The 72,089-nt window shown below is 40.6% G+C and overlaps 2 protein-coding genes across 3 annotated transcripts in view; one reads left to right on the top strand and one right to left on the bottom strand.

Moving 5' to 3' along the window:
• Positions 1-14,796, bottom strand: part of stil (STIL centriolar assembly protein) — a 20,999-nt gene extending 6,203 nt beyond the window's left edge. Inside the window, exons 1-11 of the mRNA XM_075486053.1 lie at positions 14,383-14,796; positions 9,550-9,657; positions 8,006-8,121; positions 7,743-7,930; positions 6,071-6,315; positions 5,909-5,992; positions 5,045-5,131; positions 4,793-4,946; positions 3,486-3,586; positions 3,297-3,405; positions 2,022-3,218 (exon numbers count right to left, since the gene is read on the bottom strand). Of these exons, the coding sequence (XP_075342168.1) occupies positions 2,022-3,218; positions 3,297-3,405; positions 3,486-3,586; positions 4,793-4,946; positions 5,045-5,131; positions 5,909-5,992; positions 6,071-6,315; positions 7,743-7,930; positions 8,006-8,121; positions 9,550-9,657; positions 14,383-14,462 (2,469 nt within the window). The 5' untranslated portion in view covers positions 14,463-14,796. The remainder of the gene's footprint in view (positions 1-2,021; positions 3,219-3,296; positions 3,406-3,485; positions 3,587-4,792; positions 4,947-5,044; positions 5,132-5,908; positions 5,993-6,070; positions 6,316-7,742; positions 7,931-8,005; positions 8,122-9,549; positions 9,658-14,382) is intronic.
• A 2,095-nt stretch (positions 14,797-16,891) lies between these two features.
• ptbp1b (polypyrimidine tract binding protein 1b) lies at positions 16,892-57,177 on the top strand. Of its 2 annotated transcripts, XM_075486051.1 has the most exons (15): positions 16,911-16,962; positions 20,999-21,032; positions 30,976-31,036; positions 31,475-31,647; positions 35,654-35,800; positions 35,907-36,035; positions 37,654-37,764; positions 37,838-38,015; positions 39,402-39,479; positions 40,361-40,503; positions 45,129-45,162; positions 48,756-48,848; positions 52,584-52,800; positions 52,900-52,977; positions 54,280-57,177. In XM_075486051.1, the coding sequence occupies exons 1-15, from the start codon at positions 16,955-16,957 to the stop codon at positions 54,410-54,412; spliced, it is 1,617 nt and encodes a 538-aa protein (XP_075342166.1). In that variant the 5' UTR covers positions 16,911-16,954; the 3' UTR covers positions 54,413-57,177. The 2 variants fall into 2 exon arrangements, with proteins under 2 accessions (XP_075342167.1, XP_075342166.1); XM_075486052.1 differs by lacking the exon at positions 20,999-21,032 and having other exon boundaries at positions 16,892-16,962.
• Positions 57,178-72,089: the final 14,912 nt, after the last annotated feature.

The following is a 72,089-nucleotide window of genomic DNA, read 5'->3' as shown; positions in this document are numbered from 1 at the left end:
CCAGCCCCCCCCCGACTGACGGATTCAGCGGGTATAGATAATGGATGGATGGATGATATAGATGAGAAGACATAGTTTATGTGTGTGAAAACAGCATTATGTTGGGAATAAAATAACTGCACAGTCAAATAGCCACTTAATATTTATTTTACAGTGTAAAACATGATCAAAATGAGGTACCTCCATGCCGAGGTCTCACCTGTTTGAACAATGTTTTTATATTTCATCTTAAACTGATGCAGAGTGCGCTTCTCCCCTGCAGGATTGCACCTAAATGAAATAAATGAATGGGCTACCATTCAAGCAGTTTCCCTGTAATATTATTGTGATTGTAAAGGACTACAGTTAAACTTACACTTTTGCTGCTGCAGCGGTGTTGCACTTATTTCTAAAAATGTATTGAAACTCGCTGTATGAGCGCATTAAGATTTTCAATTCGAGGTTGGTGAAAAACGTAGCCCCGCCTCTTCCCCGTTGCCATGGTGACTCGTCGAATCGGGGCTCCATTGATGCTGGCTTTTTAAAGTTGTGGTGCACGCGCTAAACTCAAGGTGAACCTACTCAGAGTTGATTAACCTCACTCAAATCAGCGTTTCTGGAACCGAAAACTCAGAGTTTTCTATCTCAGAGTAGATCAACTCAGAGATCAGGAATAGACTCAGAGTTGGTTGAACCTGCTACGTGAAACGGACCCCTGGTCTTGGAAATATCATTATTGGTCCCCTTTACCGACTGTTATTGGTCCCCTTTACCGACTGTTATTGGTCCCCTTTACCGACTGTTATTGGTCCCCTTTACCGGCTGTTATTGGTCCTTTTTACCAGCTGTTATTGGTAGTTTTTAGCGGCTGTTATTGGTCGTTTTTACCAGCTGTTATTGGTAGTTTTTAGCGGCTGTTATTGGTCGTTTTTAGCGGCTGTTATTGGTAGTTTTTAGCGGCTGTTATTGGTCGTTTTTACCAGCTGTTATTGGTAGTTTTTAGCGGCTGTTATTGGTCGTTTTTAGCAGCTGTTATTGGTAGTTTTTAGCGGCTGTTATTGGTCCTTTTTACCAGCTGTTATTGGTAGTTTTTAGCGGCTGTTATTGGTCGTTTTTAGCAGCTATTATTGGTAGTTTTTACCGACTGTTATTGGTCCTTTTTAGCAGCTATTATTGGTAGTTTTTACCGACTGTTATTGGTCCTTTTTACTGTCTGTTATTGGTAGTTTTTAGCGGCTGTTATTGGTCGTTTTTAGCAGCTATTATTGGTAGTTTTTACCGACTGTTATTGGTAGTTTTTACCGACTGTTATTGGTCCTTTTTAGCAGCTATTATTGGTAGTTTTTACCGACTGTTATTGGTAGTTTTTACCGTCTGTTATTGGTAGTTTTTAGCGGCTGTTATTGGTCGTTTTTAGCAGCTATTATTGGTAGTTTTTACCGACTGTTATTGGTCCTTTTTACCAGCTGTTATTGGTAGTTTTTAGCGGCTGTTATTGGTCGTTTTTAGCAGCTATTATTGGTAGTTTTTACCGACTGTTATTGGTTGTTTTTAGCAGCTATTATTGGTAGTTTTTACCGACTGTTATTGGTCCTTTTTACCAGCTGTTATTGGTAGTTTTTACCAGCTGTTATTGGTCGTTTTTAGCAGCTATTATTGGTAGTTTTTACCGACTGTTATTGGTCCTTTTTACCGTCTGTTATTGGTCGTTTTTAGCAGCTATTATTGGTAGTTTTTACCGACTGTTATTGGTCCTTTTTACCGTCTGTTATTGGTAGTTTTTAGCGGCTGTTATTGGTAGTTTTTACCGTCTGTTATTGGTAGTTTTTAGCGGCTGTTATTGGTCGTTTTTAGCAGCTATTATTGGTAGTTTTTACCGACTGTTATTGGTCCTTTTTACCGTGGAAGTTACAACAACCCAGAACTCTTATAAGATGAGTTTGGCTTCACTTTGGTCGACAGTCGTCGCTTTATCAGATTCAAACGTGCCGTCTCTGAACCGAGCCGTCGACCAGAACCAGGATCCGTTAGTCTGAACTCACCTGAGCCTGCAGGAGGCGCAGCTGGCGGTCCTGATGGAGCAGCAGCTGGTAGGTGTCGGGTGGCACCGCGTGATCACAGCAGCGACTGACAAGGGGAGGAGGGTGGATGCAAGGCGAGGAAGGATCAGGAGGGAGGACGAGGGTGGAGGGAGACGGAGAAGAGGGGAGAGGAGTGTAGTGGTGTATGGACGGGTTCAAGGAGGGTGGAGATGAATTATGGTGAAGGGATGGTGGAGGAGGGGGACCAAAGGATGGAGCAGGTTGGCTGGAAGGAGGTAGAAAGTACTGATCTGAGGATGGGTGTGGAAGAGCGAGGTGGGGGCTGGAGGGAGGTGGGGTAGAGTGGAGGCATGAGGGTGGAGGAGTTTCCTGAGGTAATGAAGGAGGAAGAGGAGAAGAGTGGAGGTTGGAAGGTGGAGGAGTTTGCCGATGTGTGGAGGAAGGAGGAAGAGGAGAAGAGTTTAGGTTGGAAGGTGGAGGAGTTTGCCGATGTGTGGAGGAAGGAGTAAGAGGAGAAGAGTTTAGGTTGGAAGGTGGAGGAGTTTGCCTATGTGTGGAGGAAGGAGGAAGATGAGAAGAGTTTAGATTGGAAGGTGGAGGAGTTTGCCTATGTGTGGAGGAAGGAGGAAGAGGAGAAGAGTTTAGGTTGGAAGGTGGAGGAGTTTGCCTATGTGTGGAGGAAGGAGGAAGAGGAGAAGAGTTTAGGTTGGAAGGTGGAGGAGTTTGCCGATGCGAGAAGGAAGGAGGAAGAGGAGAAGAGTGGAGGTTGGAAGGTGGAGGAGTTTGCCGATGCGAGGAGGAAGGAGGAAGAGGAGAAGAGTGGAGTTTGGAAGGTGGAGGAGTTTGCATACGCGTGGAGAAAGGAGTTGGCGCAGGGTGGAGGTTGGAAGGACAGGGAGTGTGATGAGTGGATGCAGGTGGGGCAGCAGGTGGTATCGCTGGGGAGGAGAAGATGGAGGTGCAGTTGTGGGTAGAGCAGCAGGTGCAGGGCTGCTGCAGGTTGGAGTTGGGGGTGCTGTGGAGGTGAGGAGGTGGAGGAGGAGCCGGTTTGGAGGCTGATGAGGAGGTGGGGCCGGTTGGAGGAGCAGACTTCCTGTCGGGTGGAGGTCTGTGGGCGGAGCCCGCGGTGTGATTGGAGGAGAAGCTGCTGTCGATCAGCAGAGAGAGTTCAGGAACCGACGGCTGAATCCTGCGAGCCTGAAAACACAAACATCCGATTTACAGAAGCTCAGAAACACCAACGGAACCAGAGAGGCCGACGGGCTGGAGGCCGACCTGCGGCGCCGGGGGGTGGGGGCTCGGGGATGGGCGGGGAGAAAAGTCCTCGTCCTCAACTCCGGAGTCCTGATCACTGATGGAGAGACCGGCTGCAGGTGGAGGCGAGCTGAGGGTGGATGAGAACATGAGCGTCACATACGGCGGTTTTGTTGCTCCGACCGTTTGTGGAAAACAGAATTTTCTCACCTGCTGAAGGAGATCTGAGCGGCTCTGAACACCTCAGCCTGTCTGCTGCGATCCTCTGAGCCCAGCTCGCACCGCAGAGCCCGACCGTCCGCCGGCGCCACCTGCAGACGGGTCCACATTCAGGAGGAAGTTACAGACAGCATCTAAACCAGTGTGTCGTTTGGACGCCGGCCGATTATTAGCCTTAGACCACACTCACTGTATTGGTCCCCTTTACCGGCTATTATTGGTCCCCTTTACCAACTGTTATTGGTACTTTTTACCGGCTGTTATTGGTGCTTTTTACCAACTGTTATTGGTCCCCTTTACCGGCTGTTATTGGTACTTTTTACCGGCTGTTATTGGTACTTTTTACCGGCTGTTATTGGTACTTTTTACCGGCTGTTATTGGTACTGTTTAACAACTGTTATTGGTCCCCTTTACCGGCTGTTATTGGTACTGTTTACCAACTGTTATTGGTCCCCTTTACCAACTGTTATTGGTCCCCTTTACCAACTGTTATTGGTCCTTTTTACCAACTGTTATTGGTCCCCTTTACCGGCTGTTATTGGTACTTTTTACCGGCTGTTATTGGTCCTTTTTATCAACTGTTATTGGTGCTGTTTAACAACTGTTATTGGTCCCCTTTACCGGCTGTTATTGGTCCCCTTTACCGGCTGTTATTGGTACTTTTTAACAACTGTTATTGGTCCCCTTTACCAACTGTTATTGGTCCCCTTTACCAACTGTTATTGGTCCCCTTTACCAACTGTTATTGGTCCCCTTTACCAACTGTTATTGGTCCCCTTTACCGGCTGTTATTGGTACTTTTTACCGGCTGTTATTGGTACTTTTTACCGGCTGTTATTGGTACTTTTTACCGGCTGTTATTGGTGCTGTTTAACAACCGTTATTGGTCCCCTTTACCAACTGTTATTGGTCCCCTTTACCGGCTGTTATTGGTACTTTTTTACCAGCTGTTATTGGTACTTTTTACCGGCTGTTATTGGTGCTGTTTAACAACTGTTATTGGTCCCCTTTACCGGCCGTTATTGGTACTGTTTACCGGCTGTTATTGGTACTTTTTACCGGCTGTTATTGGTACTGTTTACCGGCTGTTATTGGTACTTTTTACCGGCCGTTATTGGTACTTTTTACCGGCCGTTATTGGTCCCCTTTACCGGCCGTTATTGGTACTGTTTACCGGCTGTTATTGGTACTTTTTTACCAGCTGTTATTGGTCCTTTTACCGGATGATTTTCTTTATTATTTGTTATTGTTAAACTGTTATATTCTATCAGATGGAGGGAATCACAGTTAATGTTACCTGGTAAAGTGTAACCGACTGGGAGGCAGTCAGCAGCTGGAAGCCCAGCTGTGGTTCCGGTCCGGGTCCGGAGCCTCGGCACTGGAAGAACTGAGGAGCTCTGTGGGTGGAGGCGAACACAACGAGGAGGAAACAGCTGCTTTCTGACAGAACTCTGAAACACAGCAGAGACACAAAGTGATGCTACGAACAGAAAACAACAACAGGTGAGTTATTATGAAATAATCTGCCCATTCCTACACCTTCACCCACCTGTCCTGGACGGCGGAGCTGAACATGAACCTCAGACACCAGGCCCACACCTGAGGGTTGGACACATGCGTGACGCCGCTCAGCCAGCTGTCACATGACAGGAAGTACAGAGACAAACTTTTCAGGAACAAAGTTTTGATTCTTTCTGTCAGATTTCATTTACAGGAAATAATTTATTCCTGTTAAAAGGGAGTTTTTTCTGCCCACAGTTGCCTCGTGCACGCTCAGGTCGGGGGGATTGGCTCAGAGAGAAGTTTCAGTGCCTTTTCAGTTCCTTGGATAGTTTTTAATTGGCTTTTTGTGAATTTTATGAACTGGATTGTTTTCCAATGAATCAGACTGTAGCTCCAAAGTGTCTTGAGATGACATTTGTGTAGGAGCTATTTGTAAAGTTGTTTTTTGGTTCTAGTTGTAAATTTAATTTGCTAATTCTGAGTAACTTTATTTGATTCATTTCAGTGCTTTATTTCGATTAGATTTTTTTGCTAATATTCTTTGTCAGTTATTTGTTTAGAATATTTTGGTAATTGGGTCACACTGGGGACCCGGAGTACCAGCATGCACCTGGGTGGGCCGATGTTTTTTTTCCCAGGGAAGAGGAGAGAGCAGCAGGTTTTCTTTGTTCTTTTGTTTGTTTTATTGTTCTGAAATAAATCATCTGAAAACGCAAGAATTAATTTTGGACATTCATCCTCTTATGCCTGAATTAAACCACATCCCCCATGGTGCATCAGTGGCCTTTTGATTTTGTTTGGTTTAAGTTTAATTTGTTTTTTATGGACAAATGGCCACTACAGTTTGTTTGGTGCTTTATAAATTAAACATTTATATTCAACACGTTCTGCAGATTCAAAGCAAACTCACAGTCCGACCAGCGGCAGTTTGGAGGCTTTAGGATCAGACTCCAACAGCAGGACGAGTTTCCTGGTCTGGTCCATCGTCAGAAACCTGTAAACGACACGAATCGTGGTTGAGATTCATCAGGAAACATGGCGCCGGCTCGTGTTGAAGGCGGCGGCGCCTCACCCTCTCTGCCGGCCGGTGTGCTGCAGAGGTCGGCCCACGCTGGTCAGACTCCGCAGCAGAGCGGTGGGGATGATGGGGACGGCTCTGACCGGCTGGACGTCCACGCCGACGGCGGGACAGACGGCCGACCAGCTGAGGCTGAACGCCGCGGCGTCGGGCCGCTGCGAGCAGAACACGTGAGCTCTGATCTTCAACAGCTGAGACAGATCCAGAGTCTGCCTGCTGCTCAGGAACTTCTGCAGCAGCTGAAACACACAGAACAGCACATTTATTCTGTAGTCTTTGAGTAGAAACACAAGTTTTATTATATTTAAAAGTACAAACCAAACATACAAGTCAGAAGATAGAAGTCGGTTCCACAAGTACTGAACTTCTGTCACTTTTACTCACCTTGCTGAGTAACCAATGGCGATGCTCGCATTAACTCAACTCCGACCAAGCCAAAATTAACTATTAAAAGCCAAAGTTGGGTTTTCATTGATATATTTTATTTAAAGAGTAAAACAAGGTTAGTTTTTGTTGTTTTTCTGCAGTTAAATTCCTTTATTTTCCAGAGATAAATAAAAAACAAGATTAGTAGGCCTGGGCGAGTTAACTCGTTATTATTGAACACCGATAAATATTTTATCGCGCATTTAGTTTTTATTTTATTTATGTTATTATTGTAAAAGTCTGTTGCTCACAGGCTTTTATTTTGTAAAAGTCTGCTGCTGTCTGCTGTGGAACAGGAAAAGAAAGTAATCGGCGGATCCACCAAACATGGAGAAGGGTACGGAACTTTTACTCGGCCATTTTCATTTTAAAGTTCTTCCAGACGGCGGAGTCGACAGAACCAAAGTCATCTGTAAACTCTGCCAAGTTGAATTGTCTTCTCAGCGTAGTAGTTCCAGTCTAAAATATCACTTAAAGGCAAAACACACAACTGATAGCAGCAAGTCATTCAAGGAAACAGACAGTGGAGCGAGGCTTCTACATAAAAACTACAGAAAGATGCTGATGTTAAAAGTGTGTTTGCACAACAAATGTTATGGCACTTTCATTCATATGGCAGCACATTTAAAATAAAGCTAAATGCTAAAAGCTATACACTACTTTTGGATTCATTTTTGGATTCTGCGTACAAATGCGATTAATCGTGATTAATCAGGGAAATCATGTGATTAATTAGATTAAACATTTTAATCGTTGCCCAGCCCTAGTGATTAGACATTAATATGTGAACAAGACGATTATCTCGCTGATCAAAGTCACGTCTCGCAGCTCTGATAACGGAGAGGCTCTCCAGTTAAGTTCAGCAACAGAAATCACATCAAACCGGTGAGAATACCTTCGTTTACGCAGCTAAAAGGACTCGAATGGGCCCGTTTGCTTCTGTGTTTACATTAAAATCTGAAGAGTTTTCTGTATTTTATCATCACGCATCATAAACAGAAGTTTTTGTACCTTTTTTTTGGGTCCAGTTTAGAGATCAATGAGCAAACACACTTCGACTCTAAGACTCTTTATATCACTGAGATGATGTCATCCAAAAGCCATTCTCTGTGTTTTATATAATCAATAGAAGAAGAATCCAGAACCAGGAAGCTTTGTAAAGATGAATTAATGCTGATAAAATGCATTTAAAGAGAGTCTGAACACACGTTTTTATCTTAAAATAAAGAGAAAAGATCACCTGAAAGCTCTGATGAAGCTCAGCCTCTGATTGGACGACAGCGTCAGGTGTCGCCTCGGACTGAACGGAGAACAAACAGGAAACCAGGACGTCGCCGGGCAGCAGAGCGGAGGGAACCCGGCCCGAGGCGCCGGCCTGATCCCGGCCCGGATCGAAGCGGTCCAGCGTCAGCGTCACGCCCGCTTCATCTGGAACACACAGCTGGATTTAATACGAGCACGCGGTCACCATCCGGCAGGTGTGACGCGGAGGTGACCTCTGACCTGCGTCCACGGTCACCGAACCCAAGAAGAAGCAGAGGAGGCGGGGCTTCTTGCTGTGACGAACGTGGCGCTGGGCCAAACGGAGAGCTTTCTCCAGCAGCACCACCCGCGGCTTCCTGCGAAGACACAACGTCCGCCGTCAGAGTCGAGACGGCAACACCCGGCGGCTGCAGGGGGGCGGAGCCTAAAGCTTTCGGGGTCAGGAAGGTGGCGAATTCTGCTCTTTTTAACGATTTTCTGAGGTCATTAGGGCATGGGCCGGTATGAGATTCTGACGGTATGATAACCTGAGGCAAATATATCACGGTTTTATGATTAAAGCTCTAAAATGTGTATTTTAAATGTCTGTATTTAAAAACAAGAAAATAATTAAAAAAATTCCATTGAACAGTTTTTTATTTTTAAACAATAGAACATGGACATTCGTAAATATGTATTTAAACTAAATAATAATAAAAAAATGACTGAATTTTTTTCTAAATAAAAAATAATATATATATATATATATATATATATATAAAAAAGCTAAACCTTTAACTAAAATCACATTTTAACTACTGATTTTATCGATTGTTCTTATTTCTGTCTTTTTTGTTTAAAATTTAAATCATGCTTTTTATTTCTACTGTTTTAATGTATCTGTAAAGCACTTTGAATCGCCCTGTAGTTGAATTGTGCTGTACAAATAAACTTGCCTTGCCTTAACTAAAGCTAAACCTTTAGAAGTCGCCACGGCCACGCCCTTTAAGTTTTGAAAAAGTTGCCCAATGGATTTTTTCCCCCATGTCTTAAGAGTAACCTGGCCAAGTTTGAAGTCTGTAGCATTAAATCTGTAGGATGAGTTCGATCATATGCAAGGCGTGGAATCGGGCAAAAATGGCACCAAAACTCACCTTCCATCTAAAATGGCCGCCTTCCTGTGGACGTGGGACCATGGCAGCGTGAGACTTTTTTGTGCGTCTGGGCATGATGAATGAGTGTACCGAATTTCGTCGTCCCACGTGAAACTAACCCCAATGCGGGGACCTTTTTTAAGCACCGTAGGGGGCGCTACAGAGTCAATGAGCGACTCCCAAAAATATAAAATTTAGATTCTTTCATGTCGTCGACTGGCAGGTGGCGCTCGCAAAATTTCATGAGTTTTCGAGCACCTTTTGCAAAGAATAAGAAGAAAGAAGAAGAATCCTTACAGTTTCACTGTAAGGATAAAAAAAACGCTCATACCGCAGGGACGGTATGACAGAACATTTTAGTAGTTTTGAAACCTCGACTTTTTCATACCTTGAAACCGCTAACCGGCCCAATGCCCAGGTCTTATTAAGCCGTTTGAGACAGAGTTTGGTCAGAATAAATGTTGGTTTAAGCACAGAGGCTCTCTGACTCGGCCCTGTTTCGACACCTCTTTGTTAACAGTCTGTTTTCAGGCGTGGAGACTTAGAAAGTGCTCAACTCCGCCCTTTAGGTGAGGTCAGCAGCTCCTCGCTCAATATAAGTTGGAATCTCAGTGAGAAACGAGCCAGAAAAACACAAAGATGTGCATTTACCTGCGAGAGCAGAGCTGGAGGCGGAGCTTCTCTCCTGCAGGGCTGCTGTCCCACAGAGCCGATCTGGATTTGGGGAAACTCAGCTGAGTGAGGGAGCTCGCCGAGGCTCTGTGCGAAACAACAGAAAAGATCACGTGGTTATGATGTCAGCGGCGGCGGCTTGGAGGCCAGATTAAATCGTTCCGCTCTGAATTTCTGAAACACTGAACCCGACATCTTGTTTAAGCTCCCGACTCTTTAAGGCCACGCCCCCTGAAAAGTAAAGTCCACTGTGATTGGTGAGGAAGTAAGAGTGTGAGGCGGCTGCTTCCTCATTATGGTCAAGAAGCAATGCATGCTGGTTAGAAACCTCGTCAGATTTTGTTACCAGGGCTGTGTTCGAAACCGCATACTTCTCCTACTACTCCTACTAACTTTCTGAGTTAGTATGCGAGTTTGAGTAAGCAGAAGTTCCCGGATGCATACTAGATTCTCTGAAATGTTGGGTATGCATCATGAGGTTACTACTCATACTCAAACTACCCAAGATGCAACGTAACGTGACGTCGCCGATCGTCATTTCCTGTCAAAACGACAGTTTCAAGCTAGCTACAACGAGGGTAGGTTCACTTCCTGTTTTCAAAACAAAAGCACCAATTGTATGGTAATGGCTTTCCCTATGATAAAAGGCAACGGGTGTTTTATTTTGTGAAAATAACCGGAAGTGCGTTGCTCACTGCGGCTAGCTTTAGTAGCGCCGAATTCGTGGGAACAAAATTGTAAATAGCCGGTATTTTGTCAGGTTTTCAACACGTTGGGGATCTAAACGACTACTTTCTCACCTGAAAATGTTTCAAATGTTGCTAAAGTTTACAGAGTTTAGAGCTTAAGCGAAATCAGCTTCAGGCCGGCTGATTTCGGCTCGGGCAGGAGCCAAATGCATTGTGGGTAAACGCTCTGCATACTGTCTGATCGATGAGTATGTAGTATGTAGTATGCGGTTTCGAACCCAGCCTGTGTCATCACCACCTCAGGACAGCTGATCTTCTCAGATCTTCTTCTTCTGTGGTTAACTCAAAGAGGATGTAGCGTATGCAACGCTTCCGTTTTCATTTCTAACAGGAATGCTGTGCGAACAGTTTACTTCAACAATTACTGGACTGGCAGGCAGGAAGTATTGTAAACAATTCAGCCTCTTATCATTTTTGTCATTTAGATAGCTAGATAGATACTTTATTGATCCCGAAGGAAATTCAAGCATCCAGTAGCAGACATAATAAAGCAATAAAAATGTTTATACAATTATAAAACACATTAAAAACAATCTAAGAATTTAAAAACATTTAAAATTAAAAAAAAAAAAAGTTTAAAAATACAAAGTGATAAAATATTTGATAAAAGTATAAAAATATTTGTTCAGTTCAGAGCTTTATTGATTTGCAGCAGCGGTGCAACTAACAACAACAACAATAATTGGATTATTTTATAAATAATTATGATTACAATTAATTGAATTCCAATTGGCTTGAATTGGACTTTATTATTGAAGTGTCTTGAGATGACATTTGTTGTATTTGGCGCGATATAAATAAAATTGAATTGAATAAATAAAACAGTGACAAAACAATGCAGAGTACAGCACAACCAAACTTGATTTGAACAATCCCAAACGAAGTAAGAGTATAAATATCAGAGAGTATAATAAATAAATAAATACAATAAAGTGTAGAAAAGATAAAAGATGCAACAAGAATAGTGCATTTAAGGATTGTGCAGATTGATTGCATTGATTCTGTAGTGACTATTTGTCTATGAAAATAATAGAAAAAACTTTTGACTTAAAGGTGACCAAACTAAAAATAAACTTAACTCAAATAGTCACTTGATGCACTTCAGGGTTTCTGGTGTACGCAGCACAAAAAGGTCCAAAACGTCAAAAATATAGTTCAGCGTGGATTTATTCCAAGTTTGCAGGTAAAACAAATCATAACAAGCTTCACAGGATCCCTTCCTGCCTCTCCTGTTCTGATTCCCGCACTTTCTGCCTGATTGCCTCACCTGTTCACCCACTGATTGACTGAGAACTGGTAAAAAAAAAACATGTGACCACCCAAGTGCGTCCAGAGCTCCCTAAAACCAAAGTATTTATTTGTGAAACGCCCGCTTCCCAAACAAAAAATCAATTACAAACCAATTTATCCTAAACAACTCAAATTAAACAAAAATGCTAATTATCAACCAAAAACTAAGCAAATAATATAAAATAAATCGAAATTCTAAGACTAGAAATGGAGAAATAGCTCCTACAGATTGCACGTGGAACAAAGGAACATTTACACCCATTTGTTCGTGCCCGAGGTAACTTATACCTATAATGAATTCCTCCAACACTGGGTGATCAGAGCTGGACCTGATGGGCCGAGCCTTCTGTGAGACTCGTCTGTCAAAGATCTCAGAGAGAGAGCTGCTGCAGGACAGTTATCTGATCTACGTCTCTCACAATTTTTGTTTTTAACCGACAGATTTCAATAAAATGAGATTAAGCAAAAAGTTCAGACTGACTCCATAAAAGATCAATAAAACAGAAGCATTAAGGTCTTATCAACATTAAAATATTTTAGTTTGAGCAGAAAGTAGAATCTCTGAAGGCCCTTTGTGCAGATTGTTGAGGTATTTAGGTCATGTGTCAAGTTTTTATCACTTAATGTCCCCAAATATTTATATGAATCCACCATCTCCTCTGCTGTGCCCTTAATAACTGTTGGGTGACCGCGTCCTTAGTTTGTTGAACATTTAACTTGAGGAAACGGCCGTCACACCGCTCCACAGAGTCAGCTGTAACCGGCCCGTGGTCGACCTCTCCATCCTGGAGTAAACTGACTCAGACTGTGTCTGTCAGTGAGGTGACTCCTGCAGTCATTTGTGTGTAAAATAAAGAATAAAGGGGACAGGACACACCCCGGTGGTTGAAACATGTCCAATATGATGTTTGATGGGATAACTGTGGGGCTGATGAGCATTAAATAAGATAAGGCTTCCTCCTACTCCCTTTTTAAACATGATATTTATTCTAGTTATTTTACTCATGTTTGTTTATTCTTTAATTTATTCAAAATAACTAAAACACTATATATCAGAAATATATCTTTCCCCGTTAAACTTGAATATTTGTTCTAATAAATGTTCTTTAATTTCTTTGTTTTATTCTTCTCTGTGTATGCTTTCATGTTTCTTTAATAAATTCAACCTTTAACTGTTCTTAATGTGGGATTATTACATGAATGTATTGCTGGGGACTGTGAGGACAACATTTAATCTTTTTTTTTATGTACAACAACACAAGGAAAATAACTGTTTTACAGTCTAATCAATGAAAACAGCTGTGAGATATCCAGGTTCGTGTTTATATAAATGTTATAAAGCATATGTGTCAAACTCAAGGCCCGCGGGCCGAATGTCACTTTATGTGGCCCGCGAGAGCTTAAACGGTCTGATTGTCTAAAAATAAATAAGTCAAATATGTGCAGTGACCAAAAACTACATTTCCCACAATGCATGCCGATTATGTTACGCTTAAAGTGATGGCATTCCGCCACTGGACTGCAATGTTTCCAAATCGATGCGATTTTCCCAACAAGTGGAATTGAGAAATACAAATGCTGATCCCAAAATGTCCAGGAAGAGAAAAACTGATGCAGATGCCATTTTCCATCTGCATCAGTTTTTCTGTTTCAAGAAAGATTGGAAGGCGAATACGTACGATCTACGTCCGCATTCTGAGATCAAACACGGAGCTAAGAGCCAATATCAGGCATCAAGAAAAACAACAAACTGCCCAAGAATTAAAAGGCAAACTGCGACCGCAGCAGAATGTGTTCCCGAAAGCCACAACCGAAAACAACGCTGCAATAAAAGCCGGCTTTGTTTGATATTTCAAGCTCTGAACAAAGTAAATGTCATAACTTGTGTTTGATGTTATTTTTCTTTATTCACTCGGATAGTTTGATCGTTGGTTGATGGAGTTGATGTGGGTTTCATAACCTGACAAATTAAACGGATTTATGATAAAATAACAGAGCAACAAGCAAACATATTTTTTTTAACATCTATGCAAATATATATGTAATATTTGTAACTTGAATAAGTCATAAATTAAGAGTTATTTAACATTAACGAGTAGTTACATTTATAAGTTACATCTGGCCCTTTGAGGGCAACGATTATGCAGATGTGGCCCTCGGGGAAAATGAGTTTGACACCCCTGTTATAAAGTGTTTCAGTCCTAGTTTGAATCTAAAATTGTGACTTTACTTCGTTTGCAAAGTAACAAACCAACAAATCTATCAATTTTAACGTCATGAGTTTTGATACATAACCAAACACAACAGAACAATTGTGGATTTTCAACAAAATGGTGGATAAATACACTAAAAACGCCACCTTAAAATAGATAGACAGATACTTTATTCATCCCAATTTGGGAAATTGTTTTTGTTGCATACAGTAAAATATATGAAAACAATTAAAGTAGTAAAAACAAGCAAATAGAATAGAATAAAATAAATATAAAATAAAAATAATGAATAAACATTCGCTATGTAAAAATCTACATTATGAAGAGTTTGATAATTAGTCATTTGATAATTAGTAATAGCGACCTAAAATAAGTGGGAAATGACAAGGGAATGGTTTATGGCAATTGTTTGACACTAAACTGTAAATTAAAACTCAATAATTATGACAGCCCAAACTTTTATGAGAGTAAAAGTGGGTGTTGACATGAGCTGGAGTCGAACAAATATAAACAAATATTTATCAGTTTGTTTTTGTCCTGTTGGACAACATTTTACTCACCTTCGTCGGATATTTTCCGGGGTGAAAACCTCTTCCAAAACTCCACTGGGCAGAGCCTGGAAGTTCACCGGGCAGCTCATTTCCGTTTAGGCCGAAAAAGTGGAGCTATGAGCGGTAAACAAACAATACCGGCTTTAACTATGCTAACACCTGCTAATGGGAGATAGCATTGTTAGCTAATGGGAGCTACATTACATTACATTACATTGTTAGCATTGTTAGCTTCCTGCTCGGACCGCATCAGCTTTACAAACGGTTCGAGGCTCGAGTCAGTCGAACGGTTTCTGGATATTTAATGAACTCAAAACCTTCTTGAATCAACTCGATTCTCGTTTATCGTAATATGAAAGATAAATTTAGCCGGAAAAAGACTGCCGTAAAGCAAAGTTAGTAGCTGTTTAATTGTGGCGCTGTTTTAAGACTCCACTGGCGGGGCAACTCAGTGGACCAATAGGAAGCTCCGCCATAGCCATTCCGACCAATAGCGTGCCGCTCTGTTTTTTCCGTCATTTCCGTCTTCTTCGTGTATTTTTAGCGGTGCATGTAACAGCCTTAGACTCGACATCGCCTCCCTCAGGTCAGTTTTTCGGGACAAAGCAGATCAGATTAATTTGTCCTCCTCTGCTTCTCTGATTTAACTCGTTATTTAAGCCAACATATTTACAAGACACGGTTAAACTAAATGTTTAACTTTGCCTGCACATTTTCTGCATACTTTTGTTTTAGTCAGAATCAGAATCTGAATCAGAAAAGGTTTTATTTTATTTTATTTTATTTTATTTTATTATTAGTTAGTAGTAGTATTTTTATTAGAATTGGTATTATTGTTGTTGTTAATATACAATCATTGTAAATATTAATATTTTTTTGAGCTACTTGACTAATTTGAATTTCCCCCATTGGGGGATGAATAAAGTAATTTTCTATTCTATTCTATTTCTATATCAACTGAAAACAGTGTTTTTTAAAAGAAGGGAAGGTGCTAAACTGTTCCAATAATTTCCATCCAGGTGCTCCTGCTTTTAAAAAACACACAACAATAAACTTTAGCATGTCTGCTGAATTATTTGTGCGTGCAGCTGAGTCATTTTCCGGCACACAGAGTCATTTCCTGCAAAGCAACACACTGAGGAATTATTTATTAGCATGTTACATGAAACGGTTCCAGCATAGATAAAGAAACCAGCTGCTGAGTGGTGAAATAAAGCCCTGGACGGACACAGCATGTGCAGATCTGCGTGGTATTTAGCCTGTAATCAGGATTAGGGGCAAAATTTTATTTGGGATATTTTCAAAAATGCAAAATAAATCACCAGTTCAAGTTTTTAAATTGAACTTATCAACAGTTGACTGCAGGAACAGATAGATAGATAGATAGATAGATAGATAGATAGATAGATGAGCACTTTATTCATCCCAATTTGGGAAATTGTTGTGTTGCAGCAGCATACAGTAAAAGATATGTAAACAATTAAAGTAGAAACAAGCGAATAGAATAAAATAAAATAAAAATAGTGAATAAACATTTGCTATATATAACAGGGATGAAAGTTCAGTCTTTTCATATTTCTCTGTGTATTTGACACAGAAAGTCTTTAAAAATGTGTCAGGAAAACAGGAAATAGGTGAAGTGATTTACTAAAACAAGGTCAAACTTAACTATAAATACAGAATATAAGGCAGAACCAGAGTTAGTTCAGTTCTGAGCAGCTTTAAAGTGAATATCTGCTCTGAGCTCCTTTATCCTCCAACACAGCCTGAACCCTCTCAGACGAGCTTCCAGTTGTTATGTGTAGTTACAACACTGGTTCATCCCTTGAGTTAGGAGCCTTTTTTCTGCTTGAATGATTCATAGGTCAAAGTTAAGTTGCTTAACAAAGAAAAAATACATCTGAAAACCTCTGAAAATGCTCAGGTACAAGGTCTGGACTGAAAATGAGGGAAAAAGCAGAATATGTCCAAACCAAAAACTCTGAAAAACCTTCAGAAAGCTGGAGAACTATTGATCAAGACCACTTTAAAATAGTTTATAAATGAAAATATAAATATATGTGAAAACATCCATTAAATGCTGATGTTTGTTCCTTTATGGTTGTAAATTAAATATCTGTTGCAATGCTCTTAATGTAACTTTTATTGATGGCTTTTTCTATCCCGATGTTTTTTCACGGTTTATCACTTTTATCAATCTGTATCCGAACTTGCATCTTTCCACAATGAACTAAAACGTTAGTGTCGGGAATTTCGCGGCGTCACAGACTTTTAAAACCCTTAGTTTCGTCGGGACAACGCCCACTTGCTGAGAGTGAAAACCGTGCTCGTTTTCCCGATGGAGGTGGACGTTTTTTTCCACATAGACGATCTTCGTTCTCTGGAATCTCAGGGCCTTTGTTTTTGCCCTCCAGCCAATCACCGTTCGGCCTTTTATACGGAACGCCCACAATTTTAGCGAGCCGTCCAATCACAGAGCGTTTCCAACCGGACGCCATTTTGTTAGTTTATATGAGCGGTGGATGGAGCATCCTGCTGGCCGCTGGCTGGAACCTGTTGCTCCGTATTTCCGTGTTGTGCAATGGACGGGTGAGTTATCCCATCGTTTTTACGTTCCCACTCCACAAAATGTGCAGTTTCTGACTGTTTTACCCATTTGTGAGAGCAGAAACCCGAACAGTATTAATTATTATAGTATATAATATATATATATATAATATAATAGTATTATTAACAGTAACAATTGTAGTTCAGCCCAAATGTCGGGGAAGTTGTGTTTGTCTTAGCAGCTAGCTCAATTAGCTAGCAGCTAGCTGCAGAACGGGCCATTATCTGCGGGAACAACTACAATAACCCAACCAGTCCGTTAACCGAGGCGTCGTTTACCCGAATAAGTGCGTTTCTTTAGCTTAAAGTACGGCTTCTAAAACTAAATAAGTTGATGTAAGCTGCAGATATAACTTCCACTTCAGCTCTACCTTGCTCTCACGCCCACTGTGTTTAATCGGACAGCCCTTCACTTGAAATAGTTCAAAGTTTGGTCAAAAATAAAAGTAACTTCGAAGGTTAAATATGTGCCGAAATGAATATTTACCCTAAAAGATCAGTTTAATGTGTTAAAACCCACCTAAGATACGGTTTGTTTCATCTGGGAAAGTAAAAGACTTTAAAATGACTTTATTTCTTATGGAGTTCGGCTTTGTAAGCTGAAACTATGAAAAAGTTCAGTGTAATTCAGGATATTTCAGGGTAAATATTAATAATTTTTTTGAGCTACTTGACTAATTTGAATTTCCCCCATTGGGGGATGAATAAAGTATTTTTCTATTCTATTCTATTTCTATATCAACTGAAAACACGAGTGTTTTTTTAAAAGAAGGGAAGGTGCTAAACTGTTCCAATAATTTCCATCCAGGTGCTCCTGCTTTTAAAAAACACACAACAATAAACTTAAATATGTGCCAAAATAAATATTAACCCAAAGTGATCAGTTTAATGTGTTAAAACCCCGGTTAGATATGGTTTGTTTCATGTGGAAAAGTAAAAGACTTTAAAATGACTTTATTTCTCATGGAGTTCGGCTTTGTAAGCTTAAACTGTGAAAAAGTTCAGGGTAATTCAGGTAAAGATTCATGAATTGAAACCTCACATTGTCTTTTCTGAATGAACCAAATAGTAAATTACCTTATGAACAAGAAGTTGATTCATTTTATGGGAAATTTTCAATCCAACATGTTTTTTTTGGATATTAAATTGACCTTTTTCACAAGGAGTTCTCTTTAACTTTCTGCTTGGGTTTGAACAAACCGATTTAATCGGTTTCTGAACGTAATCTAAACCAACTACAGACCTAAACTTAAGCTGTATATAACTTAATGTGATCCTCTATATCTTCATCAGCACGATGGCGGTTTTAAATCTGCATTTTAGGCCATTTAAAGACCAAATCTAAGTCAGTTTAACCTCTCGAGGCCTACTTTGCGAAGGCAGGAAAGATCGACTGGCTCTTAAAAAATCTTCTCTTGGTGTTCTCACAGCTGTGGAACACCAACACAGGCTTATTTTCCAGAGTTTGAAGTGTTATTGACGTTTAAGCTTTGGTCAGTAAGCCTGTGAGCAGGTTGTTTTAGCTCCCCGGTGGGCACCGTGTTATCTGTCAGGTACAATAGAGATCACTTTAGGTGCAGTCAGGAGACTCCCGTGTTCCATGTGAATATTTGTGCTTCGTCAGGACTCATGCGTGCCCTGAGGGGTCTTCCTCCTGCTGGTTTACAGTGTCTGTTGGCTTCAGCTCGACCAGCCGGTTTGTCGGTGTGAGAGACATCTTGTTCAGCTCTGAATGTGCAGAGCGCCGTGTCTGTTTCTCAATGTCTCGGTGGAGCTTTTCTTCAGGAAAACTGACGGTTTGAATGAACTGGATCGAAGCCCCCTAGTTACAGTTATAGTGGATGTTACGGGACTTTGAACAACTTTATAATCTCTCCATTTACCAGTTAAAAACTGAAAATAATCAACATTAAGTTCTAAAAGCTTTCTGTATCGTCTGTATTCTGCATAAAAGCTTTAAAAAAATTACCAAAACGTGTCTGATCCAACTATTTTAAAGATGTAAATCGATTATTTTCTGCTTTATTTTCATAAAATAAATGAAAATAATCAACAATAAGTTTTAAAAGCTTTCTGTTTCGTCTGTATTCTGCAGATAAAAGCTTAAAAAATGTTTCATAGCTGGTGAGAGTGAGGACGTCATAATGTTGATTTAGATTTATTTGAACATGAAGATTAAACTTAAAAAAGCTGTAAATGTGTTTGGAGGACACATCGCACAATTACCAAGAGACTATTTTGTTTTGTTTTTCAGCTTGATGTGTCGCTTGTTTTTACTTCCAAAGGCGAATTATCTCTTGTTTTACATACGTGTCATTCCAAAGTCATGTTGAGTGATGAGCCCTGTCCAAACATTTGACTGTTTTGGTAGTAAAAACAGGACATTTGATCATTTATTATTAAAAACGGAGACGGCACAAAGTTCCCTGCAGCATTAGACCTCAAATGGAACATTTTAATTCATTTATCTGTTCGATAATATGCTTAAAAACACACACACAACCATGCTGATAACCGTTTGCACCCATGATGTCATCTCTGTAGCTCAACACAAAGGTAACGTTAAGCTTCTGGTGATGATGAATAATTAACGAGTGTTTACATGGATTTAAAGGAACCGGCTGTTTTGTCGTGTTTACACCTTTTTACCTTTCACTGGTTGTGCCGGATCGTTTTTTTTTAAATTAAAGTTTGTGTTTTCAGGTCTCTCAAACTTCGCTTTTTCCTGTTTTGTTTTGTTGTATTTTTGGTTTTAAAGGCTAAAATTTACTTATTTTTGTTTATTAATCCTCACTTTGTAACATTAAGACAAAAGAATCCTTTTCAGTTTAATTTAAATCGACACTAAATACAAAACCAATTAAACAGCCTGTTCGTCAAATATTTTACAGCAGTGAACGGCAATTACTTAAGTTAAATAGGGTGAATTTTTTCTTCTTTTTTAATCAAAATGACAGGAAATCGTGGTAAAACTAACTTTCTCTTAAAGCCAAGTTAAAAGTCTTTATATTGTCAGCTTTGTTCAACCCAAGTTAAAGATATACAGCTGATTTCTCTTAAGCTCTAAACTCTGTAAACTTTAGCAACATTTGAAACATTTTCAGGTGAGAAAGTAGTCGTTTAGATCCCCAACGTGTTGAAAACCTGACAAAATACCGGCTGTTTACAATTTTGTTCCCACGAATTCGGCGCTACTAAAGCTAGCCGCAGTGAGCAACGCACTTCCGGTTATTTTCACAAAATAAAATACCCGTTGGCTTTTATCATAGGGAAAGCCATTACCATACAATCGGTGCTTTTGTTTTGAAAACAGGAAGTGAACCTACCCTCGTTGTAGCTAGCTTGAAACTGCCGTTTTGACAGGAAATGACGATTGGCGACGTTACGTTACGTTGCATCTTGGGTAGTTTGAGTATGAGTAGTAACCTCATGATGCATACCCAACATTTAGGAGAATCTAGTATGCATCCGGGAACTTCTCGCTTACTCAAACTCGCATACTAACTCAAAAAGTTAGTATGAGTAGTATGAGTAGTAGGAGAAGTATGCGGCTTTGAACACAGCCTATGTTTTACGTTTTTTCGCAGCAACCGTAGGAATAAATGTCAGGAGGTTCAAATTGAAGCTTATTTTAGCCTAAATAAGTCTTTTCTCCACCTGCATTCCCCTCCTGCGTTACTTGCAGGACCAGAAGCAGCAGCTAACACCATTTTGATCCAACTGTAGGACACGAATCATTGTAAATGTAATTCTTTGTGTGGATGAAACATGTGACGGGAAGCAGCAGGAAGCCGTGCAGGTTTAAGTGAGCTTGTTAGCTGCAGCGCTGCTTTGTTTGGAAGCCCTTTAATCATCTGTTGATCTCTCTGCTCTGCTGGGTTTCTCTCGGCTTCTCCCTTCATCTCCTCACGCAGCATCTCCTTAACCTCGTTATTTTTCTCCTTTTTTATTCTTTTTTTGCTGTTGTTTTGGAGTTTTTTCCCCTCGCTGCTTCTAACACGCTGTCTTTTCTTCACAGCAGTGTCCACCACGATATAACAGTTGGTACTAAGGTAGGCATCTCTGCTTCCTCTTCCTCTTCTTCTTCTTCTTCCTCCTCTTCTTCCAGCCTTCCTTTCCCCCCTCGGACTGGTTTGTTGCTTTGTTTGCTGCTGTGACCATCACTGAGTGCCTGACAGGATGGAGACGCTGCCATCTGGGAACAATTTGGAGCTTCTCTGTGTAATTACTGTGGCGGTTGCTCTGTTGTTTGTCTCAAACTCCAGCAGTTATTTGCCTTTAAATCACATTCCACAACATGTCTGAGGGTAATCAGATTACTCAACAACACCACGCTGCTGCTTTCAAACAGTTAAACCCACTCGCTTTTTAATCCTGTCTATTAGATTACATTCGTATCAGTTCTTTAAAAATACGACCCAGTCAGAGATCAGCGTTTGCCAATTAATTAATGGTTCAAACGTCATTATAAAACCCCCAAAAAAGTGATTAAAATCAGGTTAAATTGTTCGGAAAGCTTCGGAAAAGTCATGGAATCCATTTGTTGTCTGTGATTTAAATGAATTTGGCAGAAGTCTGAGATAAAAATGGATGATTAAAATGTATTTCTGTAGCTGCTGGTGAGACTTTAGACGCTGGTCTGTTGAGGGATGCATGAATGTTTAAATGGAGGATTGAATTAAAGTAGTTTATAAGCTTTAATTGTGAAAAAGGAAGTAAGTGCAGGTATAATTCGTCAGTCAAAACCTAATTTGTCGTTTCTGAATGAACCGAAGAGTAAAAGAAATTATATTTTACTGACATTTAAGCCTTAATTTGGCTGCTTAGTTGTGATTATGATGGGTTAGTTTCAATTAAAGTAGTAGAGCTGCAGGTTTCCTTTATTTCTAATACGGCTTTTTATCAAAAACAATTGTGTTTTTAGTGAATCAACATGATGAGCAGAGCAAGTTTCAATGGGAACCGGTTCGATTTTTAGTTTGGGGAAAATATGTTAATATGTTTGGCGTCGATTCAGAGTAACACGAAGATGATTTCCTGCTTTTTTTTTTGGCTCCTCCGACAGTTGAGGAGCCAAAAAAGCTAAATTCCATGTGAGCCCTGCACACACATTGATTTGTCATCGTGTTGAAGAGGCCACAGAATTATCAAACAACCATAAAGTGACACGATGTGGTGGAGAGCTGGAAACCAAAGTGTTGAACTGCGGTATCTCAGCTCCCAGGCGCCGTTTCAGGCCCGAGAATCTGAATAATATAAAGGCGAATGTTCTTCAAAACGACTCAGAAACACAGTTTTAAGTCTTCTTTAGTGGTGCTTTTAGGGCCAATTGATTCAGCAAAGAAGAAAGCACCGACCTCCACGATCCTGCAAAAACCCAGCAGTGCTTTTTGTTAATAAATTTAGAGGAAACGGGTGTCGATTGTTTTAAATATTTACCGTCCAACATGTTAAAGTTTGTTTTAATTTAAGAGCTTTAACCCTCCTGTTGTCTTGCGGGTCAAAAGTGAGCCACTACCATGTTTAGCTGTAGAAAAAATACCTTAAACTATCTTTTTCCAACTTGAAATGTTATGACTTTTCCTAAAGGGACCCCATCATTAGAAAAAGTCATACTTTATTTTTGTTTATGTTTCCATGTGGGCTGTACACCACTAGGGTACAAAGATTGTCTTATGGGTCATTTTTGACCCGTGAATTATAAAAACATTTCAGTTTTTTTCCCTTTCAATAGAATTAATTCAGAAGAAATTACTTCACATTTATATAATAGCAATAATAAACCTTTATTATGTAAAAGAAAACTGAGAAAACCGTTGGTCCAACTGTTGGTTTGTGGTTAAAAAACAAAAAAGGGTAATCATGATTGTCTTTTTGTATTGTGTAACAAAAAATACATGATAAAAAATGTATTGAATTGAGTTGAATAGATAAATAACAGGTGGTTTCATCATACAAAATAGATTTTGGATAAAATTCAATTAAGTTGCTTTATTTTGTGGCTTTTGACCCGTAGGACAAAGGGGAGTAAACGCAATGCTAAGACCACACAAAGGGTTTAAAGTGTTCAGATTGGATAAAATGGATCATCTTTGTCTCAGTTTGACGTCGGCTCGATGTTTCATGTATTCATGTTCGGTATGAGTCCGGCAGCAGAATGAAGAAGGCCGCTTTCCGCTGGTTTCACAACAAAAAAAACTAGAATCTGAGCCAAAACCACATGAAGGCAGATAGGAGGAAGTGATGGGAGGAGGAGGGCTGAAAGGGGGGATGGTGTCCTCTGATGATCACAGCTCTCCTGTTTCCTCCTCTGACTTCAGGCGAGTCACCTGAAACCTCGCCGGCCGGCTCAGGTTAAAGAGGCGGTCTCAGTAAATCTGCCTAAAAACGAAGAAGGCGGTTTGTAAATATCTGGGATTCCCCCCCCCCCCCTCTGCTGGACGACTTCTGTCGATGTGAGAAATATAAACACCTGAAGAAGAAACACGACCAAGGAAACCCTCCTAATCCGCCGCTCTGCTCATTGTAGCTGCAAGAATAACGTCCTGGAGAAAGAAATGATAAAACCTGAACCCAGTAACAGAAAATTGGAGACGGACAAATCGGTTAAATCCCTTAAAATAACCTTTTAGTCTTTAAATCTGTCCTCATGTTTGTGGAATAAAAAAGTTCCAATAATTAATTAATAAGGCTGGGTGAGATAACTTGTTATTATAGCATTAACTCGTTAATCATTTAACGCTAATAAATATTTTATCGCGCATTAATGCAGTTTAAAAAAAAAATTTAATTTAATTTTTTTTTTTATTATTGTAAAAGTCTGTTGCTCGCAGGCTTTTATTTTGTAAAAGTCTGTTGCCCACAGGCTTTTATTTTGTGAAAGTCTGTTGCTCACAGGCTTTTATTTTGTAAAAGTCTGTTGCTCACAGGCTTTTATTTTGTAAAAGTCTGTTGCCCACAGGCTTTTATTTTGTAAAAGTCTGTTGCCCACAGGCTTTTATTTTGTAAAAGTCTGTTGCCCACAGGCTTTTATTTTGTAAAAGTCTGCTGCTGTCTGCTGTGGAACAGGAAAAGAAAGTAATCGGCGGATCCACCAAACATGGAGAAGGGTACGGAACTTTTACTCGGCCATTTTCATTTTAAAGTTCTTCCAGACGGCGGAGTCGACAGAACCAAAGTCATCTGTAAACACTGCCAAGTTGAATTGTCTTCTCAGCGTAGTAGTTCCAGTCTAAAATATCACTTAAAGGCAAAACACACAACTGATAGCAGCAAGTCATTCAAGGAAACAGACAGTGGAGCGAGGCTTCTACATAAAAACTACAGAAAGATGCTGATGTTAAAAGTGTGTTTGCACAACAAATGTTATGGCACTTTCATTCATATGGCAGCACATTTAAAATAAAGCTAAATGCTAAAAGCTATACACTACTTTTGGATTCATTTTTGGATTCTGTGTACAAATGCGATTAATCGTGATTAATCAGGGAAATCATGTGATTAATTAGATTAAACATTTGAATCGTTGCCCAGCCCTAATAATTAATTTATTTAGGGTTAAACAGAGCAGTTCTAATTATAAATAAGTTTAATTGCTGCCACATTAGACCTCATGTTGGGGAGCGGGAACGTCTTTGGAAACCACCAAACTGGAAAATTAAAAAAGAGTTCCTCTGGGTTGGAAGATTATTCAGTAATATTAATGATCATAGAAGTGTTCGGCTTCATTTGACAGTTAAAAGACTTATCGTATTAAAACATACTCTGTACTTTTTGTTCTTTATTTTCATTTATTCGTTTGAGTGTATTTCTGGAGTGAATCCAACATCCAGCTCTGCATCAGTGGCACCTTCACACAGATGAAGCCCTCCCTGGCATGGACCCTGATGCCCCCCCCACACCATCACAGACGCTGGCTTTAAACCTTTCTCTGAGAACAGCCTGGATGCTCTTTCTCAGCAGTTTGTCCCAGAAGCAGCTGAAAGGTGGACTCATCTGCTCACAGAACACGTGTCCACTGTAGGCGGTTGGTAACGGATCGTAGGCGGTTGGTAACGGATCATAGGTGGTTGGTACCGGATCATAGGTGGTTGGTACCGGATCATAGGTGGTTGGTAACAGATCATAGGTGCTGGGTAACAGATCATAGGTGCTGGGTAACAGATCATAGGTGCTGGGTAACGATCGGATCATAGGTGGTTGGTAATGGATCGTAGGCGGTTGGTAACGGATCGTAGGCGGTTGGTAACGGATCGTAGGCGGTTGGTAACGGATCGTAGGCGGTTGGTAACGGATCGTAGGCGGTTGGTAACGGATCGTAGGCGGTTGGTAACGGATCGTAGGCGGTTGGAACGGATCGTAGGCGGTTGGTAACGGATCATAGGCGGTTGGTAACGGATCATAGGAGGCGGTTGGTAACGGATCGTAGGCGGTTGGTAACGGATCATAGGCGGTTGGTAACGGATCATAGGAGGCGGTTGGTAACGGATCGTAGGCGGTTGGTAACGGATCGTAGGCGGTTGGTAACGGATCGTAGGCGGTTGGTAACGGATCATAGGCGGTTGGTAACGGATCATAGGAGGCGGTTGGTAACGGATCGTAGGCGGTTGGTAACGGATCATAGGCGGTTGGTAACGGATCATAGGAGGCGGTTGGTAACGGATCGTAGGCGGTTGGTAACGGATCGTAGGCGGTTGGTAACGGATCGTAGGCGGTTGGGAACGGATCGTAGGCGGTTGGGAACGGATCGTAGGCGGTTGGTAACGGATCGTAGGCGGTTGGTAACGGATCGTAGGCGGTTGGTAACGGATCGTAGGCGGTTGGTAACGGATCGTAGGCGGTTGGTAACGGATCGTAGGCGGTTGGTAACGGATCGTAGGCGGTTGGTAACGGATCATAGGAGGTTGGTAACGGATCATAGGAGGTTGGTAACGAATCATAGGCGGTTGGTAACGGATCATAGGCAGTTGGTAATAGATCATAGGCGGTTGGTAACGGATCATAGGCGGTTGGTAACGGATCATAGGCGGTTGGTAACGGATCATAGGCGGTTGGTAACGGATCATAGGTGCTGGGTAACGATCGGATCATAGGTGGTTGGTAATGGATCATAGGATCATAGCTGGTTGGTAACGGATCATAGGTGGTTGGAAACGGATCATAGGTGGTTGATAATGGATCATAGGTGGTTGGTAACGGATCATAGGTGGTTGGAAACGGATCATAGGTGGTTGATAATGGATCATAGGTGGTTGGTAACGGATCATAGGCGGTTGGTAACAGATCGTAGGTGCTGGGTAACGATCGGATCATAGGTGGTTGGTAATGGATCATAGGATCATAGCTGGTTGGTAACGGATCATAGGTGGTTGGTATAGGCGGTTGGTAACGGATCATAGGCGGTTGGTAACGGATCATAGGCGGTTGGTAACAGATCATAGGTGCTGGGTAACGATCGGATCATAGGTGGTTGGTAATGGATCATAGGATCATAGCTGGTTGGTAACGGATCATAGGTGGTTGGTATAGGTGATTGGTAACGGATCATAGGTGGTTGATAATGGATCATAGGTGGTTGATAACGGATCATGCATCCTTGTTGGGTAAATACTTAGAAGCTTGCCTTCATTCGGTTTGTATTTGGAGTCACCAGCAGCAGCAGATCATCTGAAATGACATCTGGATGAGCAGAGCTATGGTTTATGTTTATGCATTTATTACATGCTTTTATCCAAAGCGACTTACAAATGAGGATGGGTTTAGTTTCTGTATGTGGATGGGCAGAGTTGTCTTGGTGCACAGCCTGAGGGAAGGGTCCGGTTGTCGGTCAGCAGCTGTCAGACAGCAGACTGAGTTGGAGTTGGGGAGGCTCAGTGGAGAGCAGCGCTCAGGTTTCTGCTGTTTTTATTATTCATGTGAGGCTCAGTAAGAAGATCTGAGCTGCTTTGTCCAGATAAAAACGTCCGCTCAGGTTCCTCTGAGGGGAAACAGTGGCAGCAGCTACACGTTTCAAACAGATCTGTGGAGACGTGGACATGCGATTTAAAAACATGGCGCCAGCGCTCTTTAATCATAAACTAATTGAATTAAGAAACACACTGAAAGGAGTTTCTAGATGCTGTTGTTCTGTTACCTAATTTAAGCATGTCGGTCACTGACAAAGCAGTCTGAAATTCAACTATTTAGGTTTCTATATAATTATTGTTTATGCATGTAATGTCAGAATGATCCCACAGATGTCCACCATAGCTGAGGTCAGTGGTTTGATCCCGTGAGAAGTTGTTGAGGAGGAAAAGTCATGACATGGTTTTTCACCTGTGGGGATTTGGTTGATTGGACCTTTTTCTGAAGATGCCATAAGATCCCTTAAGATTGGTCGCCTCAGACTCTTTCTCGGGATGTTTTCGCCCCTCCAAAGTAGTTTTTGTTGGGCCCACTGTGCAACTGTTTAGCACTGGTGTCATGTGGTCAAATGTTTAGATTGGTGGCAGGTGGCAAAGTACCAATCCGTCCCCACTTGGCCCTTCCCCATTTTGGAACATGCTCCATCTTGTGGAGGATGAAAGAGAACTTGGTCTTTCAACTGAGGCGAATGGGGCCATTTAGCTATCAAGATGATCACCACTCGGAGCTCGGTTATCTGGGAGGGGTTCAGGGTTGAGTCGCTGCCTCTCCGCATTGAAAATAGCCAGTTTAGGTGGTTTGAATATCTGTTCAGGATGCCTTCCGGATGGTGAGGCAGAACCAGGACTCAATGGAGAGATTCTATCTCTCGGTTGGCTTGGAAATTACTCTTTAAGGCCTCGGTATGCTTCTCCGTCGCAATCCGACTCCGTGGTCACGGAGAGGCTATTAAACCTTTCGAAGTTCACCGTCGGGATGTCGGATACGCGAGGCAGTTCACCTCCCAATCAGTAGGCGTCGCTAGAGAAACCTGAGGTTTCCCACCTGATGACCCCAATGATATGTTGGTCAGCACTGCTCACTGATCTATATGATAGGGAGTGTACGGAAATTAGTCTGGTCCTTTATTTTATTTTTATTTTCTTTAGCACAAGTTTCTTGTGTTTATATTGAATCCTAAATTGTCTTTGTTTTCTAAATTGTCTTCCCATTTGTCTCGGTACCTAGCTTACCACACTTACTCTAGCACTAGTTATGCTCTTAGCTGTTTGGTTTTGGAAGGAAATGCACTTATGATTTCTTGTGACCGGAAGTTCTTTTGCCTACCGATGTTGAACGCACTTATTGTAAGTCGCTTTGGTTAAAAGCGTCTGCAAAATGACCGTAATGTAATGTAGAGAAAGACTGTTGTTGGAGTTGGAGCTCGTTGATGTTGAAATGCAAATAATTGTGACCAAATGTTGACCGGCACACAGTAAACCCGTTCAAAAATGGCCGTGCGGTTTTGAAACCTTGACTTTTTCATACCGTGGTTTACCTTGGAACCGGTAACCGGCCCATGCCTAGTCAGAATAAATGTTGGTTTAAGGCCTCAGTATGCTTCTCCGTCCTTTCGAAGTTCTTCGTCGGGATGTCAAATACCCAAGGCAGTTCACCTCCCGATCAGAAGGCGGCGCTACGCTAAACGACCCAATCTCTTACGTCTATGGTGAAAGTGGTTGATTGATGGTTCACCTTCCGGCTCCGTTCCACTCCTCACAGTGAACGATGGCGACCGAGAGAGTAAGACTGTTGTTGGAGCTAAACCGGAAAAGTGATTCCGGAAATGATGTTGTTAGCCGACCAATCACAACCTTTGCGGTCTCCGCGAGACTCTGTCTCCTCGACGGATAGATAGATAGGAATGTTGGCCTCCGTAGCCTTTCCCGGACAACCATAAATCAGGCTTTATCCTGTTGAAAGACCCGGAGGAGGTGGCTGGGGAGAGGGAGGTCTGAGGGGAGAGGGAGGTCTGAGGGCCTCGGCTTAAACTGTTGCCCCTGCGACCTGGACCCTGATTAATATAAGAAAATGGAAAGCTGGATGACATAAATTGGCTAAATACTTCATTCAGAAATTAACCACCTTCTCTGCAAGAGTGAAAATGAATCTGAATGTGCCTCAATGAGCATCTAATCCTGCCGAGCACCGGCCCTGCTTTCTTTGGCTGTGTTCGAAACCGCATACTTCTCCTACTACTCCTACTAACTTTTTGAGTTAGTATGCGAGTTTGAGTAAGCGAGAAGTTCCCGGATGCATACTAGAGTCTCCGAAATGTTGGGTATGCATCATGAGGTCACTACTCATACTCAAACTACCCAAGATGCAACGTAACGTGACGTCGCCGATCGTCATTTCCTGTCAAAACGGCAGTTTCAAGCTAGCTACAACGAGGGTAGGTTCACTTCCTGTTTTCAAAACAAAAGCACCAATTGTATGGTAATGGCTTTCCCTATGATAAAAGGCAACGGGTATTTTATTTTGTGAAAATAACCAGAAGTGCGTTGCTCACTGCGGCTAGCTTTAGTAGCGCCGAATTCGTGGGAACAAAATTGTAAATAGCCGGTATTTTGTCAGGTTTTCAACACGTTGGGGATCTAAACGACTACTTTCTCACCTGAAAATGTTTCAAATGTTGCTAAAGTTTACAGAGTTTAGAGCTTAAGAGAAATCAGCTTCAGGCCGGCTGATTTCGGCTCGGGCAGGAGCGAAATGCATTGTGGGTAAACGCTCTGCATACTGTCTGATCCATCAGTATGCAGTATGGAAGTATGTAGTATGCGGTTTCGAACACAGCCTTTGTTTCCAGTGGGCTGGAAACATCTGTAACAGCCAATACGAGCATTTAAAGAAGGTTCCACATTAACAATGCTTTTTATTACTGATATTAAATCACATCTGTTGGCGGTTATCCTGCTGAATGGCCTGAAGGAAATTAAATCTGGACACCTTTTCTGAACATTGAAAAGTCGTCGGTCAGGATTGTGAAGCTAAAGGAAATCTGTAATCGGTCATTTCTCCTGAAGACTTGTTCGCGGTGGGCTCTGTTTATGCTGCAGGAGGTGAAGCGTAGTCTGGATGAATTGGGCTCTGTTTGTCATCGTGTGTCGTCTGAATGACGCTCAGCCGGTTTGACTGCATCTGGATTTCATTGTGCTCAGGAATTCACCCCCAGCCGCCTGCTGGGGGTGACGGAGCAGGGTCTCAGGCTGCCGCTGAAATTCAATGTGACACAATCAGCTTTTTCCTGCCAAAAGAGACGGTTTGAACGTGTTAAAAACCTAACTCGTCTATAAATTAGTTTTTAAACATGTATTCAGGACGCTGTAATGAAACATAGCCTCTTCAGTGGGTTTTCAAGTGATGACGTCATCTTCAGCATCGTTGTTTTTCCTGTTTGTTTGCTGATGTCACTACAGGCGTTTAATTAGCCCAACGTTCAGCAGTCGGCTTCCTTTGAAGTGTAGGACTGACTTTAAAAGCTGTTTGATTTATTTTCAACCTGGTGAAAGCGGGAATCGATCAGCCTGTGTCGTTATTTAGAAGAATGTGTGAAAAAGAGAAGAATCAAGGTGTTGCAATGGTCCAGTCAAAGTTTTTGTTCAATAAATGATGACTCGGTGTAATATGTCACATGATGTTGTTACTCTGAGGATTTACTGAATTTTGAGGCCTGCTGAGGATATAAAGCCGACTGTTTTGTTATTTTTTTTTTTGGGTTGTTCGAGCATTTTGGGGAATTTATTAAGCGTCCGACTATCTAAACCATCTAAACTATCTAAATATTTTTAGTACTGAAGTATTGAAATCTGAAACAAGACGAGAATTCATCAAACGAGTATTTTAAAACTCATAAAACTGTGATGACCGTTTGTTCGTTAATCCAAAACTCGGATCCAGTTTGTGCACGAACCGATTCCTCATCTTTAGACTAGGTTTCATTTTTCCTCGCTGCTGTTTTGCACCTTGTTCTTTCACAGTTTTTAAAGTCTCTGCATCATGTTAACATCAGTGGGGGCGACGTTGATGAGGTTTTGTTTTGTCTGTTTTCAGAGAGGATCTGACGAGCTTTTCTCCAGCGTCCCCAACGGCCCGTATATCATGAGCACCACAGGTCAGAAATCATTAATTCTAAACTATGTGAACACAAAGGTTAGATTCTTATGATACCTTTAAGCTTTAAACATGTTTCCTGCTGTATTCCTGCTACTTGCTCCACATTATTTGGACTTATTGATGTTTTATTAGCTTAATTTGTAGCTCCAACTAATAATTTCCTAGTTATTATTCTTTGTATGTAGTTAAACGTCCTTTCTGTTGGGGCGTTGTGCAGCCTAACTGATTTAAGAGAGGACGGATCAGTGGAAAAACTGAGTTTTTAGATAAACCCGTGTTCTCAGCCCAGTTACTGTTGAAAGATAAAATGGTCCCAGTATAGATCCCTGTGGTACAACACGAGTCCCGTGTTGCTACATTAGTGATTAATGTACTAAAAAAACTATATATTTGTCGTTTGTCTGTTTTTAAACCCTTTGCTTCCTCTCTCCTGTAGCCAATGGCAACGACAGCAAGAAGTTCAAAGGTGACATAAGGGGTCCCAGCGTGCCATCCAGGGTTATCCACATCCGCCGGCTGCCCAACGACATCACAGAGACCGAGGTGATCAGCCTTGGCCTGCCCTTTGGAGACGTCACCAACCTGCTGATGCTCAAAGCCAAGAACCAGGTACGAACTCAACCTTTCATCTAAACCATTTGTGTCAAACTTGAGGCTCGCGGGCCAAATGTGGCCCGCCACGTCATTTTATGTGGCCCGCGAGAGCTTAAAAGGTCTGACTGTCTAAAAGTAAATAAGTCAAATACGTGCAGTGACCAAAAACTACATTTCCCACAATGCATGCCGATTATGTTATGGCATCCCGCCACTGGACTGCAATGTTTCCAAATCGATGCGATTTTCCCAACAAGTGGAATTGGAGAAATACAAATGCTGATCCCAAAATGTCCAGGAAGAGAAAAACTGATGCAGATGGAAGGGCATCTGCATCAGCTTTTCTGTTTCAAGAAAGATTGGAAGGCGAATACGTGTTTGTGCTTCAAGGAGAAAAAACGGTACGTCTTGGTATGTGTTGGCGAAAGCCACAACCGAAAACAACGCGGCAGTAAAAGCTGGCTTTGTTTGATATTTCAAGTTTTTAACAAAGTAAATGTCATAACTTGTGTCTGAGGTTATTTTTCTTTATTCACTCGGATAGTTTGATCGTTGATTGATGGAGTTTATGTGGGTTTCATAACCTGACAAATTAAAAGGATTTATGATATAACAACAGCAGACGGTCATAAAACTCAGCTGAGAGATCCACATTACACTAAAAACGCCCACAAAAAGGAGATTCTTCTTCTTCTTTTGCCGTTTATTTCGAACAGCCGTTTACCGTTTCTGCACCAAACGTGACGCCAACATTAAGGAAAAAGTCCGGCGTAAGTTATTTATCGTAAGTCTGGTTTTACTCGGTGTATCAACACGATTTAAAAGCTGGTTCATAGTTTAAAGTCTGCACTTTCACCACGGCTGCGTCTTGCCGCTCCCTCATCTTTAAGTGGTCATATGATTTCCAGAGGCTTAAATAGTTACTATCACAAAAGTATTTCTTATTCTGTTACTCGATGAATCGATTAAAACACACGATGACCTCATTAATCGTTTGCTGCAGAGGAGAGTAAATACTTGCGCAGTATCAATGATCGCTTTTATTGATAATAAGCATCATTAGAGCTCCTCCTATTAAGAAAGCAAATATGTCAGACTACACAGAAAATAGAATCTCCACATATTTCAGAAGGAAAGGAGGATTTGTGATCAACTAAAACTCTTAAAAGCTGTAAAATCAGAGCATTTCCTCCCGAAATGCCACAAATAAAACGCACTAAAGTCGACCTCTGTGGATGATGTCAGAAGAAAGATCTCTTGGCTGCTCTGGGGCATAAATGATTCTTCATGAATCACTGTAGAACTAAACAGACATACAGAATAAAAATAATTATTCTTTGCATACATTGCGGATCGGCAGTGTTTAGTTAATAGAACACATTTGAGTTAATAAAAAGAATGCGTTAGCTCAATGCTAATTTACATTGGAAACGCCATAGACATGCTAGCGGCTAGCATACAACTCAAAAAGATGCAGAAAAATTAGCTACAAATTATTTAAACATAAGAAACACTTACAGGCAAATGTTTTGTGACCATAAAACAGAGTAGAAAGATGCGTCCGTCTAACTCTTTCTGCTGACTGCTGCTACCTAACTACGGCAACACTGAAGGCACAAAATAAACATCACTACAAAATCCTCAAAGCTATATATCAATATCAGAACATAACGGTGATAAATTATTAAAAAGAAGAGGAGACTAAATGCTTCCCCGTCTCATCCATCAGAGGCAGATACACCTGTTTATGTTTATTGATCTTTATGAGCACAAACTAAAGTCATGTAAAGACGAGACGACTCTCAGGCTGCAGCAGAGGGATATTCCAGTGTCATTACAATCAAAACCACAAGTTGCACAAGTTTCCAAAGGGCAAAAAAAAACTGTGAAAGCTATGTGGCCAATTATGTTGCCCGACTTGAATACAACCCAACAGCTGTGGTGTATTTTACAGAGACTGACTCTCAGCTCTGGTATCCTCCATGCTGAGGAGGGCCGAGTTTGGCTTTAGTGCCCAGAAGTCTTAGAAAAAAATCCAGATTTTACCAAAACTGTGACGGTATCTGATTACTGTGGCCAAAAGAGATTAAATCCGAGATTAAATCACATCATCAAATGTGCTTACTTTATTTTCTGAAGCACTTTGTGACATTTGTTCTTTCAAAGTCATCCAAGATGGTTTTTGTTTTGTTTTGTTTGATAATTATTGTTGGACGTTTGGTCACATACTCTTGCTTCTGGTGACGATCTGCTCTGGGGACAGTGGTGGTCCGAAGGAGAGCTTAAAGGGACAGTTCGCCTCTTTTGACATCTTCTTACCCCCTGCTGCGTCCTGTGAGCAGAGTTCCAGCCTCGTTTTGGTGTTGATGAAGGTAGTCCGGCTAGTTGGCTGGGGTTTAAAAAATAAAGCGTTTTGCTTCTCAAAACAATATGCGTTCAACAGAGTAATACATTTGCATCACAAAATCGTTCTCCAGAAAAAGTCAGACCTCACAATCGCTTGGCGATGACAAATGATGTTGCTAATATGGGATGTCATACAGCTTCATGTCAAAAGAGGCGAACTATCCCTTTAAGGAGGACGGACACTTGATCTTAATTTTTCCATATGAGTACAGATCATGAAAGAGGGGCCTCGCAATCTTTCTGATTTGTGTTTTTTTTTGGGTTATCAGAAAAGTTACCACCAGGATAAATGTCTTGTAGCAGCCAAACGTTCGTAGCGACGTTGCTTTTTGACCCTTTGATGTCGGCCTTTCCCGTCATTGGGAAGCAGAATTCACCAAGTGTTGGATTGTTCACCCGTTAACAGGAAACGTGAACTCGGTTTACACCAGGGCTATTCAAATGGCGGCCCAGAAGCAACACCCGAGTGACCCAACTTGGGGTTTAGCCAAAAAAAGCAGAGAAAAACCATGAAAAACACAGTTCGCGAAAATGAGGTCAAAATTCCTACAGTAGATCAGAAAGTGAATGCAATACTCCACGTAGCCTAGCAACACACAACCAACCCACAAGGCAGCGCGTTGTTTTGAAAGTTACTGATGGAACCATGTTAGCAGCTCAACTCCAACTGAGAAAGTTCGTCTCTCTCAACCCTCAGACGGAAAATTTACGATGAAAACCGTCGTTTTAACCCCGCCTGGGCGGATGGACGCCGTTTTATGTTACCACCAACTCCAAACGCCAAACCTATGTGTTTACTTTGCAATGACTCTGTTGATGGTTTTGTTACTCTCCTAATCCTTTGAGTAGCAGCGGCAGCCATGTTGCATGTATTCCCAACCCGTGACTCACACTTATTATCAGTTTGCTGGTTAAAGGTAGGGTAGAAGATCCTGGATTTTGAGTCCAGCGAAGCTGCATTTTGAAAATACACAGGTCAAAAGTCCCAATCCTTTTCTTCAGACTCCCCCCCCCCCCCCCAAAGCCACGCCTCTAGAGTACATGAACGCTTGTTCTGACAGCAAGCATCGATCGTTGCCGTATTTAGTATATGCTAACTATACGTTTAATAATGCTAGGTGCTAGCCAAGCTGGCTCTAGTTTAGCTTCCTGCCAAGCTTCTGGACGTGTAATTCGTTCACGGAGCAGGGTACGCGCACAGGGGGGGGAGGGGGGAGCAGATTGCAGTTTGATAGACGGCATCAGAATCCAATCATCGTTAACGGTCCGTTCAGTATGATTGGATACTGTTTTTCCTGGATTGTTCGTTCTAGAGGCCACTAAAACTTTTTATATTTGTGTCAACTTTTAATTAATTGGTTGCAATGGGGGTGTGAAGAGTATTTTAAGCAATATGTTAAAAAAAAATGCTCCAGAAAAAGAACCCCTACCCCACCTTTAAATCGAGCTGTTTCAGGGTGGACTGCTGACCCGTTTCCCTGGTAAGACCAGATGAGACCACTTCTGTGGCAGTCGAACGTCTTTGTGTGTAACATGAATCGTCTACCTGGAACAAACCGAGGCCGCCGGTGTTGTCGTGCACGTTTTTAAAGCCGGGTGATCTGTGCTTCTGCAGGCCTTCTTGGAGATGAACTCGGAGGAAGTGGCTCAGAACATGGTGGGTTACTACTCCACGGTTCTGCCCATCATCAGGCACCATCCGGTCTACGTTCAGTTCTCCAACCACAAGGAGCTCAAAACCGACAACTCCCCCAACCAGGAGGTAACACACACACACACACACACACACACATCAAACACATGCATAGCTGTTAGCTGCTAGCTGTTAGCATGTGTACAGCACCCGCTCACCCTCCATCCTCCCTCAGAGGGCCCAGGCAGCTCTCCGGGCCCTCAGCGGCGCTCACGTGGACACGGCGGTGGTGGCTCCGAGCACGGTGCTGCGGGTGGTGGTGGAGAACTTGGTCTACCCCGTCACCCTGGATGCTCTCTGCCAGGTAAAGCCACAACAACTCCACTGACTGCAGCTCCAAGTTCACAGCAACAACATTCAGGAGGCAAATGACTTTAACTCATGGAAATGAGACTAATTAAACATTTTTAATGTGCAGTTTGGATCTGGTAAAAGTTCAATAAAAGACTTTCTTACTGCCAAAAAATCAAAAAATCAACTAAAAACATTTATTAACGAACTGTTTTGTACTATTAGAATTCAAATATTTAAACTAGGGCTGGGCGAGTTAACGCGTTAATTATTTAACACCGATAAATATTTTATCGCGCATTAACGCAGGTTTTATTATTGTAAAAGTCTGTTGCTCACAACAGACATGTTTGGATCCACCAAACATGGAGAAGGGTACGGAACTTTTACTCGGCCATTTTCATGTTAAAGTTCTTCCAGACGGCGGAGTCGACAGAACCAAAGTCATCTGTAAACACTGCCAAGTTGAATTGTCTTCTCAGCGTAGTAGTTCCAGTCTAAAATATCACTTAAAGGCAAAACACACAACTGATAGCAGCAAGTCATTCAAGGAAACAGACAGTGGAGCGAGGCTTCTACATAAAAACTACAGAAAGATGCTGATGTTAAAAGTGTGTTTGCACAACAAATGTTATGGCACTTTCATTCATATGGCAGCACATTTAAAATACAACTAAATGCTAAAAGCTATACGCTACTTTTGGATTCATTTTTGGATTTTGCGTACAAATGCGATTAATCGTGATTAATCCGGGAAATCATGTGATTAATTAGATTAAAAAGTTTTAATCGTTGCCCAGCCCTAAATCAAACACAAGTTAACATTTAAAGAAAGAAAGTATAGATGTTTTATTTTTTTCCTTTTTGCAACATTTGAAACATTTTCAGGTGAGAAAGTAGTCGTTTAGATCCCCAACATGTTGAAAACCTGACAAAATACCGGCTGTTTACAATTTTGTTCCCACGAATTCGGCGCTACTAAAGCTAGCCGCAGTGAGCAACGCACTTCCGGTTATTTTCACAAAATAAAATACCCGTTGCCTTTTATCATAGGGAAAGCCATTACCATACAATTGGTGCTTTTGTTTTGAAAACAGGAAGTGAACCTACTCTCGTTGTAGCTAGCTTGAAACTGCCGTTTTGACAGGAAATGACGATCGGCGACGTCACGTTACGTTGCATCTTGGGTAGTTTGAGTACGAGTAGTAACCTCATGATGCATACCCAACATTTCAGAGAATCTAGTATGCATCCGGAAACTTCTCGCTTACTCAAACTTGCTTACTAACTCATAAAGTTAGTAGGAGTAGTAGGAGTAGTATGCGGTTTCGAACACAGCCTAAGTTGATTGTAAGACACTAATGGATAACAACTAAACTTTTAGAAGATGAATCAAAGCAGAAATTGCAGTGGGAAAGCTAAACCAATAAGGGAAGAGTCCCGGGTGTGATCTGTTTGTTGCCGGGCAGAAGAGAGGTTCTTTTTCCATCGTTTGCTAAGTTGCTTGCAGTTTGGCCTGATTGGACTGTATTTGAAGTGCCTTGGGATGACATTTGTTGTGAATAAAACTGAACTTTTATTTGTCTAATTTAAAAATCTGAAGCTAAACTCGGCTCCCGTTTGGTCCTCAGATCTTCGGTAAGTTCGGCACCGTGCTCAGGATCATCGTCTTCACCAAAAACAACCAGTTCCAGGCTCTGTTACAGTATGCAGACGGACCGTCGGCCCAGGGAGCCAAACTGGTGAGCAGCACTTACTGATCAAAGCCTCCCAGAGCTGCTCTTTGTGGTGAACCTTAACACTATTGTGTGTCAGTCTCTGGACGGACAGAACATCTACAATGGCTGCTGCACTCTGAGGATCAGCTTCTCCAAACTCACCAGCCTCAACGTCAAATACAACAACGAAAAGAGCCGAGATTTCACCAGACCGGACCTGCCGTCCGGAGACAGCCAGCCCACCATGGAGCACCCGGCCATGGCTACAGCCTTTGGTAAGACCCCCCCCCCCTTACAACCCCAACATTCATGTTCATGACCCTTTTATCTGTAAAAAATCAGCAACTAAATCTCCAATCAAAAGAAAAAGAGAAGAAGAATGACTCTAAAACAAGTAGAAGCAACTTTTTGGGGATTTTAAACCATCATCCTCCCTCTGCTTCCATGATTTCTTCCAGTTATCTAATCCAGTGGTTCCCAAACTTTTTGTGCCCAAAGCACACCAAAGGACAAGTAAAAAAATCACCTACCAGACCAGAGCTTATTGACTGTCCCCCGCTCTTGTCTAAAGACAAAGGGTGATCGTGCCTTTGAGGTAGTGGCTCCAACTCTTTGGAACTCTCTTCCCCTCTGTCTACGGTCTGCAACTTCTTTAGACATTTTCAGAAAGAATCTGAAGACCCACCTATTTAAAATAGCTTTTATCTATTCTTAAAGTGCCCATCTGCTCTGTAGCCTCATGCTTTTCTGCAATTACTGTGTTTTCTTATGTGTGAATATGAAATGTTGACTTGGATCGTATTGTGAAGCACTTTGTGAATTTTATTTTCTGTGAAAGGTGCTATACAAATAATTGTTTTATTTTTTTTATTATTATTATTATTATTATTATATAGCTTACAAATACTTTGTACATATATTTTTACATTTTTTACATTATTTTATTATTATTATATTTTTTGTTTTTATGGCACCAAACAGACCAGGCCAAATTACTTGGCAATAAAACCTTTTCTGGTTCTGATTCTGATTGTGCAAAATAGCCCTTATAACATGCGTTCTCACTCATATCACATAAAATATCTGTAAATGTGCATAATTATTTACTAATGCCAAATACAATGTGACAAAGACAACTATTTCCCTCATTAAATATTTATTAACGAAATATTTCAAAAATAAATTTGAGTTAAGTTAGCATTAGCTCACTAGGAGTTAAGTTAGCATTAGCTCACTAGGAGTTAAGTTAGCATTAGCTCACTAGAAGTTAAGTTAGCATTAGCTCACTAGGAGTTACGTTAGCATTAGCTCACTAGCAGTTAAGTTAGCATTAGCTCACTAGGAGTTAAGTTAGCATTAGCTCACTAGGAGTTAAGTTAGCATTAGCTCACTAGGAGTTAAGTTAGCATTAGCTCACTGGAGTTAAGTTAGCATTAGCCAACTAGGAGTTAAGTTAGCATTAGCTCACTAGAAGTTAAGTTAGTATTAGCTCACTAGGAGTTAAGTTAGCATTAGCTAACTAGGAGTTACGTTTGCATTAGCTCACTAGCAGTTAAGTTAGCATTAGCTAACTAGGAGTTAAATTAGCATTAGGGGGGCAGATGCTCTGTTGTGGTGTTTGATGGAGTCCAAAACTCAGGTGTTGTTTCTCCTCTCGGCAGGTCCAGGGATCATCTCAGCCGCACCGTACGGAGGAGCGACTCACGCGTTCCCGCAGGCCTTCGCCATCCAGCCTGCAAGTGAGTTTCACCTGTGGAGGTGCACGTGATCGACCGGTAAAACGGCCAAATAGGGATGCAAACGCCGCTCTTCTTCTCTGTGTTCAGAATCAAATGAATCCTGGGAGAAGTCCTTTTGGATTGATCTTCCTGCCATGTCGCTCAGCTCTAATCTGATCTATGGGCCTCTTTATTTTATCTTTTGGTCAATAAAAGGCCAAAAAAACGGCACTTTTTATCTCGAAACGTCTTGTTTTTGTCAAATCAGGAAACCAAAATCCAAACTTTCCTCTGATGCAGGACAAAGAAGTCGGTCGGTTCCAGATTCTGATATTTTTGCTTTAAAACTCATCATAACGATTAGGGCTGAGCAATTTTATCGATACTGCGATATATATTGATATTTCGTTTCCAGATAAAGTATTGATTTTCCAGCCGCGAGTATCGATTTAATAAATTAAATTAAAACTTTTTTAAAATTTTAATTTATTTATTTATTAGTATTCTTATTCTTTTTTTATTTTTTATTTAAATTATTATTTTTTTAATTTAAATTAAAAAAAAATAAGCAAACTTTATTGAAAAGTCAAACGTTACAATTAGTGAAAACACAGAATATTAAGGTTATACAATACAATGCCAGCAGGTCACATGATATAAAACTAAATTTGTACCACCAATTAGCTGCGATTCATGTCAAATCACACTGCCCCCCCCCCCCCCAAAAAAATGATGTAAGTGTATCGTATCGTGAGATTAGTGTGTCGCTACGGCCCAAATAACGATTGATAAATGTTCTAAGTTAACAAAGTGGACCAGTGGTTTCAGGTGTAATCTCATTGATCTCTGGTGTTTCTTGCTCTTTTATTTTAAGTGTTTTATGCCTTTCTCGCCTCTCTCAGTGTCCTCCCCCTACCCAGGCCTGACGATGCCTGCTCTGCCTGGAGGTCTGGCCTCTTTAACCCTCCCTGCCGCCGCCAGGTTGGGATTCCCCGCCATCCACGCCGGGCACTGCGTCGTGCTGGTCAGCAACCTCAACCCCGAGGTGAGCGATTGCCTCTGATCTGTCGTTCTGATCGCCTTCTCGTAATCAAACCTGCACCGATGAGCACGAGTCTCGAGTTTGACTGAAGATTTCACACACTTTTTGTTTATCTAGGCTGAATGGTTAACACTTTAGAGGTCAGATAAGAGGCGAAACATTTCCACTGATCTCTGACCTCCTTTAACTCTTCGTTCAAGAAGATCCACTCAGAAACCAGAGAAAACGTTATTTAGAACCTGGCTGAGAATGTTCTCGCGATGATCGTCTTTACGTCCACGACCACCTTGCAGACACGAGCTTCGATTAGCTGTTTTAGTTGCTTTTAATGGTACAAGTTTGTTAGAAATGCGAGCAATTAAAGGCTGAAAAGTGTCTGAAAAGGTGCTTTAGAGTGTTGCTCAATGAGCAGCTCATGTCTTCATTATGTTTCTGGTTGCATTTGTGCCACTATGATAAAATCTGCTGCGTCTCTGATCCACCAGAGTCTCTCTGAGCTCTGCTGACACCAACATGGCGGCCATTTTCATTTTAGCTTTTTAGCATTTTAGCCATCACATGTTTTATGATATTTATAAGCAGTAATATTTATTTACCCATTGATCTGCTGGCATGGGGACGTGGAGAGAAAATATCACCTAGGTAACCATATATTAGGTTACCTAGCTAACTATATATTAGGTTACCTAGGTAACCATATATTAAGTTACCTAGCTAACCATATATTAGGTTACCTAGCTAACCACATATTAGGTTAACTAGCTAACCACATATTAGGTTACCTAGCTAACCACATATTAGGTTACCTAGCTAACCACATATTAGGTTACCTAGCTAACCACATATTAGGTTACCTAGCTAACCACATATTAGGTTACCTAGGTAACCACATATTAGGTTACCTAGGTAACCATATATTGGGTTACCTAGGTAACCATATATTGGGTTACCTAGGTAACCATATATTAGGTTACCTAGGTAACCATATATTAGGTTACCTAGGTAACCATATATTGGGTTACCTAGCTAACCACATATTAGGTTACCTAGCTAACCACATATTAGGTTACCTAGCTAACCACATATTAGGTTAACTAGCTAACCACATATTAGGTAACCTAGCTAACCACATATTAGGTTACCTAGCTAACCACATATTAGGTTACCTAGCTAACCACATATTAGGTTACCTAGGTAACCACATATTAGGTTACCTAGGAAACCATATATTGGGTTACCTAGGTAACCATATATTAGGTTACCTAGGTAACCATATATTAGGTTACCTAGCTAACCACATATTAGGTTACCTAGGTAACCACATATTAGGTTACCTAGGTAACCACATATTGGGTTACCTAGGTAACCATATATTAGGTTACCTAGGTAACCATATATTGGGTTACCTAGGTAACCATATATTAGGTTACCTAGGTAACCATATATTGGGTTACCTAGGTAACCATATATTGGGTTACCTAGGTAACCATATATTAGGTTACCTAGGTAACCATATATTAGGTTACCTAGTAATCTGCTCTCATGATTATAATAATTATGATTACAATGAATTGAATTCAAATTGGCTTGAATTGGAATATACTATTTAAGTGCCTTGAGATGACATTTGTTGTATTTGGCGCTATATAAATAAAACTGAATTGAATTGAAAGCTTGTATTAGGTTACCTAGGTAAGCTTATATTAGGTTACCTAGGTAACCATATATTAGGTTACCTAGGTACCTTTCAATAAGACGCCGGGTGTAGCTCCTCCCACCTAATTGGGAACAACTGAGAAAATACATCGAGGCTCAGAGAGAAAGGCTGCAAATATACTAATTGCCAACTAGGCGAACGCGCGTTTATTTATTTTACACTTTTACTGCGAAATTGACGTTAGACGTACGCAAGCTGCGATATGTAGGTGACGGGAGGGGGTCGTGTGAGGCTCGTTTTTGACGTTTAGATATTTTTAATAGTCAATTTCTAGGATTCCTCGGATTCAACCTGCGATCTTAAGGGGGAACTCCGGGGCATTTGAAGCGCATTTCCATTGCTAGAGGTTGTCAAATACTGATAGTAGGACACAGAGAGGTGCAAATCTGCGCTCCCTGTGTGAAGATCGCGCTGTTCGCACAGCGTGTCATGCGAGGCTAATACGTGGTGGCTAAGGGGCAAGTGCTAACCCTTCCACGTAAAACAACAACTTGCACACAGCAGAAACGTCACACCACTTTATAAACCATCCGACAATAAAGTCACAAGCCTTACCATCAAAACCATATGCATGGTTCTCACATTACTGGCATGGGGACGTTACAAAACAACTTTATAAACAGCATGTAACTCACCGGCTGGTTGTAGGCTCGCGCATGTGAAAGCCCAAAAGAGTCGATGGACGATAATCACATATACAAAACAATAATCTTCTCTAGAAAAACTGCGTTCAAGTCTTTAAAACATTACAAGAATATTACTGGGCATGTATTGTTGTAATGTTTTAAATACTTGAACGCAGTTTTTCTAGAGAAGATAATTGTTTTGTATATGGGATTATCGTCCATAGACTCTTTTGGGCTTTCACATGCGCGAACGTACAACTACCCGGTGAGTTACATGCTGTTTATAAAGTTGTTTTGTAACGTCCCCATGCCAGTAATGTGAGAACCATGCATATGGTTTTGATGGTAAGGCTTGTGACTTTATTGTCGGATGGGTTATAAAGTGGTGTGACGTTTCTGCAGTGTGCAAGTTGTTGTTTTACGTGGAAGGGTTAGCAGTTGCCCCTAGCCACCACGTATTAGCCTCGCATGACAGGCTGTGCGAACAGCGCGATCTCCACACAGGGAGCGCAGATACGCACCTCTCTGTGTCCTACTATCAGTATTTGACAACCTCTAGCAATGGAAATGCGCTTCAAATGCCCCGGAGTTCCCCTTTAAGATCAACAAATCAGGTGAGCCCCCTGTTGGAGTTAACGAGCATTAACACAGATACACGAGTTGCACTGAGAACGGAGACGGCTGCTTACGTGAATGTGGAGTGAAACGGCAACTGTACTTCCAGCCTAAAGCATCCAGTAACACGTCCAACAACGGAACATTTCACGTTAGCATGGAGGCTAGGCTATCAGTAGGCTTGTTAGCAGAGAACACATCCGAGTACTTAAAGGGATAGTTCGCTGTATGACATCCCATAACAGCAACATCATTTCTGAACATCTTCTTACCCCCTGCTGCGTCCTGTGAGCAGAGTTCCAGCCTCGTTTTGGTGTTGATGAAGGTAGTCCGGCTAGTTGGCTGGGGTTTAAAAAATAAAGCGTTTTGCTTCTAAAAACAATATGCGTTCAAAAGAGTAATACATTTGCATCACAAAATCGTTCTCCAGGAAAAAGTCAGACCTCACAATCTCTTGGCCCTATTTTCTCTCCCTTCATATCACTGCCTGCTGCCGACAGCCGCGCCTGTTACGCTGTTTGCTGCTCGCTCTGCACTTCGGTCTGCACAGCAGGTAAACAAAAGGAAAAGAGAAGGAAAGGGAAAGAAAGGAAAGAGAAGGAAACAAAAGGAAAGGGAAAGAAACGAAAGGAAACAAAACAAAAGGAAACGAAGGGAAAGAAAGGAAAGAGAAGGAAACAAAACAAAAGGAAAAGAGAAGGAAACAAAAGGAAAGGGAAAGAAACGAAAGGAAACAAAACAAAAGGAAACGAAGGGAAAGAAAGGAAAGAGAAGGAAACAAAACAAAAGGAAAAGAGAAGGAAACAAAAGGAAAGGGAAAGAAACGAAACAAAGAAACGAAAGGAAACAAAGGAAACAAAACAAAAGGAAACAAAAGGGAAGGAGAAGGAAAAAAACCAAAACGAAACAAAACGAAAGGAAACAAAACAAAAGGAAACGAAGGGAAAGGAAAGGTCTGACTTTTTCCTGTAGAACCATTTTGTGATGCAAATGTATTACTCTGTTGAACGCATATTGTTCTGAGAAGCAAAACGCTTTATTTTTTAAACCCCAGCCAACTAGCCGGACTACCTTCATCAACACCAAAACGAGGCTGGAACTCTGCTCACAGGACGCAGCAGGGGGTAAGAAGATGTTCATAAATGATGTTGCTGATATGGGATGTTACACAGCTTCATGTCAAAAGAGGCGAACTGTCCCTTTAAGTACTCGAGCGAATACTCGAGCGTTTGCTGCCGCCTTAGTTTTATCCACCACTTTGTGTCCTAATGATCAGATTTTTAGTGAAAATGTGACGACCGCGTGGCGTTTCTCCGTCTCAGACGCGACTCTCGTTGATGTTTTATCGTGTCCTCCGACTTGCTGCCGTGTTTTTAATGCCTTCATATTTAAACTGTTGTCCTAATTCCGCCTCTTACCTTCGTCTGCACAGAACACACACACACCTGTACACACACACCTGTGCAGTCATGTCTGAAATGATCTTCTCATTTTGACATTATCTGACCCCTCCTCTCCAAAGGTAATTAACCTTCTGATTGACCCCTCACCTGTCTTTTTTTTTTCCCTTTTTAATTTTTTGCCATGGAAACGCCTCGGACCCTCCACCTGTCCTGCCCTCCCACCTTTACCTGTCCTGTCCCTCGCTGCCTTCTCTGCTGTCTTTAAAGAGAGTTACGCCCCACTGCCTCTTTATTCTCTTCGGTATGTTGTCACTAGCTTCTTATTTTGAATTATCAGTACCACCTGTTTGTTCTGATTTTTATTTATTTTGAGTTTGTTTGTTATTTTTTCCTCTTTTTTCACATTTGTTCTTTATTCATGGAAAATGAGTGTCTGCTTGTTTTGTCAGTTTTTTGCGTGTTGATTTGAGTTTATTCACAATATTTGCAGCTTTTCCTCAGTTTGCAAAGAAACCTAAAAGAGTCGGGCTCATTAGTCCAGGTTGCAGACCCCATGAAGCGATTTATTGCTCGTAAAAGGCTATAAAGGATAGATGATATCAAATAAAGCCAGTTTGAGCAGTTACAGATAACTTCAAAGCATCCAACTCATAACGTTGTAAAGTCATAAGTTATAAAAATATATAAAAAAGAATATAAAGGTAACAAGTTGTAGGACTTTATCCTGATAAAGTGCTTTATTTCTGCTCTTAATGATCATTCAGACATCCAAGGTTTTGTTTTCAAATTCTTTCTGGTTAAACGTTGCCATAGAAACTGTCCTCGCTTAAAACGTAAACCCACAAGTCGCTGCAAAGCACGATTGTTTTATTTCATAAACCAGCAGAAGATCTGAGATGAAACCAGTTAAAGCTTCATAAACCAGCAGAAGATCTGAGATGAAACCAGTTAAAGCTTCATAAACCAGTTAAAGCTTCATAAACCAGCAGAAGATCTGAGATGAAACCAGTTAAAGCTTCATAAACCAGCAGAAGATCTGAGATGGAACCAGTTAAAGCTTCATAAACCAGCAGAAGATCTGAGATGGAACCAGTTAAAGCTTCATAAACCAGCAGAAGATCTGAGATGGAACCAGTTAAAGCTTCATAAACCAGCAGAAGATCTGAGATGGAACCAGTTAAAGCTTCATAAACCAGCAGAAGATCTGAGATGGAACCAGTTAAAGCTTCATAAACCAGTTAAAGCTTCATAAACCAGCAGAAGATCTGAGATGGAACCAGTTAAAGCTTCATAAACCAGCAGAAGATCTGAGATGGAACCAGTTAAAGCTTCATAAACCAGCAGAAGATCTGAGATGGAACCAGTTAAAGCTTCATAAACCAGTTAAAGCTTCATAAACCAGCAGAAGATCTGAGATGGAACCAGTTAAAGCTTCATAAACCAGTTAAAGCTTCATAAACCAGCAGAAGATCTGAGATGAAACCAGTTAAAGCTTCATAAACCAGCAGAAGATCTGAGATGGAAACCAGTTAAAGCTTCATAAACCAGCAGAAGATCTGAGATGGAAACCAGTTAAAGCTTCATAAACCAGCAGAAGATCTGAGATGGAAACCAGTTAAAGCTTCATAAACCAGCAGAAGATCTGAGATGGAAACCAGTTAAAGCTTCATAAACCAGCAGAAGATCTGAGATGAAACCAGTTAAAGCTTTATAAACCAGCAGAAGATCTGAGATGAAACCAGTTAAAGCTTTATAAACCAGCAGAAGATCTGAGATGAAACCAGTTAAAGCTTTATAAACCAGCAGAAGATCTGAGATGAAACCAGTTAAAGCTTCATAAACCAGCAGAAGATCTGAGATGAAACCAGTTAAAGCTTCATGTACCAGCAGAAGATCTGAGATGAAACCAGTTAAAGCTTCAGAAACCAGCAGAAGACCTGAGATGAAACCAGTTAAAGCTACATAAACCAGCAGAAGATCTCAGATGAAACCAGTTAAAGCTACATAAACCAGCAGAAGATCTGAGATGGAACCAGTTAAAGCTTCATAAACCAGCAGAAGATCTGAGATGGAACCAGTTAAAGCTTCATAAACCAGCAGAAGATCTGAGATGGAACCAGTTAAAGCTTCATAAACCAGTTAAAGCTTCATAAACCAGCAGAAGATCTGAGATGGAACCAGTTAAAGCTTCATAAACCAGCAGAAGATCTGAGATGGAACCAGTTAAAGCTTCATAAACCAGCAGAAGATCTGAGATGAAACCAGTTAAAGCTTCATAAACCAGCAGATGATCTGAGATGGAAACCAGTTAAAGCTTCATAAACCAGCAGAAGATCTGAGATGGAAACCAGTTAAAGCTTCATAAACCAGCAGAAGATCTGAGATGGAAACCAGTTAAAGCTTCATAAACCAGCAGAAGATCTGAGATGAAACCAGTTAAAGCTTTATAAACCAGCAGAAGATCTGAGATGAAACCAGTTAAAGCTTCATAAACCAGCAGAAGATCTGAGATGGAACCAGTTAAAGCTTCAGAAACCAGTTAAAGCTTCATAAACCAGTTAAAGCTTCATAAACCAGTTAAGCTTCATAAACCAGCAGAAGATCTGAGATGAAACCAGTTAAAGCTTCAGAAACCAGTTAAACCAGTTAAATCTGATCATCTTTTAAACAGACCAGGAAATAAACGCTTTCACTTTACGGCCACTTGACATTTTTGTGGGTTTTTGATGGTGTCTTTGTGGCCTCTTCGACACGAAAACAAATTGATGTTTCTGACTTTACTTTACGACCGTGGAACAAACAAATCTTCCAAATCCTCTGGTGTTGCTTTAAAAAAAAGAATAATTTAAGAGATTCTTTAATTTAAACATTAGTCGTTCATATCAGGCTTCTGTGAACTCTGAGGAGCTGCATTTATTGTGCGTTTTATCTTATTTCACTGAGTTTGCATGCCGGGTTTCTCTCAGTTTGCATGTCCTCAGTGCTGAATCAGATGCTCTTGTTGTTGTTTTTTTTTTGTTTGTTTTTAAGTCTACTCCCATAATTCATAGCACCTACACGGTGTAATCTGCCATTTTTTAATTTTCTCTGACCCTTACCCTTAATTTCCTCACTTGCATTTCCTGTGTATAACCATTCAGGAATTCCTCCCTCCAAAAAATTAAAATTCACAAATTTGTTGGTGTTCCCACCTCCTTTAGAATAGAAAAATACTTTATTCATCCCCCAACGGGGGAAATTCAAATTAGTCAAGTAGCTAATTTTTTTTTTTAAATATTTATTTATATTGTATTAACAACAACAATAATAATACCAATTCTAGTAAAAATACTACTACTACTACTACTACTACTACTACTACTAATAATAATAATAATATTATTATTAGTAGTAGTAGTAGTATTTTTACCAGAATTGGTATTATTATTGTTGTTGTTAATATTTATTATAATAATAATAATAATATAATTATAATATTTATAATAATTTATTATTATAATGATTATATATAATTTATTATAATATATGTATAAATATATGTAAATGATTAATTTCATAATAATTTATGAAATTATTATGATTTATTATTATGATTTATTATAATAATTTTATTGTATATAATTTATTATAATAAATATATGTATAAATAAATATATATGTAAATTATTAATTTCGTAATAATTTACGGCAGCCTTACTGCGGGTTATTTGGTAAACTCTCCGCCTCCTAAATAATTTTTAATCCAAGGGTCAGTGGCTTGGCAGGCTGCAGTCAGATCTGCTTGGTACAGGCTTCTTGTCGGGTTTATGGGTGTAGCTTCGTGTCTGGTGATGACCTCCGAATGACTCGCGGTTCCTCACCTGTTCCTCTTTGTTTCTCACTGTGTGTTTAAAGGTGTTTACGGAGACGTGATGAGAGTGAAGATTCTGTTCAACAAGAAGGAAAACGCTCTGGTTCAGATGACCGACAGCACACAGGCGCAGCTAGGTAACGGCCTGCACATGCTCAGTGGGGTCCTCTGGTGTAAAAGCTCCTCTTAAAGGGGCCATTTCCACACCGATGACGCCAGAAGGAAACAAACTCCTCCCTGATGGTCTCTTAAAGTCGTAAAAGGAAAGAAACGTGTCAACTTTTAAAGTCAACAGATTTTATAAAATGAGCTAAATCCAACCTCAATTATTTACTGAACAAGAGACGAAACACAGAAGCAGTCAGTGGGGTCACATGGCACTGAAAGGATCGGATTATTGGCTAAATTACACTAAGGCTGTGTTCGAAACCGCATACTACATACTGCATACTACATACTTCCATACTACATACTGCATACTACATACTGCATACTACATACTGCATACTACATACTTCCATACTACATACTGCATACTACATACTGCATACTACATACTTCCATACTACATACTGCATACTACATACTTCCATACTACATACTGCATACTACATACTTCCATACTACATACTGCATACTACATACTGCACACTATATACTGCATACTACATACTTCCATACTACATACTGCATACTACATACTTCCATACTACATACTGCATACTACATACTACATACTTCCATACTGCATACTACATACTTCCATACTACATACTTCCATACTACATACTGCATACTGCATACTACATACTGCATACTACATACTACATACTTCCATACTACATACTGCATACTTCAATACTGCATACTACATACTTCCATACTGCATACTACATACTGCATATTGCATACTACATACTGCATACTTCCATACTACATACTGCATACTACATACTGCATACTGCATACTACATACTGCATACTGCATACTACATACTGCATACTACATACTTCCATACTACATACTTCCATACTACATACTGCATACTGCATACTACATACTTCCATACTGCATACTACATACTGCATATTACATACTACATACTGCATATTACATACTACATACTGCATATTGCATACTACATACTGCATACTACATACTGCATACTTCCATACTACATACTGCATACTTCCATACTGCATACTACATACTGCATACTACATACTGCATACTACATACTGCATACTTTATACTACATACTGCATACTTCCATACTGCATACTACATACTTCAATACTGCATACTAGATACTTCCATACTACATACTGCATACTACATACTTCCATACTGCATACTAGATACTTCCATACTGCATACTACATACTGCATACTACATACTTCCATACTGCATACTACATACTGTATACTACATACTTCCATACTGCATACTGCATACTACATACTACATACTACATACTTCCATACTACATACTTCCATACTGCATACTACATACTGCATACTGCATAATTCCATACTACATACTACATACTTCCATACTGCATACTGCATACTTCCATACTACATACTTCCATACTACATACTGCATACTACATACTTCAATACTACATACTACATACTGCATACTACATACTTCCATACTACATACTACATACTTCCATACTACATACTGCATACTACATACTTCCATACTGCATACTACATACTTCCATACTGCATACTATATACTTCCATACTACATACTACATACTGCATACTACATACTTCCATACTACATACTTCCATACTACATACTACATACTGCATACTACATACCGCATACTACATACTGCATACTACATACCGCATACTGCATACTGCATACTACATACTGCATACTACATACTTCCATACTACATACTGCATACTTCAATACTGCATACTACATACTTCCATACTGCATACTACATACTGTATAATACATACTACATACTGCATATTGCATACTACATACTGCATACTACATACTGCATACTTCCATACTGCATACTACATACTTACATACTTCCATACTGCATACTACATACTGCATACTACATACTACATACTGCATACTACATACTACATACTGCATACTGCATACTACATACTGTATACTACATACTTCCATACTGCATACTGCATACTACATACTACGTACTACATACTTCCATACTGCATACTACATACTTCCATACTACATACTGCATACTACATACTTCCATACTGCATACTGCATACTTCCATACTACATACTACATACTTCCATACTACATACTTCCATACTGCATACTACATACTGCATACTTCCATACTGCATACTACATACATCCATACTGCATACTGCATACTTCCATACTACATACTACATACTTCCATACTACATACTTCCATACCGCATACTACATACTACATACTTCCATACTACATACTGCATACTACATACTACATACTCATCGATCAGACGGTATGCAGAGCGTTTACCCACAATGCATTTCGCTCCTGCCCGAGCCTGAAGCTGATTTCTCTTAAGCTCTAAACTCTGTAAACTTTAGCAACATTTGAAACATTTTCAGGTGAGAAAGTAGTCGTTTAGATCCCCAACGTGTTGAAAACCTGACAAAATACCGGCTATTTACAATTTTGTTCCCACGAATTCGGCGCTACTAAAGCTAGCCGCAGTTAGCAACGCACTTCCTGTTATTTTCACAAAATAAAATACCCGTTGGCTTTTATCATAGGGAAAGCCATTACCATACAATTGGTGCTTTTGTTTTGAAAACAGGAAGTGAACCTACCCTCGTTGTAGCTAGCTTGAAACTGCCGTTTTGACAGGAAATGACAAATCGGCGACGTCACGTTACGTTGCATCTTGGGTAGTTTGAGTATGAGTAGTAACCTCATGATGCATACCCAACATTTAGGAGAATCTAGTATGCATCCGGGAAAAGTCAGTATGAGTAGTATGCGGTTTCGAACACAGCCTCAGACTCTGCAGGCCTCAGTCAGCATGTTAAAGGTTAAAGTTCATGACAGGTATGGCTTGTGTGGAAGGGCTGCAGGAGAAAGCCTCTTCTCTCTAAAAAGAACATGGCAGCACAGCTTAGGTTTGCAAAGCTGCATCTGAACAAACCACAAGACTTCTGGAACAATGTCCTTTGGACAGACGACTGTTGAAAGTGATTAACGTCGGTGAATCTGAACCCAGCAACGTTAGCATGTCCTCGGCTAACACTGCAGGTAACTAACTAACAAACACTGCCTATCATGTTAGCACCATTTGCCTGATTGTAAAAGCTGCTGTTAGTAACGGTTAAGGTTAAATGAATGCCTTCTCAGGCATTACATTTAGATGAAATCATGAGAGACAGAGCCTGACTGGCTCAGAGCCAGAGGCTGGTGGTACTACCCCCAGTTCACCTCTACCTCCAGCTTCTCCTTTCACCAGAGCAGGAAGAGTTAAATTACCCAGGCCAGGATAGACCAATGTGGACCTCACCGTTGTTGGGTTTGTGAGGTCACGACTCGTGTTACTTCTAAACTAAACAAAGTTGAGGCTAATCGACCGGTTTGTTGTCCTTTTTCTCCAAATGAGAATCGATAAGGGAACCGACAAAGAACCGAATCGTTAAGCAGAATCGAAAATGGAATTAGAATCGTAAAAATCTTATCAATTCCCATCCCTAGCTAGCATGCAGCGCTACTGTTTGTGAGCGTTATTTTTTTTTGTACGTGTTCAGGAACAGTTTAAGTGTTACGAGTTGACCTGAAGAAGCATTTAAAGCGAGCCGTGGTCAGAAAGTTGAGCACGGTCTTCACTCGTCCTCTTTGCAGCCATGAGCCACCTGAACGGCCAGCGGCTGCACGGGAAGCCTCTTCGCATCACGTTGTCCAAACACACCAGCGTCCAGCTTCCCCGTGAAGGTCACGAGGACCAGGGCCTGACCAAAGACTACAGCAACTCCCCCCTGCACCGCTTCAAGAAGCCGGGCTCCAAAAACTATTCCAACATCTTCCCACCCTCTGCCACCTTACATCTATCCAACATACCGTAAGTCCCTCGACTTTACGACCTCTCGTCCAACGCTGAGATGATACCAAGCAGCACGACCTTAAATGTGTCTCATATCTCTTCTGCTTGGGTTTGTAGACCTGCTGTGGTTGAGGACGATCTGAAGATGCTGTTCTCCAGCTCAGGAGCCATTGTCAAGGCCTTCAAGTTCTTCCAGTAAGTCTTTCCCATCCCTTAGAGACATCTCCCTAAGGAGAAGACATTAAACGTCTAATTTAGGTCTGAAGAATGTTAATGGCAAATAAGCAGCTGATTTTGTTCCGTAGTTTCACTTTCCTGCAGAATAACCAGAGCGTTAGTATTTGAAACTTGACGAGACGAATAGGAATTAAAGCAAAATGAGGCTACAGTGCTTATTTAAAAACAGAGGGGAAACTATGTGACCTGGAGCTCTATCGTGTTTTCACAATGTTTTTACTGTTTTAGGCCAAAGTCGTTGACCGTTATGTGGTGTAACTGCTAAAGTCTGTTAATTACCAGCTAAAACAGGCCTAACGACGCCCATGCCGACTCTTTCAGCCTGTATGTTTTTCGAAGCCTTCATCCTGCTCCTGGACTTCTATTTCACTGACTCTGAACTTGATGTCCATGACCTTGAGCCTCTACTGAAGGATTTTATCCATGAGAACCTCTTCTTTCTCTTTCATGTTGCCTCCATCCCTTCTCTTGTCTTTGCCCAGTCCTAATGTATCCTAACCCTCAATTTGGAAGGGATAATGGGCCCCTTTTTTTTGAAAGGGAACGAAGGGTAGTGGTTATCTAACCCTTCAACTGGGGCGTTGGTAACCATTTGGTTAGAGATGGGGCCTCGAGTCACTGTGACTTGGACTCGAGTCGCTGTTTTGATGACTTGTGACTTGACTTGACCAAAAATAAAAGACTTGAGACTCGACTCGGACTTGGAAGTTAAAGACTCGGCACTTGACTTGAGACACGGTGACTTGAATGACTTGAGAGTTAAGCATCTAGCATAACTTCCAACTTTGTTCGTCATTTAAAGATCCATTCTGACCAGTAAGTGCTCGTCAAATTAGCTAATATTAGCCTGTTAGCCTAGTCGGTAGTTAGCTAACGTTAGCTTGATATGATACGGGGTGGACAGGTTGGACACATTGGCCAATGATGTTTACTGACAGTTACTTATATCTTATTGCAATAATAAGGTGACTTTGACTTTGACTTGCCCAAGAAAAAATTACTTGAGACTTGAAAGCTAAGACTTGAGACTTACTTGAGACTTGAACATGTGTGACTTGGTCCCATCTCTGCCATTTGGTCACCAACGCCCCAGTTGACTGCAACTCCTTGATCTTGAAAAGAAAGTGGCCACCTTATCCCTGTGAATGGGAGGTAGGGCCAGGAGGAGAGTTGGGATTGGGCATTGGCCCCCGAAGCCTCTGTCCTCTCCATGGAAGCCCACCTCCTGGAACATGAACCTGTTGTTTGTTTCTCACCCAGGAAGGACCACAAGATGGCTCTGATCCAGATGGACTCTGTGGAGGAGGCCATCGAGTCCCTCATAGAGTTCCACAACCACGATTTGGGAGAGAACCACCACCTGCGGGTCTCCTTCTCCAAGTCCTCCATCTGAGCCTCCGACTTGTACGATCTGGATCCTCCTGGGAGTCCACGGCGTCCACCACACTCCAATCATTCCAGCGCACATCCGCAGAAACCGCCGTGAAGTCTGGTGTAATGTTAAATTATTATTTTTAAAACTCTTAGGCTCTTCACCTTCAAAGAGGATTTAGGGATTTGAGAGAAAACGCCACAACCTCTGAGGCTCTTCTCTGAATCTAATCTCAAAAGTCTCGAGTTTTCAGGATTTCACAGCGAAGCCAGAATTCTTAGATTATAGTCAGAGTTCAGACGGTGTCCTTCTTTGTTGGGAAGTCGGCACCTTTTTAGCCTCTCTTGCCTTTCAACTTTAATCCCGGATTCGAGGAGTTAAAGTCAGCCTTTTTAAATTATATCATCAGGAGCTCTGACTGAAATTTTTCCGATTCTGACTTTATGAACTCAGAATCTTCGCTATTCTCAGATTAAAGGAACTCGTGCGGCCCCCTGATCCTTTTCTGTAGCTTTCCCCCGGTCCCGCCTGTAAATAATCAGCCCTGACGGCGTTCGGGAAGTCGTAGCTTTACCCTCCGACTGTCAGACCTCAGACGGGCGTCCTTTAGAGGAGCCCGGTTAGACCTTCAGAGGGATCCCTGTGCCTTACTCCTGGAGTCGGAATGACCTCGACTTTAACGAAAAAGAAGCCTCTGTGAATTGGCGCGAGCGGGTTTACAGTTGATAAAGGTTTACTGTTGAGCTGTATTACAGATATATCCATATTTTATTGGTGTTGTCAGTACTTTCTGTTAGTGTTTTGTACTGCTGGTTACTGTAGTGTGAAACATGTGAGCTGATTGTGTTTTTAGCAGGTTTGCTGGGTCTTTTTAGTCCTAGATGCTATTTTTCTTTGCTGTTACCTTTTTTGTTTGACTTCTTTATTTCCACATATGCAATCATGTTGTAATCGAATCAAATATTGTAGCAATATTTTAATCATTCCTGAAATTTTTCTTGTTTCCTTTTCCGGTGTCTCGGCCGTCTCCGCTTCCTCCTGCGGTTTCGCGGGTGAATGTTTCCTTTAGCTCGTCTTTTCTGTCGTGTTGCCTCCTCTGAACGGTGTTTATTTATAAGTTTGTGATCCACTACAGCTGAAACCAAAAAACAAAACAACAAAAAAAACAAAAAACGGCCTTTTTAGATGCAAATAAAACCGCCTGCCTCAGGTTTAAGGACTCAAAACTTTTCCTGTGGGAATGTTTTTTTTTAATTTTTTTTATCGACGACTCAACCACTGACCTTACGTTTCTGCTGCAAAACGAGATGTTAATTTGGAGTGCCTTCAACCGAGCACCGAGTCGTACATCAGGCATTAACTCCTCTTTTACTCTGAGACACATGCTGAAACCACACGACTCTGTCTTATTATTATTATTATTATTATTATTATTATTATTATTATTATTAAAGCGTTAAAACATTCCAACCTTTTAAAACGACAACGGCTACAAAAACGCTGCTCAGACTAAATGTTTCCCCCAAAAATGAGCTGCTGAACTTTAGTGATAATGTGTTCAGTACACCTGGGAAAGACCAACCAATCGGAGCAGAGATCCAACATTACCGACATTTTTAATGTAGTTAATGTAGCATTCCTTATTCTTTCATCTATTTCCAGAAAAACTGGAAATAGTTTCAGTGATTTATTGAAAAATGGTCAAATATATAAATGTAAATACAGTTATAAAGGGCAAAAAAAACAGTTTGTACAGTTCTAATGAGCTCCAAATTAGACAAACTTTCTGTCATTTCTTTAAATAAGATTCTCGGTGATCGGTTTGGTGACGGTTTCTGCCTTTACTTTCCCTGAAGTCTCTATTAGTCTTCATGGTTTTTGCTTTGTTGACCAAGTTTATTCATACGCTGTTGCTTTTTCATGCTTTATGTAAAGAGTCAAACCTTTAGTTTCCACAGCCACTCATTCCTCCACTTTCTCCACCTTCGTCACCCTCTGAAAACTCTGTTATTCTTAATGAAAGTTCAGTCGTTTAGCAGGTAGTTTTATCAAAGATTGTTGGAGGACACTTTAACATGTAACTCCTGAGCTATAACTGTCCTAAATCAAAGGGGAGTCTAACCCCGCCCCCATAAACCCTAGTCTGCTCTGATTGGTCAGCTCCAGTGGGGTGATCAGGCTCCACCCACCTTTTTTTTTTTTTTTGCATCACCTCTCAAAATAAGCATTTAATTGGACAAAAAAGTAGTTTATACCCCCGTGTACTGGAGGAGTTTTTAAACTATTTTTCAGCCACTCGGTGACTTTCTGTCATTACAGAAGAAGATATTGTTATGTTGATTCATCTTGGTGCTGTTCAGATCGCGTACAAACTTTAAAAATGTTAAATTTGACGTCTCTCGAACATTGATAAAGGTCACCGCTTCATTTCAGTCATCTTACCGCTTCTCAATGCTTTAATGAAGCGGTGTGGAGGAGTTAAACCGTCACTTTGAGCAGGATGAAATGGACGAGTGAAAACCCTTGAACCTGAAACCTCTGCTCACACGGTTTCTCCCAGGTGTACTTGAATTCGGTTTCAGGTGAGGCGGGAGCATCAGAAGGGAGGGGGTGTTCAACTGTACATACAAGTTTTATACACAGTTGTCTTGAGAGGTGATAGTCGGTTTTATATCTGATGAAACGTGTATATTTTGATTGTGCGACCAGTTCTGAGCCTTACACTGTTTGTGTCACAAAGAGAAAAAAAAAACAAAAAAACTGATTAAATCACTTTTTATCTAAAACTTTGACCCGAGTCGTCTGTCAAAAGAAAAAAAAAAAGAACACTCTGAATGTTGTTTTCATTTGTGATATCTGAAGAAGAAGAAGAAGAAGGGACGGTTTGGAGAAAAGATGTCCGACTCGAGCAACTCATCTTTAACTCTCCAAAACTTTAGTTGAGGATGATTTAATGAAGCAGCAACGACAATGGTTCAAGTGAGAGTTGATAATCGGATAAATCTGACTCTGCACTGACTTTACAAGACAAATACTAAACAGGAGAATTGGTCTTTAATGCGTGAATAATTTTTTCCGATGCCTAAAATCACCACAACGGCTGTTCAAAAGAAAAAGAATGGGTCCTTGTATAGATCCTTGTGGAACACCACCAACTGGCCAAATTGGAAAACAATTACCTCCCAAATACACAACCCTGGTATTTATTTAGTTTCCCTTTGTTTGAAAGTTCCTCATCTAACGAGCCGTTCTGATTTTCATTTCTAAAGTATGTCACTCCTTAAGTTGGCTCCGCCTCCTCTGCTAAGCCCCGCCCACTCACATCCACCCTGCTGGACGGATGAAGCCAGCTTCTGGTGGAAATGTTCTGCTGTCAGCTGCACTGAGGAGCATGCATCTTCCATCCAGCAGCAGCATCAGAGGATATCAGAGCCCAGTGGATAAACTCTATCTGAGGCTAATGCTCCAGCAGAGTTAGCTAAAGACTGTGGATAAACTCTATCTGAGGCTAATGTTCCAGCAGAGTTGGCTAAAGACTGTGGATGAACTCTATCTGAGGCTAATGTTCCAGCAGAGTTAGCTAAAGACTGTGGATGAACTCTATCTGAGGCTAATGTTCCAGCAGAGTTAGCTAAAGACTGTGGATGAACTCTATCTGAGGCTAATGTTCCAGCAGAGTTAGCTAAAGACTGTGGATAAACTCTATCTGAGGCTGATGTTCCAGCAGAGTTGGCTAAAGACTGTGGATAAACTCTATCTGAGGCTGATGTTCCAGCAGAGTTAGCTAAAGACTGTGGATAAACTCTGAGGCTAATGTTCCAGCAGAGTTAGCTAAAGACTGTGGATGAACTCTATCTGAGGCTAATGTTCCAGCAGAGTTAGCTAAAGACTGTGGATGAACTCTATCTGAGGCTAATGTTCCAGCAGAGTTAGCTAAAGACTGGATGAACTCTATCTGAGGCTAATGTTCCAGCAGAGTTAGCTAAAGACTGTGGATGAACTCTATCTGAGGCTAATGTTCCAGCAGAGTTAGCTAAAGACTGTGGATGAACTCTATCTGAGGCTAATGTTCCAGCAGAGTTAGCTAAAGACTGGATGAACTCTATCTGAGGCTAATGTTCCAGCAGAGTTAGCTAAAGACTGTGGATGAACTCTATCTGAGGCTAATGTTCCAGCAGAGTTAGCTAAAGACTGTGGATGAACTCTATCTGAGGCTAATGTTCCAGCAGAGTTAGCTAAAGACTGTGGATGTGCAGCAGCCACTTTTCATCCCACGGTTTCAACAACTTGGTCCAGTTCAACGCTGGACTGAAGAAGCTGAGCCACAAAGAGCTCAGAGCCTGAACTTCAGAGCAGGGAAATGGAAGTATCTGAGAAATAACTCCTCATGGTTTATTTATTGAGTTATTTTCTCCTTTAGCAGCAGCTAACGCTAACAGCTTAGCTAATGAAGATGACGTACACCAGCTTCTAAGGAGTTATTGCTGTTCCTTTAGCAGCAGCTAACGCTAACAGCTTAGCTAACGAGGGTGACGTACACCAGCTTCTAAGGAGTTATTGCTGTTCCTTTAGCAGCAGCTAACGCTAACAGCTTAGCTAACGAAGGTGACGTACACCAGCTTCTAAGGAGTTATTGCTGTTCCTTTAGCAGCAGCTAACGCTAACAGCTTAGCTAACGAGGGTGACGTACACCAGCTTCTAAGGAGTTATTGCTGTTCCTTTAGCAGCAGCTAACGCTAACAGCTTAGCTATCGAAGGTGACGTACACCAGCTTCTAAGGAGTTATTGCTGCTCCTTTCTGAAAGATGAACATTATTGTTCCCACATTACTTTGTTAGCTGAAGCTTTATAGTTTGAACGGTTCCGGTCTGTAACTCGGACGACCTGCGAGTAACTGCTGACCTCACCAAAAGGGGCGGAGTTTAGCACTTTCTAAGTCTTCACACTGAAAACAGACGGTTTAAAACGGGTCAGAGGAGCTGCTGTGCTTAAACCAACAGGTATTTTGACCAAAGTCTGTCTGGTTTTCAAGGACTGCCTTCTTTCCCTTTAATAATATTGTGAAAATTAAGAACAGCTTTTTAACTGCGCTGCCACCTTCAGGCCAGACTGAAAACTACAACATCAGCCTGTCATTGATTACAGAATTGTGATGTTTTCAGACTCAAGAATAAAATAAATTAATTATATACTGCTATCAGAAAGTCCTTAAAGATAAATTAAGGAATAAAAGGAGCTGTGTGCGTGAATGAAACTCGAACTACATGTTTTTATATTGTTTAGTTGTAGGAAATGATATTCTTGGTGGCTCTGATGTTGTTTTTTTTAATGCCGATGGATCAGTGGGAGAAACACACAGGACAATGTGTTAACAGGCTTTAAAGATGTTAAAGAAAAACCTGCTAAAACAGGAAATTTAAAGGGATAATCTGGAGTAAAATGCACTTTAGATCAATTTACGGGATGTTGGGAGTACATACGTTGAGTTGACATCAAAATCATGTCATTCGGATGTGTTTTGAGAATTTCGATTTGACCGTTTTTAGCCAAAAGTCGTTAGCCTGGAAGTCAGAAGGGCAAATCATGTCACCGCTACAAAATGCTATTTTTATACCTCTTCTACAGCTCCAAACAACATAACACTTACGTGGTAGTGAGTAGAGGGTCCCTAAAGCCAAACCGAAGTGTCCCGAGGTCTTCATGTGGTCGGATAGAGAGTCCAGAATGAATTTAATCAAGCCAGTACCTGCTCTCAATCAGAGCCTCTTCCGTCAACAGGAGGCTATCTCACGCGAGACATCACGTCACGTGACATTTCAAAATTCCAACCTGTTAGTAAGCTAGGCTTTGCTGTTGCATACAACTTCATTTCACTTTCGAAAGAAATACAGGACTATGTTTGCAAAAAAACGGCAACGAAATTGTGACTTTCCAGAGCGAGTTACTCCACACTCGGCAATCAACTACGGACTCACGTGACGTCTCGCGTGAGATAGCCTCCTGTTGACGGAAGAGGCTCTGATTGAGCAGCAGCGAAGAGCAGGTACTGGCTTGATTAAATTCATTCTGGACTCTCTATCCGACCACATGAAGACCTCGGGACACTTCTGTTTGGCTTTAGGGACCCTCTACTCACTACCACGTAAGTGTTATGTTGTTTGGAGCTGTAGAAGAGGTATAAAAATAGCGTTTTGTAGCGGTGACATGATTTGCCCCATTCACCTCCAGGCTAACGACTTTTGGCTAAAAACGGTCAGATCGAAATTCTCAAAACACATCCGAATGACATGATTTTGATGTCAACTCAACGTATGTACTCCCAACATCCCGTAAATTGATCTAAAGTGCATTTTACTCCGGATTATCCCTTTAAGTAGAGCTTCGCAGATGAAAGGAACAAACGGAGTACACATGTTGACCAGCAGAGGGCGGCAGACACCCATAAATAACTGATCAGCGCAGAGACCATTTCTGTGTGTGACGCTGTTGAGGTTTTTATATTAACTGAAGCTGCAGGACAAATTTGATTAAAGGTCGTAAAGTGTCATAAAGCTCTTCTTCTGTTACCCGCCCACTTCTACGGGACATTTAAAGTATTTATGGTCTCATTTCGAATTATTTCTGAGCCCAAACCCATCGTCTATAAGTACACAGATCAGTTCAAATCTAATGAAAAGATCCTAAATTAAATGTGGAGTTTAAACTATTTTCAGACTTCAGACAGAAACAGAATCATTGGAAATGGACGGTTTAGTTTTACGCTTTCTAAAGAAGCAGAATTGCTTTTTTGGGCTTAAATTGTTGCCTTTTTGTTTTATCTTTTATCTGATTTACTTTATCTTCATTGTTTGAAATTAGAAGATTTTTTCATACATCTGGATATATTAAATAACAGAAATGGGAAATTTGATAGAATCAAAAATAAGAATAATACAACAAATGACTACAGTTGTGTTAAAAAAAAAACAAACGGATTAAATTCTTGTTCTTTGGCTCATTCTGCTGTCAGCAAGTCATTTTCATGTTAAATGTAATTTAAAATGATTAAGGAACAGTTTATTAAACTATCAGAGAGCGTTTTTAACGAAACGAGGAGTGTTTGAACCCTTTAAAATGAACATGGTTGATTTGCTTCAGGTGGCAGCAAAAACTGACTCGAGCCGTCCATGAATCCGACTCCTTCCGTCTTCATTCGGCAGAGAAACACTCACACAAATGAGCTTTATTGCCTAAAACATAAAAGTACAAGTTACAGCCATCATAAGGAGCTTTGGTGCTTCCTTTAGGAAAAGAGATAATTAAATCCCCAATTTAATAAAAGCGATGTTTGATTAGTTTAATCCAGATAATTAAATATGAACACGACATATTTCACTTTTGTGCTTTTCTTTCCCTTTTTTTTTTTTGGATTCTTTGATATTTAATTTATTTTGTTATATTCAGGAAACAGTTTGGAAAAAGCACCTTTTGTGGTCCTCGTCACTGTCTTTGTCCATCGTAGTGGGAATTTATTATTATTTTTATATATATTAATATTTATTATTCTAAATATCATTTATTTTATTATTATTTAAATATTATTGTATTATATGTCTTATTATTTATATATATATTAAATATTTCAACCTTTACAGCTTCAACACCACAAAAATAGGAAATAACGTCGCCATTAATTGCACATTACAGCACAATCTTGTTAATTATTCTTTTGTAAATACTTTTCTTTTTATATATTATTTCCTTTTTTGGGGGGCGTTTTCTTACTCTTTTTATTTATTTATTTATTGTTTTTTTTAACAGATTTTTATTGGTTTTCAACAGAAACACAAAATATACATTTTGCCATCATGTCTGTAACAAAGATGGATAAAGTAAAATGAAATATTACCATCCATCTATCCTCAGCAGGCAAATCTTCCTGTTAACTGCCCCCCCATCTGCCCCCCTCATATTGCTGTGTATACATACACATCTCCCATTAATGTAGTCCCAGTCACATCAGCATCTAAAGAGTAGAACAGTGATACACCAAGCAGTCTTAAAATAATTAAATATGGTCGTATGTAACTGCAAGAAAAGACCCTGATGGGTTTATATCAGGGGGGCGTGGCCACTGTATGGAAGACTGGCCAATTCGTCAGATAGATAGTAGGACTGGGCAACGATTAAAATGTTTAATCTAATTAATCACATGATTTCCCTGATTAATCTCGATTAATCGCATTTGTACGCAGAATCCCAAAATGAATCCAAAAGTAGCGTATAGCTTTTAGCATTTAGCTTTATTTTAAATGTGCTGCCATATGAATGAAAGTGCCATAACATTTGTTGTGCAAACACACTTTTAACATCAGCATCTTTCTGTAGTTTTTATGTAGAAGCCTCGCTCCACTGTCTGTTTCCTTGAATGACTTGCTGCTATCAGTTGTGTGTTTTGCCTTTAAGTGATATTTTAGACTGGAACTACTACGCTGAGAAGACAATTCAACTTGGCAGAGTTTACAGATGACTTTGGTTCTGTCGACTCCGCCGTCTGGAAGAACTTTAACATGAAAATGGCCGAGTAAAAGTTCCGTACCCTTCTCCATGTTTGGTGGATCCGCCGATTACTTTCTTTTCCTGTTCCACAGCAGACAGCAGCAGACTTTTACAAAATAAAAGCCTGTGAGCAACAGACTTTTACAGAATAAAAGCCTGTGAGCAGCAGACTTTTACAAAATAAAAGCCTGTGAGCAACACTTTTACAAAATAAAAGCCTGTGAGCAGCAGACTTTTACAAAATAAAAGCCTGTGAGCAGCAGACTTTTACAAAATAAAAGCCTGTGAGCGACAGACTTTTACAAAATAAAAGCCTGTGAGCAACATACTTTTACAAAATAAAAGCCTGTGAGCGACAGACTTTTACAAAATAAAAGCCTGTGAGCAACAGACTTTTACAGAATAAAAGCATGTGAGCAACAGACTTTTACAAAATAAAAGCCTGTGAGCAACAGACTTTTACAGAATAAAAGCCTGTGAGCAACAGACTTTTACAAAATAAAAGCCTGTGAGCAGCAGACTTTTACAAAATAAAAGCCTGTGAGCGACATACTTTTACAAAATAAAAGCCTGTGAGCAACAGACTTTTACAAAATAAAAGCATGTGAGCAACAGACTTTTACAAAATAAAAGCATGTGAGCAACAGACTTTTACAAAATAAAAGCCTGTGAGCAACAGACTTTTACAAAATAAAAGCCTGTGAGCAGCAGACTTTTACAGAATAAAAGCATGTGGGCGACAGACTTTTACAGAATAAAAGCATGTGGGCGACATACTTTTACAAAATAAAGGCCTGTGAGCAACAGACTTTTACAGAATAAAAGCATGTGGGCGACATACTTTTACAAAATAAAAGCGTGTGAGCAGCAGACTTTTACAGAATAAAAGCCTGTGAGCAGCAGACTTTTACAGAATAAAAGCCTGTGAGCAACATACTTTTACAAAATAAAAGCATGTGAGCAACAGACTTTTACAAAATAAAAGCCTGTGAGCAACAGACTTTTACAGAATAAAAGCCTGTGAGCAGCAGACTTTTACAGAATAAAAGCCTGTGAGCAACATACTTTTACAAAATAAAAGCATGTGAGCAACAGACTTTTACAAAATAAAAGCCTGTGAGCAACATACTTTTACAAAATAAAAGCCTGTGAGCAGCAGACTTTTACAGAATAAAAGCCTGTGAGCAGCAGACTTTTACAAAATAAAAGCCTGTGAGCAGCAGACTTTTACAGAATAAAAGCCTGTGAGCAGCAGACTTTTACAGAATAAAAGCCTGTGAGCAGCAGACTTTTACAGAATAAAAGCCTGTGAGCAGCAGCAACGGAGCAATTTTACTCCTCTATGTAGTGCTGCTCCAGGTTGCCTTTAATGGTTCTTCCTCTCACCTGCTGATCACAGGTGTGCCTGATTTATTATCTTCTTATCCCCGCACATTCCAGTCCAGGCAGTAAAGGACGAAATAACTTTATCTTTTTAACCATCTTTCATTAATCAACAAGGTCAAGTAAACATGCTCAGAAAAAGACTACAGGAGGTAGGATGAAAAGTTTGGGTTTGATTTCCTTTTACATTTTTAATTTCTCCTCTATATGTTCTAAATGTTTGATTTTGTAGTTTTCTGATTAGATTACGGTTATTTTATAGTTAGTCTTAAGTTTGTGTTAAGTCAGATCAACATAAAGTTAATAAAAGGATCTAAATTAGTACAATTTTGTTCATAGAATAGAATAGAAAAAAACTTTATTTATCCCCCAATGGGGGAAATTCAAATTAGTCAAGTAGCTCAATTTTTTTTATTATATATATTTTTTTTAATATTGTTTTTATTTTATATATATATATTTAAAAAAATATTATTTTTTATTTTTATATATATATATATTTATTTTTTATATATTTTTATATATATTATAATATATTTTTTATATTTATATATATTTTTAATATTTTTTTATTATATATATTACATATAAACACTGTTACTATGTTCTTTACATACGAACACAGGAAGGACATAGAAGGGAAAATATTCAAAGCAAGAAAGACAGAGGAACCTTATCAAACAACTTTTTATTGAGAGCAGTTTGCTGTGGTTTGGTGAGAGATGACAGGCGTTCAGCTGGGATTTAAAACACCCCGGAGAGCTTTCCATCCCGACTCTCAGAGGAAAACTGTTCAACAGTTTCTAACACGGAACAGAAAACAATCTTCTCTTGTTCTCAGTCGATAATGAGGAACCAATGAGTGTCTGAGGGTTTAGTGAGAGTTTATAAATAAGGATAACACCTATATTTTGTTTTAGTTAAAGATCTTCGTGCACACATTGAAACTCTCCAGACATGCACAGGGCTGTAACGAGTCCACAGTAGGAGACTGGATCGCACTGATTCTGCTCGTCCTCTTAGTCTGGTTTGTTGTTTTCTAAATGAATACTGATCCGTGTAGCTAGTATGCTAACTAGCGTGGTTTACAAATATTTGTTCTGCACATGGGCGGCTTCAGAAGGACCCTCACAAACCGGTGAGGACGGGGAAATGTATACCATGCAGGCCGAGCAGATGTGCAAACCACAAACTGGCTTTTTGGGTAAGTTTGGGATAAATCTGTACTCGATTAGTCTGAAAAATGACTTTAAGGTGACATATTATAACCTTCGTGAACAATTTGACATGATTTTGAGAGGTCCTGATGAGATTTATGAGACCAGAAACCTTCCAGCTCTATATACAGATATAGATAGTTCCTCTGTTGATCCCAGAGGGAATTAGCTTAGCAGTGTAGCTGTAAGCTAGCAGCAGATGCTAGCAAACAAAGCTTTCTCATCAACAGTGATGGACCAAGCCGGAGATGTGCACAGCGTAACTCGTAGTAATGCATGTGTACCGTTAATTACTGCGTTTAAACACTTTGGATATATTAACCTCATTAAACAGACCTCCATCTTTATCAGAAACATGCCAATAATGTAACGTTAGCACAGCGAGAGTGAGGAGAGGACCGGTGTTGTGTTGGAAACACACCTTATCCACACAGCTGCAGGTTGATGAGTTACAGAACGGAACCGTTCAGCTAACAAAGTAATGTGGGAACAATAATGTTCATCTTTCAGAAAGAAACAGCAATAACTCCTTAGAAGCTGGTGTACGTCACCTTCGTTAGCTAAGCTGTTAGCGTTAGCTGCTGCTAAAGGAACAGCAATAACTCCTTAGAAGCTGGTGTACGTCACCTTCATTAGCTAAGCTGTTAGCGTTAGCTGCTGCTAAAGGAACAGCAATAACTCCTTAGAAGCTGGTGTATGTCACCTTCATTAGCTAAGCTGTTAGCATTAGCTGCTGCTAAAGGAGCAGCAATAACTCCTTAGAAGCTGGTGTATGTCACCTTCATTAGCTAAGCTGTTAGCATTAGCTGCTGCTAAAGGAGCAGCAATAACTCCTTAGAAGCTGGTGTACGTCACCTTCATTAGCTAAGCTGTTAGCGTTAGCTGCTGCTAAAGGAACAGCAATAACTCCTTAGAAGCTGGTGTATGTCACCTTCATTAGCTAAGCTGTTAGCGTTAGCTGCTGCTAAAGGAACAGCAATAACTCCTAAGAAGCTGGTGTACGTCATCTTCGTTAGCTAAACTGTTAGCGTTAGCTGCTGCTAAAGGAACAGCAATAACTCCTTAGAAGCTGGTGTACGTCATCTTCGTTAGCTAAACTGTTAGCGTGAGCTGCTGCTAAAGGAACAGCAATAACTCCTTAGAAGCTGGTGTACGTCATCTTCGTTAGCTAAATTGTTAGCGTTAGCTGCTGCTAAAGGAACAGCAATAACTCCTTAGAAGCTGGTGTACGTCATCTTCGTTAGCTAAACTGTTAGCGTGAGCTGCTGCTAAAGGAACAGCAATAACTCCTTAGAAGCTGGTGTATGTCACCTTCATTAGCTAAATTGTTAGCGTTAGCTGCTGCTAAAGGAGAAAATAACAGCAATAACTCCTTAGAAGCTGGTGTACGTCATCTTCGTTAGCTAAATTGTTAGTGTTAGCTGCTGCTAAAGGAACAGCAATAACTCCTTAGAAGCTGGTGTATGTCACCTTCATTAGCTAAATTGTTAGTGTTAGCTGCTGCTAAAGGAGAAAATAACAGCAATAACTCCTTAGAAGCTGGTGTACGTCATCTTCGTTAGCTAAATTGTTAGTGTTAGCTGCTGCTAAAGGAACAGCAATAACTCCTTAGAAGCTGGTGTACGTCATCTTCGTTAGCTAAACTGTTAGCGTGAGCTGCTGCTAAAGGAACAGCAATAACTCCTTAGAAGCTGGTGTACGTCATCTTCGTTAGCTAAATTGTTAGCGTTAGCTGCTGCTAAAGGAACAGCAATAACTCCTTAGAAGCTGGTGTACGTCATCTTCGTTAGCTAAACTGTTAGCGTGAGCTGCTGCTAAAGGAACAGCAATAACTCCTTAGAAGCTGGTGTACGTCACCTTCATTAGCTAAGATGTTAGCGTTAGCTGCTGCTAAAGGAGAAAATAACAGCAATAACTCCTTAGAAGTTGGTGTACGTCACCTTCATTAGCTAAGCTGTTAGCATTAGCTGCTGCTAAAGGAACAGCAATAACTCCTTAGAAGCTGGTGTACGTCATCTTCGTTAGCTAAACTGTTAGCGTGAGCTGCTGCTAAAGGAACAGCAATAACTCCTTAGAAGCTGGTGTACGTCATCTTCGTTAGCTAAACTGTTAGCGTTAGCTGCTGCTAAAGGAACAGCAATAACTCCTTAGAAGCTGGTGTACGTCATCTTCGTTAGCTAAACTGTTAGCGTGAGCTGCTGCTAAAGGAACAGCAATAACTCCTTAGAAGCTGGTGTATGTCACCTTCATTAGCTAAGATGTTAGCGTTAGCTGCTGCTAAAGGAGAAAATAACAGCAATAACTCCTTAGAAGTTGGTGTACGTCACCTTCATTAGCTAAGCTGTTAGCGTTAGCTGCTGCTAAAGGAACAGCAATAACTCCTTAGAAGCTGGTGTACGTCATCTTCGTTAGCTAAACTGTTAGCGTGAGCTGCTGCTAAAGGAACAGCAATAACTCCTTAGAAGCTGGTGTATGTCACCTTCATTAGCTAAGCTGTTAGCGTTAGCTGCTGCTAAAGGAGGAAAATAACAGCAATAACTCCTTAGAAGCTGGTGAATGTCACCTTCATTAGCTAAGCTGTTAGCGTTAGCTGCTGCTAAAGGAACAGCAATAACTCCTTAGAAGCTGGTGTATGTCACCTTCATTAGCTAAGCTGTTAGCGTTAGCTGCTGCTAAAGGAGGAAAATAACAGCAATAACTCCTTAGAAGCTGGTGTACGTCATCTTCATTAGCTAAGCTGTTAGCGTTAGCTGCTGCTAAAGGAACAGCAATAACTCCTTAGAAGCTGGTGTACGTCATCTTCATTAGCTAAGCTGTTAGCGTTAGCTGCTGCTAAAGGAACAGCAATAACTCCTTAGAAGCTGGTGTATGTCACCTTCATTAGCTAAGCTGTTAGCGTTAGCTGCTGCTAAAGGAACAGCAATAACTCCTTAGAAGCTGGTGTATGTCACCTTCATTAGCTAAGCTGTTAGCGTTAGCTGCTGCTAAAGGAACAGCAATAACTCCTTAGAAGCTGGTGTACGTCACCTTCATTAGCTAAGCTGTTAGCGTTAGCTGCTGCTAAAGGAACAGCAATAACTCCTTAGAAGCTGGTGTACGTCATCTTCATTAGCTAAGCTGTTAGCGTTAGCTGCTGCTAAAGGAACAGCAATAACTCCTTAGAGGCTGCTGTACGTCATCTTCGTTAGCTAAGCTGTTAGCGTTAGCTGCTGCTAAAGGAACAGCAATAACTCCTTAGAAGCTGGTGTACATCACCTTCGTTAGCTAAGCTGTTAGCGTTAGCTGCTGCTAAAGGAGAAAATAACAGCAATAACTCCTTAGAAGCTGGTGTATGTCACCTTCATTAGCTAAGCTGTTAGCATTAGCTGCTGCTAAAGGAACAGCAATAACTTCTTAGAAGCTGGTGTATGTCACCTTCATTAGCTAAGCTGTTAGCGTTAGCTGCTGCTAAAGGAACAGCAATAACTCCTTAGAAGCTGGTGTACGTCACGTTCGTTAGCTAAGCTGTTAGCGTTAGCTGCTGCTAAAGGAACAGCAATAACTCCTTAGAAGCTGGTGTACGTCATCTTCGTTAGCTAAGCTTTTAGTGTTAGCTGCTGCTAAACTGTTTACAGCCTTGAGGAAAAAGTAGCTTTCCTCTCTGTAGACGATTTATTCATTATAAAAACGCTTTTATTCAACTCATCCATTTAAACCATATTAATGCTGATTAAAGTCATGCAGCATTATGGGCTGGGCTACCTTTAGTGGCTAATTGTGACTCATTTAACTGCCTGAAAACAAAGCAGATAGCCAGAATGTTTGGCCCAAACATGGCCCACATCTGCTGTTTTCTTTGGCCCACATTTGGCTTTGACTGATGAAGTTAACTCCCCTCACACATCCATCAGACATGGATCAAATAAGTTTGCATTTCCTTTGGGCCTCCGGCCACGCCTGGCCATCACAACACTTTCTGAAACCCGTGTCAAAGCTAGCTTGTGACCTTTTGGGCCACATCTGGCAGGTGCTTTAACTGAGCCATTAGTGGCAAAAGTAGCCCAGATTGGGCCCAAATGTTTCTGTGCTCTGCTACTTTTATTTTACTTATTTGACTTACTTATGCTGCAATATGTTCAATACAGTCATACAACAACCGGATTGCACTGTTACTTTTTACTTAAACTTTTACTATTTTTATTTTTATTCTCTTGTATATTATTTAGATATCTTTTTATATTTTTTGTGCATCCAAAGCCAAGAGCTCCTGCACTAAATTTCATTATGCCTGCATAGTGACAATAAAGATTCTTGATTCTTGATTAAAAAAAGTCAAAAACAAAATAAAACAAAGATTTCTCTTCAGCAGAGATACTCATTGCGCGGCTCCTCGAGCTTTAATTGGCGGCTCGCACTCGCATAGTAGCTTATAACAATAAGGTAACAATAAGAATACATTTTTTCAAATAACACACAGTGAATACTGCACAGCAGGGGTCTTCAACGTTTTTCAGGCCAGGGACCCCCCTACTATTTATATGGCATACAATTGTGTTTTATATTAAACGGGGCCTAGTGCCGTGTATAAACATAGCTACTCTGTTATTGTACATTTATACTAAGCTATTCAAATAATCCACAGGTTAATATATCCATGTTTGTATTATAAACATGTGCGAGGTACAGGGTGGCCGTGCCACTGCCATTTATAAACAAACATGTTGCATACAACGCTGAGCTATTCAAATAATCCACAGATTTTAACTTTAAACATGCATGTAGATGGGACAATGAATCCTAAAACCATCTGTGGATGGCACATGTTTGCACACAATTTGTGAGAAAAAAACTGTTTGAAAAAAAAAAAATAAATTTAAAATCATCTAATCAACCAAAGATTTCGCGACCCCCCCTGTTGAAGACCTCTGCTGCACAGTATTAAGTATTTTTTATTAAGTATTAATTAAGGCTTAATGGTGTTTCCTAAAGGGGGTACACTGTTAAACCTGGCAACGCAGCCCGCTTAAACCACAGGGCACGCTAGCTCCTTTAGCCGGCGTGAGATGCAGGCACCATGGATCGGTTTTTAATTGGCTCTATATGAATGAATTTGATTTTTTTATAAATAATTATGATTACAATGAATTGAATTCCAACTGGCTTGAATTGGACTTTATTATTTAAGTGCCTTGAGATGACATTTGTTGTATTTGGCGCTATATAAATAAAAATGAATTGAATTGAATTAATTAAAAAAGGGCAAAAACCAAACGAAAATCAGCATGAAGACGCCAGAGAGGGGACGAGCAGGCAAACGTACCGCGAGATTCAGACACAATGGATCGGTTTTTAATTAAAAAAAGGGCAAAAACCAGCCCAAAAACCATGCTCATCCTGAATGTCTCACTATGATTACAACAACAAACTACAAATACAACATGAAGAAAGTCGAGGACATGCACGCCAGCTTCCGCTCATCCCAGTATTAAGGTAAATGTGGTCTTAACTGAAAATGTATTGGCTGTGTTGTTTCTTTTTTTGTGTTTTTTCATGTTTTATATGTAGAAATGCATATTTGCTAAAGGGGACTTTAGTATGTTGTGGTAAAAGTGGCTCTTCCCTTGATTTTGCTGCCAATGTGAAATAAATAGTGAGTATATCTGTTGTTTTTCACGATAAAAAATATTTTATCGGTTATCTTCTCTTTGCTGCGGGTGGAACATGAGCTCAGAGTTTGACTTGTTGCATCAGGAGGAGTTTTATCTGAGAGGAACGATCAAAGCTTTGATTCTTCTGCTGGTGACAGCCAGAAAAAAGACGATTACGAAGGTGGTGTGTGACGCGGACAATGAAACAGAAGAAGAAGGAGAAGAGGAGGTGGAGATAATAAAACAGAAGAAGAGAGGTGGAGCGTTCACTTTCACACTCTGACTCAAGATCTGCAGCTTTACAGACTGGAGGAAGTTCATATCCGTGTCTTCTTATACTCGCCGGCGCCGCGGTGGACCAGCGACACGCCGCCGAACAAAGAGGGATTGTGGGAAAAAAACAAGAAAGAGAGAAAACGCCGGCACGCCAGCTTGCTCTCACACGGCTGTCAAACAGAAATCCTTCCAGTCCGAGCAGCGTTAGCATAATCCCTGAAACTTGCCTCCACGCACACGTACGCACATACATAAATACATCCGGAGATGCTGATGAGCTCAGAGGGCGGACGGAGACACGGAAACACCGGCAGGAGACTGGAATAAGTTCAAACCGGTGCTTTCGGCAAAGAAATTAACATAAAATCAACAAAAGTTTTTTTCTTTTTTTTTTTACATCTTTAGTTTTAGGGTTTTTGTTCTTCTGTTGGAGGATTGTTACGATGCGTAACCGTGGCAACGGTAGAGTTGTTTACCTGCTAACTGAGCTTTCCAAAAACCCAAGTAACGCCCGGAATAAGAACCCAAATCCAGATGAGTTGAAGAGGAGACGTCTAAGGACGCAGAGCAGGAACCAAATGGAGGAAAAAGGAGGAGGAAGTTTTTAAACCGTTTCTTCCCTCGATCGTCATGGAAAACATTCACTCACGTTAAAAG

Source organism: Odontesthes bonariensis, chromosome 15 (assembly GCF_027942865.1).
Source record: "Odontesthes bonariensis isolate fOdoBon6 chromosome 15, fOdoBon6.hap1, whole genome shotgun sequence".
NCBI lineage: Eukaryota > Metazoa > Chordata > Actinopteri > Atheriniformes > Atherinopsidae > Odontesthes > Odontesthes bonariensis.
Note: the sequence above shows the minus strand (reverse complement) of the source record. Positions and strands in the feature narration are given on the sequence as shown.

Bases quoted from the DNA above. Each gene is read 5' to 3' on its own strand.
- ptbp1b (XM_075486051.1), top strand. The intron at 40,504-45,128 runs GTGAGCGATTGC...CTGTCTTTAAAG, and splicing joins TCAGCAACCTCAACCCCGAG to AGAGTTACGCCCCACTGCCT. The intron at 52,978-54,279 runs GTAAGTCTTTCC...TTTCTCACCCAG, and splicing joins AAGGCCTTCAAGTTCTTCCA to GAAGGACCACAAGATGGCTC.